This window comes from Nelumbo lutea, chromosome 1 (genome assembly GCF_056320005.1).
Source record: "Nelumbo lutea isolate HS-2025 chromosome 1, American lotus-T2T, whole genome shotgun sequence".
Classification (NCBI taxonomy): Eukaryota; Viridiplantae; Streptophyta; class Magnoliopsida; order Proteales; family Nelumbonaceae; genus Nelumbo; species Nelumbo lutea.
This window is the reverse complement of record NC_142684.1, coordinates 137,908,642-137,978,913: the sequence shown is the minus strand read 5'-3', so window position 1 is coordinate 137,978,913 and position 70,272 is coordinate 137,908,642. Positions and strand designations below refer to the sequence as shown.

Below are 70,272 nucleotides of genomic sequence, written 5' to 3'. Positions count from 1 at the left end.
GTTATTTTTTCCTCAATAACAGTGCCCAAACAATCTATACTATATATAAAAAGTTTGGATGCAGTATAAAACTTTTTTTGGACTAAAATTACATTCTATTCATTTGTTTGAGAAAGGGTAAAAAAATCATTTTATTATAGCTTTGATGGCTACTAAAATGGCCATATTTGTGTATTTAAACCATCTCTAATTACATGGATTGAAAATGTAACTTTAATTATTATTTTCCACCTCATTTAATCCCCTCTTATTAATTCTTAGACTTAAGGTATTAAATGCCATTCTCTATTTTTAAATCCTATATTTTCAGTTTTTTTTCACTAATAAATGCTATTAAATAAATCTATGCCAATATTTTTAACAATATAAATCCATATATTTTAAAACCGACTCAAAAATAAAATCATTATTTATCCAAGTGGTGGATAAGCAATTCAACCATCCCAATCAAATTGATCAACTTATGAAGTCATAGTTAGATAATAAAAATTTTAAAGTAAAGATGATTATAAAAAAATGTAGAAAAAATTAAACACATTTATGATATTTTTAATAATCAAAATGAAAAGTAAGTGTAATAAAAAAGAATTATTTTTACTAATAATGAAAATGAAAAATATAATTTAGAATTGACCAAAATGCAATATAAAAACTAATAATAAATAGTTCAACTTTTGGGTTAAATGTGTTAACCTTTAATTCCATAAATAAACAACAAAAATTAATAAAATATAAAAATATAAAAATGAACAAAATACATAAATTTTGCAAAAGAAAAGCACTCAAATACATGTATAATATCATATATTTATCATATTAAACAAAAAGTAAGTGTGGCATATCAGAATTATTTTCACACAAAAATAAAAAAAAATTATAGAAAAAATTGAACGCATCTATAGTTCTATATTTACACCATTATTAAAAATATGTAAGATTGTGGAACGCTTTGGCTTTCAGTTTCTGAGTCGGCGGTTTAATCGTTCAATTTGAGCGGGTCAAATTGGTAAGATGTAAAATATAATGTAATTTTTTTTATTTTTACTATTAGATTAGGATTACGTTGAGGTCCACCACATGGTTTTGAAAACTGGACCAGACCGAACAATCAGACAAAAAAAAAAAAAACCGGACACAAGTTTGGTAACCAGTTCTGTTTCACCCTAAAACCACTTTTTGGCCAAAAAACATTGATTTGGTCAGCGACTTGCTAACTCAGGTAGTCAAACCATTGACCCAGACAATGGTTTTTGGTCGTTTTTTATTATTTGTACTATTTTTTTTTTTTGTTTCTTTAAGTCGGAATGGGTTGTTTGTTCAAACTGGACAATTAGACCATTCGACTTAGGAACCGGTTCCCAAAATGGTTCTTAGTCTAGTCCAGTTTTAAAAACCCTGGTCCACCATATATATATATATATATAGAAGGAGGCGATTGGTTAAAGTTGAGAAGTGGGAAGAGGAAGTGCCCTCGACGACTATCTCCATGTTCATCATCATCGCCACTACAACACCATTTGCCCTCTTCTTACTGTTGATATATAAATTTTGAGCCCAAGAACTGAAATAAATAGGACCTAACACGAGATTGAATAAAAAGCATCTATTGGGTCCACTAAGAAAAATAACAAAATTTGGCCCAATGAAGATGTTGGATGGTACCGAATGCATTGGCCCGTTAACCCAAGGAAACAATTACTTCTCTTGGGCTTAAGCTTCAAGTCTTTGGTACAATGGTAAATTGATCCAAAAAAAAAAGGAAAATGATTATTGGTCAGTGAGCTAAATGATGCATGGGCCCAAACCCTTTGCCAAGTGGCATGTAGGGTGCATTCAATTACATTTAAATGAGAATCAAAGATTGATGACCGACCTGTTAATTGGGGATCTCAAGCCAACTAACTTTCCAAAATAATATAAATTACTATTAAGAGAATCACATTTAAAAGGAAATCAACACACAAGGGGGGTTGATTGATCAACCAAGTTTGGAAGTCATGGTTGGTCAAATAAGTTAAGAGCTGTATGGGCCCAACCCTTTTTACCAAGTGGCACTTGGCTTTAAATAAGTGGGAGACAAATCCAACCCGTTTTCCTAATTTACTTTTAATTGATCACCAAACCATCAATCTAGTGGGCCCCCATATTAATAACACAAGTTGGTTGAATTAAAATTTGAATTCAAGTTTTTGGCTAAACTTATCTAAGAGAAGACATTATAAATAGATGGAGGAAGGAGAGCAAGGGGTCCTTCCTTCGGCTCCTTAATTCCGCTCCATTGGCTCCGTTTCTTTTGACAAGGAAAAGGAAGGGACGACTGCATCTAGATCAAGGAAGGAAGGTCCAAATTTTTATCTCCTCAACAATTGGAGATTCAAAGCTACTACAAGTTTGTGTTACATCGTTTGGGGGATTTCGGTCTTTAATTTATTGCAGCCAAAAGCCTCTGTCAAATTACTAGAGTCAAAAGGTTTTCGACAAATCCTTTTAGCCAATAAGGCCTTCATTAATTTATTACAACCAAGGGACCTCTTACAATTAAATGTTAGCATTGTGGTTCATGTTCAAATCAACAATTGATCGCGAACAAAATCTTTGTTCACATACAATTGGTCACTGCAAGTTCCTTCTACAACTACAAGTCACCAAGCTTTTCCAATCGTGTTTGTGACAAGCTACAAATACAAGTTCAAGTTGTGTTTGTGATAGGAGAATCAAATGATTTTTTTTTTGCTAAAAAAAAGAGTTTGTATCCCACTTACATTTCTGCCAAAAAAAAGTTAATTAAATTTCTTTGAATTTGTCCGCATTCTTTTTTGTGCTCCAAATTTACGCTCGAAATTTGTGTCGACACTTACATCTCTCTAAATCTCTCTCAGATCCCAGATTAATTTTTTCATCACTATGTCTCAAATTTCTAATATAAGATTGGTGTTTAATCTCTCATATTTTGCATCAATTTTTTGATTTCTTCATTGGAGGTGCATTTTTTTTTCGTTTAAAAAGAATTACATAAATGAGAAAACTCAAAATAAAAATGGAAAAACTAAAAACCCTAACTATGGATAAGGTGTTTATGTAATTAGATTTGGATTTTACAATGTGCATTTGTTTAATAATAAAAAAAATATAAAATATAAAATATAAATAAAAATTATAGAAAATTTATAGAAAATTTTGAATACATTATTACTATAATTATCATCATCTAGAATTTCCATGTGAAAAACACATGCACACTTACTAGTTCAAATAAAAAGTAGAGAAAAGATAAAGATGTGGGATGAACTCACTGTTTAAAGTAAAAAGAAAAAAAAGAAAAGTAATCTATAAAGCATCATTCATGATTGAAAATAGCCTCATCTAGGAGTTTACAAGTCCTGAAACTCCCTAATGCTAAAAGCAAAGAACAAATGGGACAAACTCATGCTTGAAGTAAATGTACTCTACAAAGCATCATTTACAATTGAAAATAGCTCCATTAAGAGTTTAGAGTCTACAAGTACACAAGTTCCCTAATCATAATAGAAAAGAACAATATGGAAATATAGAGTTATAGGTCAAAACATTAAGAAGAATAAAAAATCTTTAGAGAAACTTGCTAAGTAAAGGGTGTTGACTAAATTGCCACCCTGAACTGCTTCTTTGTTTATAGTCTCAAAAAAGCATTATAGGCTTTCAACCAATCTTCTGAGATCTACTATTTATTTTCTCTTCTCTCACATATTTTTCCTCTCATTTGAATTCTATTGAAAAAAGAAGTATATTTCTTTCATTCTATATCTAGGAAAATAGGGAAAATGTATGATGTGAGAAAGGCATTATATCGAAAGAGTTTTGACCAATCAAAACCCACCCACAAATTTTGATAAATAATACCTGATTGGCTACCACGTATGGACCAAACGCTCAACCATACTTCAACTTGGAAGTTCCTCAACCGAGGAACAAAGCGGGAACACTTCATTCCTCAACTTTAGAACTAGGGGAGTGGTGTTCAGGTCTTGGCTGAGCTGGTCCCGAGAGACATGTGGCCACCCAGTCATCGCCTGGTCAGCCCAACTACGTTGGCATAGGTCGGCCACAACGGCATAGCCTAACCATGTTGGGATAGATCGGCCGAACTATGCTACTATTGTGGCCCCCCATCTTATCCCCTCAATCACGTCAACTAAACGCCATGCGGATAACTACAACTACAGATAAGAAAGGGAGACAACTCCGCCAGGGAATAGGACTCTAGCCCGAGGACCTCGGTAGTAAATCTCATCTCGACAACCCCATAAGCCCAATCCGACCAGGACACAAATCTTTGTCTATAAATAGGCATTCCCCGCTCAAGGTAAGGGATTCCAACTTTTGAGACCCATACTGTCACTTTTTCAGACCAGCGCCCTTATTGCTTGGCCCGGCCATCCATCACCTCCTATTGATTTGAGCATTGGAGTGCCTACTTGTGCCTTTGACTTCTTCTTTCTTGATCACAGGTCCTGAAGCGCGGTCACGTCTTTGTAGCTCGGCACCGCCCTATTGGCAAGGACTATCTGGTTGCTCTCCTCAGTTCGTGCACCACCTCGGATTAAGCAGCATCAAAAGGATCCATTAAAAAAAACATCATGGGTACATTTGAGTCCCCTTTTTACAACCACCCAAAAAACATGCAGGTAAGTACATAGGGGAATGAGTACTATTCACATAAGTGTTTTTTAGCCTATCTCTCTGTGCAAGTTCATGAGCAGGCTTAACTACTTCCTTGTTTACATAGAGTAACTTTACATTTTCAAAAAGTGATAATAATTCAAGAATGTGGTCATATAATGCTTGTTAGGTGATGTTTTTTTCTAGTTCCTCCTCGCTTCAAAAGAACTTCTTTTGCATCTAATACCAAAAAACTTGCTTTTCTTATGGGTGGGTTGGGTCGAGGGTACCCACATGGTCAAGATGGGTTGGGTCAAAGTCAACTCTATTTATACTCGCCAAATCACAAAAACTAGAAGTTGTAATGATTTGAACTCAAGCCTTCTAGTGCACCAACATCTCATTACACTTCCAAACCACTACCACATTTGATTTTGACAATAAAAATGAAATAAAATGGATTTTATTAAATTTCGTGTTCACATGCAATTTTATACAAAAGCACTTTTACAAAATCAATTTTATAAAGCACTTTTACATGAAAATACTTTTGTAAAAGTACTTTTACAAAAACACTTTATGAAAGTACTTTTACGAAAACACTTGTATGAAAGAATAAAGAACTTTTATAAAAGTACTTTTATGAAAGCACTTTTACAAAAGTACTTTTACATGAAGGTGCTTTTATTAAAGTACTTTTACAAAAATACTTCTGTGAAAGCATACGAAAGTACTTTTACATTAAAGCACTTTTATTAAAGTACTTTTACGAAAACACTTTTATGAAAGTACAAAAGTACTTTTACGAAAGTACAAAAGTACTTTTACACAACAACACTTTTATAAAAGTAGGAAAGCATAAAAGCACTTTTATAAAAGTACTTTTACAATTTTTTTGGTATTTTTCTATATTTTTTATATTTTTCTGCATTTTCTACATTTTTTTGTGCCTTTTTGCATAATTTTTTTGCATTTTTGGTGTTTTTCATGCATTTCCTATAATTTTCTGCTATTTTTTTACATATTTTTTTTTTATCTTTTCTGCAAAAGTTCTGAATTTTCTATATATTTTTAGTAATTTTCATAATTTTTGGTATTTTTTGTATTTTCTACAATTTTTTGGTTTGTTTTTGCATTTTCAGCAAATTTTCTTCAATTTTCTGCATTTATCTACATTTTTTGCATTTTCAGGTATAAGGGTTTACTTGACTCATTTTCGTCACGTGGCAGTCTTGAGAGAGATTATTCTCTCAAAATTTATTATTTTGCGTTTATGGGTCGTCCCAACCATTTTTTGTATTTATAAGTGAGGATAGGTGGGTTAATTAGTATAAGTGAGGGTGGTTTAAGGTCAATATGGATGTGTCAAGTGAGTCAATATGAATGAGTTAAGGTTAGGGTGGGTTATGACACTTTAACTAGGATTTAATTATGGGTCATGATGGGTTGATGGGTCAATATATATGTGTCAATATATTCAACCCTTACCCAACCCAATCCAACCCACGCATTTGCCACCCCTATCCCTACCTTTCACCTTTCGTATTGTTTATCACATGACCAAGTACCAAAAAAAAATAATAATAATTAAGAAAAAAAAAGCAAACAAAATACAAATGATCACATATGTCCGTCCCATCAGTTTTTGGTCCTAAAGGTTTCCTCGCCCAATTCATGGCTTGGTCGGTTCACAGGTGTGAATCCTTTTATTTAATTCATTTCGGCGTATGCGTGCACCACGTGCTAATTAATAATTTTCTATTTGATTTGTAGTTGACATCCTACAGTTATTGATGCAATAGAAACACAATAATCAGTCTCAGGCCAAGTGGCTATTCAGATAAATCATTAAAAAAAAAAAAAGATACCATACTCCATCAATACCATACAATTTATCAGTAATTGCTCAGTTCAGTTATGTTTTCTTCGACCTGCAAAAATGGAAATGGGTTCTGTAATATTACATTTTCTCCTACTATAATGGATTGCAAAATGACCGTCTAAAATGATTTTGGATAGCTCCATCGGAAGAGGAATTTTAAAATGACGACTAAGGTGGTATTTGGTATTAATTGTAGCTGATACTTATTGGTTAAGTTGTGACAAGTTTTGAAACTAAACTGGTTAAGTTGGTTCTGGAACAGAAAATTAAATATTCAAACATTAGAAGTCACCAAAATATAGTATTCAAGAATACACCACATCTTGGGACATTTAATAAATATTAATTCTAAAAAAATATTAAGGCATAGTTTGAAAAGAGTACAAATACAGATACAATAAGATTTTACACTTTACATATTTGTATTAATTTGTACTTTTTCCCAACTGATCGAGCCTAATATTTCAAACCCCAATACTTTGAATTACATGATCAGACCACCACATTACAGAACATTAACTAAGGTGTGATGTATTTCTAAACTTTATCATTTCAAACGCACTACAATGGGGCGCAATATTACAAAACCAGTGATTCAAAACATGGAAATTGTTGGACTTAAAATTTGAGGTCAAGGTTGTTTTGGTATATTGATTGAATTCATTCGGTTAATAGGCAATTAGTCAAAAAATCTTGAGTAATAATGAGATGAAGGTTGTGATTAGTCGACCCAAAATTAACACTAATTAAGTTTTGATGTGTACTTATTTTTTTGAGGCTTTCTTTCATAATTAGTTGCGGATAAACATGGAACGAATATCCATTTAGGCCGTCTGGATGAGCCGGAGACAACATTGTACACACTGGGCTGGGCTACCTATTAGGGGTGAACACGTCAGTGTTTAGTTCAGATGACCAGATAGGACCCACAGTATACACGGGCGCATTCACCGGTGATAATTAGCCCAGCTCGGTGTATACAATCTTGTCTCCAGCTAATCCGGGCTCCCATTTAAGATGATACGCGTGGTTAATTGCATCAAGTAGCATGTCTACTCAATATACACAGTGCGAAGTCCCAAAAGTCAGTCAACTTGTAGAACTCTTAGAGGTCATAATAATGATAATCTTCCAGAAGATAAGATATGAAAGACTGAAGTAAAGTTCAAAATAACGAGCTTATTATAGATGATTTGCTCTTTCCTCCACCACATTATGGTCAAAAACACTCACACACAGATAATAATAAGTAAGAGATGAATTTGCTCCTCTTCTCTCTCTCTCAAAAACTAAACCGAGTGTTGGATTCCTAGTCATGATTCAAAAACCAGGTTTGTTATTCGTCGCATGACCTTGACTAGTGATGAGAGGCAGAGACGTCACACCCAACAAACAAGGTTCGCCACAAAACGCTCTCTCTCCACATTCTTCTATACTTTCATGATGAGAATTGGGAAAGAAACTAACCAGCTGGCAATTTACTAGAGGCGCGCACCACCATCTTTTTGGGTCAGATAGCTTGGTTTTTTCCACTTGAACTCCCACCAAAACCAAAGCATGCATGATACATTGACTGCTAAAATTCTTTGCATTGGTCAAACAAACCCCACTCGATCCCTATAGTTATTTTGGTGAGCAAAATTGACAGACAAAATGCTTCTCTACTGTGTTTGATTCTTTTGTGATGCAAACTTATTTTTTTCTCAATTCTCATCATTTATATCAAAAGTAGCGGAAAACAAAATTTTCTCTGTAAAGGAGGTGGAGAGATATGAATGCAGAGCTTAATGTGTTAATGGTGACCACCAGGTAACCGTACTGTTTATTTTCCTGGATTGACACCGACACCAACTGATCAGTTGATTTCTAGTTTTTCACATTACCAGCCCAAAACCAATCCAGTTCAGTGCTAGAACTCTATTACTGTACCTCTCACCCACCTCTCTCTCTCTCTGGAAAAAAAAAAAATATATATATATATATATATATGAAAAATAAGAAAATTAATGTTATGTTGCTGTAATGAGCAGTTTATAAACACATTTCACAAGATCTCTCAAACGTCTACAAATCTATTGGCATCTGGGGCTTGGTTTAATTAGGTGGGATTCATTGTTTTGAATATATAATGAAGCTTTGATTTCTATGGGTGCAATTTTGGCAGGCTGCAGGGGTTGAGTATTTGTTAGATTTTGAAAGATATCAAATTGGGTATCTGAGTAGTTGAACTCCTAAAGCTTACAAAGGTTAATGAGGGGCACCTTAATTATGTTCTTAAATGCTAATCTGATACACATACACAGTCATTATGCGAGAGATCTGCCCTTTTCAACTATAATGCCCATGGTAAAGATCTCTTGCCCAAAACACTCTATATTTCCAAAAAGTGCTCATTGAAACAAAACTCTATTGCAGTCACGTTGTTGCCTTTACTGTTAAGGGATTCCTCCAAATAGTAATAGACTAAGTACAAGCTGGAAGGTGGATAAAAGTAGCTAGTGATCAATGAAAATCTAATCCAGATCAAGTAGTCACACTCACAGTACACAATGAGAGCAAAAGCTCAGTAAATTTTTTGACACCTGTCCCATTAATATCCCAGCCTATCCTTGAAATGATTTAAAGTAACTACCCAATTCATCATCAACATGTTTTCGAGTAGAGTAGTGGCCTGGTGGTGGCACCTAAGGCCCCTTTTGTTTTTCGATAAATTAATTTATCTTGGTAAATGCAATTATCTGGGTAAGTTTTTTCTATGAAATATTTATCTAGGTAAGTGTATTTATCCATATTCTTTTATTTTCCAAGTAAAAAAGGAAATGACCATTTTAACCATAAAAATTCATTATTAAAAGGGGTATATATTTTTGTTCCATTCAAGTGTTGGAAACTTTTCCCCCAAGGGGAAAGTTATTTCACTAATCCCCACATTAATCTGAAAAAAGAACATGGGATTCTTGGTCATTGGCAACCAAAATCCCATTGACCAACTTCCCACTACCTGAAAACCAAAAGGAAAGGGAATTAGTTCTATATGGCTATCAAGTTGGATATCTAGGAAGCATACGACAACATTGAGTGGGCTTTCTTAATGGCGGTGCTTAAAAAATTGGGTTTCAGTGATTGCTGGCTTCGCTTGATTTACACTTGTATCTCTTCAATGGAGTTCACTTTCCTAATCAACGGTGTTCAACAAGGTGAGATAAAGCCCTCGAAAGGAATCCACCAGGGTGATCTTTTATCTCCTTATCTTTTTATCATGTGCACTCAAGTGCTCTCTTACTATATTTTGGATGCTATTGACAATAGAAGCATGAAAGATTTAAGGTTCAATAGAGAAGCTCCCTGCCTATCCCATCTTTTCTTCGCCAATGATAGCTTTCAGTTCCTTGAAGCAGATACCCCAAACTGCTTGTAGATTAAGGAGATCCTACTTGAGTATAGTAGAAATTCAGGTCAATCTATCAATATGAAGAAGTCGGGTATCTACTTTAGTGCTAACACCCCTTGAAAGCTCAGGAGAATCATGGCTTGTATGTTGGGCATTTCAGGGGTCTCAAAATACTTAGGGCTGCCCAATACAATTGGAAGGAGCAAAAAAGAAGCCTTCCTATACATTAAGGACCAAGCTTTTTAAAAATGAACCGGAAACAGAATCAGTCAAGGGACTGGTTTTCAATTAAGCAGTTCAACCGTCCGGGCCAAACGGTTTGACCTGTGATGTCATAAATAAATTAAAAATAAAAAAATATTTATAAATAATAAAAAAAACATAAAATTAAATAAAAAAACAGAAAAAGTACAGAAAAATACAACTATCTAAATACAAAAATAATACAGTACAAAACACATGAAAAATATAAAAAGAAAATATAGAAAAAATACAAAAATTCAAGAAATGCAAAAAAAAAAAGGAAAATAAAACTATCTAAATACAAAAATAACAAAGTACATAACAAATAGAAAATACAAAAAAAGTACAAGAACATTCTCCTCTAAAACAATCTGACAATGATCATCTTCTGTTCTTCCTTCTTCTTCTTCTTCACTACAATAAACAGTGGAGCCGACAGTCTCTGTTCTTTGTGACAAGGATGGAGAAAGTTAAAAAAATAATAAAATAAAAGTAAGAGGATGAGGGAGAATGAGAATGAGAACAAGAATAAGGTAAAACAAATGGAGAGATGGGAAGGGGAGGAGGTGTTCTCGCTGCTCACGAAGCAGAGTAGATGTGCTCCTTCGAAAATAAAAGCAATAGATTTTTTGAGAGAAAAAGTTATCTTAACTTATGTAAAACCGCCGACTGCCGCCATTGCAAAATCGTCAGTCACTGCTGCAAAATTGCCGACCGTCGTTGCAAAATTGCTGATTGCCTCTACTCCTTATTGAAGGAATGAGAGATCCATCATATGGATGGCTGAACCCTACAGGTAGATTGGGCAAATTTTCAAAAAATTTCCTCTCCCCTCATCTGGGAATTACATTCCCTGTTTTAGAATATCTGTGTTTTAAAGGATCAATCTTGAACCATAAACCGAACCAGATCTGAAACCAGAAGTAGGAGAGGGATATACCTGATACGGAGAAACAATATCTCCCAATAGAGGTGTTCATGCCCAATGAAGGAACCAAAGACTGCTCCCACTGAAAATGGCGCTGTATAGGATGGAGCAGAATCAGCAATATTCTTTCAAAGAACCAGATCATTCGCAAGAATTAGCTGGATGACATGTGAGCACAACTTTCAATCAGCCCTTTCACAAAGGACTGACATCAAGAACTGTTCTCGATCACTCCTACTATCGTGGAGATGCACTGGCAATGGCGGTGGCGGTAGGGAGAAATCAACGTAGTCTTACTGGAAGTTGTTTTCTCTCTTCGGTAATCTTTCTTTGTAGGTGAGAATGATATGATGCCAAGAGGCTATCGCCCCCTCCTTTTATAACCTTAAAGGGATTAGCTCCTAATCCCATTAGGAGTTGCTGATCCAAATCATATTTGGATCTGAATTCCCTTCAAGTGATAATGATAGACCCTTATCTTATCTATAGATTAGATCAGCCCTCTCCTAATCTTATTAGGAGGTTTCCAGATCTAAATCTTATTTAGATCTAGACTCTCTGAGTGGATAGGGTTAAGACCCTATCCTATATGCTAATCTAATCTCAGATTCACCCCTTTATTTAACTGATCAAATCAGCCTAGTTCGAAATGGGCTTTAGGCCCAATAAATATATGTGCTCACTTAGCCTTCCAAACTATTGCCCAGTTGGGTTTCCTTGTATGGTGTGGGACCCAAGCATTGATCTACACATCAGCCACAAGGGTTTGGCCCAACCTTTGTTACAAGGCCTAGCCGAATTCACTGAAAAGCCCAGTGAACCCCTTGAGCCCATTACATGGACTCTATGGGCCCAACACTTACACTAAGTGGTCCCTATGCCAAACCACCTTGTAACACCCAGAGAGTGTGGACAGATGCAAGATTAGCCCATCAGGTATAACCCTTAATGGCTTTACACTTAACCTCTCAGCCCATAATGATCATTCACTTCCCGATAAGAGAGGACCTCTCTCTCGGTTGCAAGGAACAATGCTGCACTCTCTACTCACATGGATCCTAGGATTTAAAACATTTTGCAAACAATTTGAAACCATAATATATATATTTATATCCATATATAAAATATATTTTGCAAAACAAATTTCAACTATTGAAATCGACTACCGACAGTCTTGGTTTCCATTAGAAAGAGTGCATCCCCGATCATTACCTTTGTCCAACAAAGGGGTTGATCCTATCACTATGATCACCCACTCAGATGAATTCTCAGACTATCCCAACATACCCAGGTTTTGACCCCCATTAAGGATCTCACTGATTGGCATATCAAAAACAGCCAAATCCGACTCCTAGTGTAGTATCATAATCTAGTCTAGGGGTTAGGTGTAACTTTCCAGTTTTTCCCACTAATCACCAAGGTCCAGGGCAATACTGGAAATCTGGTCCGGTTCAGAGTTTCAAGTAAACCTACACTGCATGCACCTTGGGTCTCACCCTAGCAGGTGAGATAGGCCACCCCAACACTTGGTGGCACACTAGTGTCAACCTTAGTAGAATAAATCTCCCCAGACTTATCCAGTGGTTGTGAACATTTAAACTAACACGAGTATCATTATGTGTCCAGTTTAAGGGTATTACACAGAAAACACCACAATAACATGAATCAAATATGTACTTTATTCATTTACAATAAATGTCATAATGTACATCAATTTGATTGGAGCTAAGGGCATACACTATCTAACAGCTCCCATTTTCACTTAGGTCCAATCTGGTATAAGCCAGAGTCCCATACTTTCCACGTGTTTCTCAAACACTTTCTATGTTAGTGGCTTAGTCAATGGGTCTTCTACATTCTCCTTTGATGCTACCCTCTGAATCAGGATGTCCCCTCTACCAACAATATCCCGCAGTATGTCGTACTTCCTCTCGATGTGCTTCAACTTTGAGTGGGCTCGTGGCTCCTTAGCCTGAGCAATCACCCCATTGTTGTCACACAACAACGGGGTCGGTGATGTGCTAGATGGAAGTACTCCCAATTCGTGAATGAAAATTTTCATCCACACGGCTTCCTTGGTAGCTTCACTTGCAGCAATGTATTCGGCTTCGATTGTGGAGTCTGCAATGGACCCCTGTTTGCTACTTTTCCAGTAAATAGCACATGATCCTATCGTGAAAACATACCTAGATGTAGACTTTCTATCATCTGGATCCGATTGGAAATCAACATCAGTATACCCCTGTATCTGTCGTGAGCTACCATCGAATACTAGACAAAACTCTTTTGTCCTTCGAAGGTACTTATGTATATTTTTCATAGCAGTCCAGTGCTTCTGCCCTGGGTTGGCCTGAAATCATTTACCACACTCGCTGCCTGAGCAATGTTAGGATGAGTGCACAACATGGCATACATGATGTTCCCTACAGCTGAGGCATAGGGAACGTCCTTCATGCCCTCAATCCCTTCAGAAGTCTTGGGAGACATCTTCTTGGAGAGAGTGACTCCGTTCCTGAAAGGAACATTTCCCTTCTTGGAGTTCTCCATGCTATATCTCTTGACAATTTTGTCAATATAAGCAGATAGGGATAATCCTATTATCCGCTTCGATCTATCTCTATAGAGTCGAAGACCCAGTATATAGGAGGCTTCTCCAAGGTCTTTCATGGAGAATTGCTATGAAAGCCATACTTTTACCATAGTCAACATTCCTATGTCATTCCGAATGAGTAGAATGTCGTCTACAAATAGAACTAGGAATGTAACCTTATCCCCACTAGACTTCCTATAAACACAGGGCTCATCTGGATTCTGCTCAAAGTCAAACTTTTTTACGGTAGAGTCAAACCGAATGTTCCAACTCCTAGAAGCTTGCTTAAGTCCATATATGGATCTATTTAACTTACACACCATGTGTTCCTGACCTGCAGCTATGAAACCTTGCGGTTGTTGCATATAGATATCTTCAGTAAGATCTCCATTAAGGAACACAGTTTTGACATCCATTTGCCAAATCTCGTAGTCATGGTATGCTTCTATAGCTAACAGGATCCTAATGGATTTAAGCATGGCCACGGGCGAAAAAGTTTCCTCATAATCGATGCCCTATTTCTGAGTATACCCTTTCACCACAAGACAAGCTTTGTAGGTCTCAACCTTGCCATTGGGGCCCTTCTTCCTCTTATAGATCCATTTGCAACCAATTGCTTTTACCCCGGTGGGCGGATCTACTAGAATCCATACTCCATTGGTCACCATTGAGTCCATTTCAACTTTCATGGCATCCACCCACTTCAGGGAATCTATGTCCAACATAGCTTCCTCATAAGTTACGGGATCCTCCTCACTAGTCAAGGTTTCCACTAGGTAACTATCCTGATTATAGCCAAAATGGATTGGTGGCCTAGATACCGGGTAGATCTTCTCGGTTGGTCAATACCTGGAACTTGTGGGACCCCTCCCATTGGTCCTAAGCTATCATCATCAAGAACTATTTCCTGACAATGGGTGTCTAGGATATAATCATTCTCCAAGAACTGTGCATTTCGGCTGCAGAACACCTTTTGCTCACTTGGGTCATAGAATAGGTAACCCACATAGCCTTTTTGGTAGCCTACGAATAGGCAATGACTGGTCTTGGATTCCAACTTATCTGCACTCGTTCTTTTAACGTGCGTAGGACAACCCCAAATCTTCAAGTGTCTGACACGTGGTCTCTTTCCAGTCCAAAGTTCGTATGGAGTATTCGAAACCGATTTGGTTAGAATCCAATTCAGCATGCATACCACAGTCTCTAATGCGTATCCCCAAAAGGATGTGGGTAACTTTGAGTGTATGAGAAGTGATCGGACCATATCCAATAAGGTCCTATTCCTCCTCTCTGAAATACCGTTAAGTTGTGGTGTAGTAGGAGGAGCTAACTGTGATACTATCCCGTTGACCTTTAAGTAGTCCCTGAATTCGTCAAAGAGATACTCACCACCTCGATCCGATTGAAGGGCTTTAATTTCTCTCCCTAAATGTTTCTCAACCTCTTGTCTGAACTCTTTGAACTTTTCAAAGGATTCGGACTTGTGCCTCATTAGGTACATGTAACCATACCGAGAATAATCATTAGTAAATGTGATGAAATACACGTGCTGGTTACGAGTCATAATATTCAGGGGACCACATACATCAGTATGTATTAGGTCAAGCATGCATGTACATCTCTCAGGCTTACCGTTAAGTGGTTGTCTCGTGATCTTACCCTAGAGGAAAGGTTTACAAGTGGGAAGATCTTCTACAGTTAGAAAATCCAAATGACCATCATTTACTAGCCTTGTGATATGGTCAACATCGATATGGCCAAGTCGGTAATGCCACAGGCATGTGGGATTAACTGTATCACGGATTATTTTCTTGGGGATATCAGCCGATGTAGTTTTAGCTATATTAGTTTCTAGAGAAGGATGTAGAACATGGAGACCGTTCTCCAGTTCCCCATATGCGATGAATCTGTTGTTTCTTTTAATAATAATCTTATTACTAAAGAAGTCAGAATAACCATCCACACATAGTTTTGAGATAGAAATCAAATTTCTTCTTAAATTCTATACAAAAATACAATCTTTGAGTACAATAGATCCTTCTCTAAAAATTAATTCTACGATTTCTATAGCCATAGCTGCAACACTTGCAGAAGTCTCCAAGTAAAGCGTTACTTCTCCTTTACTCAGCCTTCTGCTTACTTTGAACCCCAGTAGTGAGTTACACGCATGAGTTGAAGCCCCAGAGTCAATACACCAGGATGCAGATTGGGCGAAATTTCAAAAAAATTCTTCTCCCCTCATTTGGTAATCACATTCCCTGTTTTAGAAAATCTACATTTTCAAGGATCAATCTTGAACCATAAACTGAACTAGATCTGAGACCAGAAGCAGGAAAGGGATATACCTGATAAGGAGAAAAAGTATCTCCCAATGGAGGTGTTCACGCCCAAGGAAGGAACCAAAGACTGCTCTCACTGAAGATGGCGCAGTGTAGGATGGAGCAGAATCAACAATGTTCTTCCAAAGAACCGGATCCTTTGCAAGAATCAGTTGTACGACATGTGTGTATGACTTCCAATCAGCCCTTTCACAAAGGACTAATATCAAGAACCGTTCTTGATCACTCCTACTATCATGGAGATGCACTGGCAATGGCGGCGGCAACAGGAAGGAGGCGGCAGGGAGAAATCAGCGCAATCTTACTAGAAGTTGTTTTCTCTCTTCTGTAATCTTTCTTTGTAGGTGAGAATGTTATGATGCAAGAGGCTGTCACCCCCTCCTTTTATAACCTTAAAAGGATCAACTCCTAATCCCATTAGGAGTTGCTGATCCAAATCATATTTGAATCTGAATTCCCTTCAAGTGATAAGGATAGACCTTTATCTTATCTGCAGATTAGATCAGCCATCTCCTAATCTTTTTAGAAGGTTTCCAAATCTAAATCTTATTTAGATCTAGACTCTCTGAGTGGATAGGGTTAAGACCCTACCCTATCTGCTAATCTAATCTCAGATTCGCCCCCTTATTTAACTTATCATATCTCAGCCTAGATCGATATGTGTTCACTTAGCCTTCCAAACTGTTGCCCAATTAGGCTTCCTTGTATGGCGTGGGACCCAAGCATTGATTTACACATCAGCCACCACGGTAGGGCTCAACATTTGTTACAAGGCCTAGCCGAATTCACTAAAAAGCCTAATGAACCCCTTAAGCCCATCACATGGACTTTATGTGCCCAACACTTACACTAAGTGGACCCTGAGCCAAGCCACCTTCTAACACACAGGGAGTGTGGGCAGATGCAAGATTAACCCATCAGGTATAACCCTTAATGGCCTTACACTTAATCTCTCAGCCCATAATGATCATGCACTACCCGAGAAGTGATGACCTCTCCCTCGATTGCAAGGAACAGTGCTGCGCTCTCTGCTCACATGGATCCCGAGATTTAAAACCTTTTGCAAACAATTTGAAACCATAATATATATATTTATATCCGTATATAAAATATATTTTGCAAAACAAATTTCAACAATTGAAATCAGCTGCCGGCAGTCTTGGTTTCTATTAGAGAGAGTGCATCCCCAATCATTACCTTTGTCTGACAAAGGGGCTGATTCTATCACTATGATCACCCACTCAGATGAATTCTCAAACTGTCCTAACATACACAGGTTTTGATCCCCGCTAAGGATCTCACTGATTGGCATATCAAAGACAACCCAATCTGACACTTAGTGCAGTATCATAATTGAGTCTAGGGGTCAGGTGTAACTTTCCAGTTTTTCCCACTAATCACCAAGGTCCAAGGCAATACTGGAAATCTGGTCCGGTTCATGGTTTCAAGTAAACCTACATTGCATGTACCTCGGGTCTCACCCTGGCAGCTGAGACAGGCCACCCCAACACTTGGCGGCACACTAGTGTTAGCCTTAGCAGGATAAATCTCTCCAGACTTATCCAACGGCTGTGCACGAGTCTCATTTTGTGTCTAGTTTAAGGATATTACACAGAAACACACCACAATAAAATGAATCAAATATGTACTTTATTCATTTACAATAAATGTCATAATGTACATCAATCTGATTGGAGCTAAGGTGAAACAAATGAGAATGAGACAAGAATAAGAGGATGAGGGAGAATGTGAATGAGAACAAGAATAAGGTAAAACAAACGGAGAGATGGGAATGGGAGGAGGTGTTCTCGCTACTCACGAAGCAAAGTAGATATGCTCCTTCGAAAACAAAAGCAATAGATTTTTTGAGAGAAAAAGTTATCTTATGTAAAACCGCCGGATGCCGCAATTGCAAAATCGTCAGTCACTACTGCAAAATTGCCGACCGCCGCTGCAAAATCGCTGATTGCCTCTGTCCTTATTGCTCCTTGTTGCTACTGATTACAAGAGGAAGGAAATCTGTCGCTGCTCCTTGTTGCTCACCATTGTAGATGAAGCCCTTTTGAGGAAGGAAATCCAAACGACAGTCACCGGTCGTCGTGATTCACCGTAGGTCTACGTTAGACGTGGATGCCACAAGTCGTTGGTCGACATCGGTCATGGCTACTATAGGTCGTCGGTCACACCGTTGGAGTATGAGAAGGAAGGCTAGAACTTGGAAGGGTTAGAATGAAAATTAACCTTCATTCTAACACTAACTTGTAAGGGGGAATCGGGGGACATGAATGGCATTTTTTTGTTTTTTTTTAAATCGAACAAACATGAAATTCGCTACCTGCAAACCGCTGCTCGGGTTGAATGGTTTAGCGGTTGGACTGCTTGGGTCAGCGGTTTTTCTGACTTTTCAATGATTATTTACTAAATAATGACTTATGGTATAACCTGACCCGGGGGCTGAACGGTTACTGGTTTTTCTAGTCTGACGGTTTTGAAAACCATGTTTAAGATAGAGTGGAACCAAGAGTTAGCGGCTCGAATAGATCCATACTATCCCAGGCTGGCCGAGATACCCTAATCAAAGCTATGGCTTCTTTCATTCCCTCCTACTCATCAATGGTGCATATGAAGCTTCCCAAATCCCTCTGTGAGAAGATAGATAGTCTGTTTGCAAACTTCTTCTAGGGGAAAAGAATGACAAAAAGAAAATTCACTGGGTGGCTTGGAGCAAATTATGTAAGTCCAAATAAGAAGGGGGGGCTTGGACTCAGAAATATTCAGAAAGATGGTGTTGTTCAATCAAGCTTTATTAGCCAAAAGCGCCTGGCGATTCATTCAAAGGATGAAGCTCCTTTGGTTAGGATCTTGAGATCAAAGTATTGTAATTCTCTAACCCTGTTGATGAAGGAAGATTTGGCCCGACCTCGTAGTTACGCAACACGTGGCAAAGGCAACAGCTCGACACAACAGCGCACCCAAGGCGCGAGCACCAAAGGGAGGAACCACCGGTCCGAACTCCCTACCAGCAGTTCGAACTCCCTACCAGCAGCCCAAACTCCCTACTAGGAGCCTGAACTCCCTACAAGGAGCCCAGACTCTCCCTTAGGCCCCGAGCTAAACACAAAGGGCAATAACCCAAACTGGCCTGCCCCATGACAGTTCGGGGCACACCTCTATCCGAACTCAAGACTTCACCTTACTCACCACTCCAGCACTTCACTTCCAGGATGCTGAACTAAACAGCCGTACCATGCCTGACACCAAGGAAGTTCGTATCCAGGGGCGGCGCACCTGACTGACTTGGGATCTGACGCTTGACAGCCGCACTTCAAACGGCCACCTTCCACGGCCACCTGCCACTGCCATCTCCAGTTACAGAGATGGCTTTGACAAGGAGCAGTGGCGGTTCTGTCCCAAAAGAGGGGATGACACCCGGATTGGCAGAGCGCAGAAGTAATCATACCCGACCTAATAGAAGCCTCGGAGTGAGTGCGCAAAGTGGTTATAAAAGGCTCCCTACTCCCCAAGAACAAGGCATGTGAACTTTGCGCCATCTGGTTTTATCTTGCCTTTGAGAGAATACTGACTTGAGCTTTGGAGCAATCTCACCGTGTTCCCCCCGGAGTTCCCCCATCTTCTCCATTTCAGGTTCCCTATAGCTCTGTTCAGAGGCAAGGCCGTTGACAGCTAGGACCGACCGGATTGTGCACCATCAATTGGTGCCATCTGTGGGAAAGCTTCTAAGAGCCTCCCTCTAAAACTCTCATAACCTCCTCTTCTTCCAAAAAACTCCAACACCCATGGCTTCTTCCAGCAATACCGGACGTGGCACAGAAACGAACACCACCGGGGAACAACTCCAAGTCCCCGTGGTGTGCATCGGATAGTTCACCATCCCCCTTCCGGTGGATGGGATCCCCAGCTTGAATGTGCCACAAGCAGTGGCACCCCTAAACCTTCCTGCCCTGAACATCCCTCTTCCACTCCCCATCAAAACAACTTTTGTTGAACCAACTGCTGTCCCCCTGGCGACCTGCCAGAACCAGTTCGAGACCTGATCCAATGCATGCGGGCAATGCAAGCCCAAATGCAACAGTTCCAGCAGCATCAACTCTAGCAACACCAAGTACTACACCATCTCTCTCAACATCACTATCAGTAGCAGTTCCTTGAACTACCCCTGAACCAGTCATTGCTTCCACCCCGGTGCCCTGCTCCGAAGCTAGTTAAGGCCTCCCCTCAGGGTGGATGCCCTCACCGAGGAGAAGCCTCCCAACTCAAGAACCCCCCTAATAGCCAAGCCTCATCCCCAGGCCGAAGGAAAAGGAAAATCACCCCCGCCTCGCAGCTCATAGGCGGGTCGGGAACCTCACCCGAAAAGTCAGCACCTCGGCGCTTTAAGCCTGAGTTCTCGCTCACGGAGAACCAGTTCAGCGCCCTAGCAATAGACTACCAACATTTCGGGCCCATCAAGATTGGCAACACAAAGGCCAACAACGCCAGTACTAGGCCCGCTCAACAATGAAGGCACCGACGAAGTCATCGAACTGCCACCCGTGTCCTGCCCAAGCTCAGAGGTAAGGAAGAGACGAGCTCGGACGAGGTAAAGCTGCTTCAATCCTCTCAGTTCCTTCCCCCCTCACATTATCACTTCTGGTAGTCCCCATGCCCAGAGACTTCAAGCTCTCACCATTGGACAAGTATGATGGGTCCTTTGATCCCGACCACGTCGATGCTTTCCAGTCCCAAATGCACCTTGCTAGGGCCAGTGAATCATGCATGTGCGTGGCCTTCACCACTACCTTCAGGGGGTGGCCCACACCTGGTACAGGAACCTAGCCCTCGGGTCAATAAGAAGTTGGGCCTAGTTCATGCAGGTCTTCACCGCACACTTTGTTACTAGCAAGTAGTGCCCTAGAACCAAGAAAAACATCTTTGGAGTAGTCCAGAGGGAAGGAGAATCCATCCTGGCTACATCAAGCGGTTCAATGAAGCATGCTTGCAAATACCGCGATTAGACCCCGCATTACAGCTCGTAGTGGCCAAGAGAGGAGTAACGCACAAGGAGTTCAAATGGCACATGGTAGCTAGCCAGCCCGCGACCGTGGCCGAATTCCTCAAGCTCGCAGACAAGTTCATGAGAACAGAGGAAGAAATCAACCAAAGAACTGAAGGCGGGGTCGAGAAAAGAAAAAGAGAAGGTGAGCCCTCCAACCCAGGCGATAGAAGAAACCAAGTTCGGGAGGCGAAGCCAAGCCATCCGTCCCAAGCTCCCTTAGCAGTTCGGATGGATTACATGCCGTTAAACACAAGGCGGACCGAGATCTTGATGAGAATCAAAGACGCCCCATACGCAAAGTGGCCACCTCGCCTAAAGAGTAATCCAAACGAGAGAAATAAAAATATGTACTATAGTTTTCATAGAGATCACGGTCATAGTACCGAACAGTGTAATAATCTCTGGGATGAGATAGAGGGACTCATCCATCGTGGATACTTGAGAAATTTTGTATAGCATAATGATAATAATAATAAGGTAGGTCGGCAAGGGGAGCATAGAAAGGATGCCCCCGAATCCAGCAGCAGACCGGCCGAAGCATTGCAGCGACAGCCTCTAGAAGAGAGGCCAGTTCGGGGTATCATCCATGTGATAGTGGGAGGTTCGGTGGTAGCAGGGTGTACTTCGGCAACAGCCCGGATGTCAATTCGCGAGGCAGCCCGAGAAGAACAGAACCCTCCAAAGAGGCCAAAGACAGAAGAATCGATCTTTTTTACGGAAGATAATGTGTGAGGTGTCCACTACCCCCACGATGATGCGCTTGTCATAAAACTAAGGATCAGTGACTTTGAAGTCAGGCGCATACTTGTGGATTTAGGTAGTTCGGCGGGCATCCTCTTCAAGTCGGCATTTGACCAACTACAGTTGTAGAGAAGCGAGTTGAAGCCCACAAATACTCCTCTAGTGGGCTTCAGCGGAGAGGAAGTCAGGCCCCTCGGGAAGATAATAGTACCTATGGAAGTCGACACATGGCCTTGCGCGATCAGTCTCCTCGTAGCAGACTTCATAAGGGAAGTCCATTACCCGAGCTGGGTAGCTAACCCGGTACTGGTGAAAAAGGCAAACAGCAAGTGGCGCATGTGTGTCAACTACACTGACTTGAACCGAGCTTGCCCAAAAGATTGCTTCCCCCTCCCTAGAATTGACTGCCGAGCTTGGATGCCTACTCAGGCTACAACCAAATCAGGATGGACCAGTTCGATGAGGAAAAAACCAGCTTCATAACCGAGTTCGGCCTGTACTGCTACAAGGTCATGCCCTTCGGACTGAAGAATGCTGGGGCGGCCTTCCAAAGACTTGTAAATAAGCTATTTCGGCCCTTAATTGGTGCAAAAATAGAATGTTATGTAGATGACATGGTCATCAAGGCGCAGTTCTCACAAGAATTAATACAAGACTTAGATTCTGTCTTCCAAATTCTGCGTCAATTGAGCATGAAACTGAACCCCAACAAATGTGTCTTCGGGGTCACCTCGGGTAAGTTCCTAGGGTACATTGTCAATCGACACGGTATTGAGGCCAACCCGAACTAGATATGAGACCACCCTGAAAAGTAAAAGAAGTTCAGAGGCTAAATGGCTGCATAGCCGCTCTGAGCCTCTTCATGTCCAAATCAGCAGACCGTTGTCTGCCTTTCTTTAAGGCAATCAAAGGCAAAGGGTTCAAATGGACCCGAGACTTCCAGCTCACGTTCGATGAGCTAAAGAACTACCTCGCTACTGTGCCAACCTTAGCCAGGCCCGAGGAGGGCGAGGTCTTAGAACTGTACCTCTCGGCAAGCGGCGAAGTGGTCAGTTTGATACTAATAAAAGAAGTAGATTGGGTCCAGTGGCCGGTCAATTATGTTAGTAAAATTCTATAGGGAGTAGAGACGAGATACCCGCAGATAGAAAAGTTAGCATATGCACTGGTAATTGCAGCTTGGAAACTCCACCCATATTTCCAGGCTCACACCGTCATTGTCTTGACTGACAAACCCCTGAGGCAAGTCTTACTCAAACCCAAGGTTTTCGGTCGATTGACGAAGTGGGCCATCGAGCTCAGCAAGTACGACCTCCAGTATAAGCCATGAACTGCCATTAAGGCCCAAGCCTTAGTAGATTTTATCGCCGAGTGCACGTTTAGCCTCGAAGCCTTTGGGCCGATTGATCCCGAGATCCCTAGTTCGGGTGAACCCAGAGCTCCCAAACCAATAGAGTCTGAACCCCGTGAAGAAGCAGCCAGTGTAGCATCTCTCCCGGTTAGGCCAAACGCGAACTGGGGTGAGGAGCCCTGGATCCTTCACGTAGATGGCTCCTCGAACCAGTAGGGCAGCGGGGTTGGAATAGTCCTACGCGGCCCAGGTGGCACGAATTTGGAATACTTACTACGCTTTAAGTTCACGGCATCCAACAACAAGGCGGAGTATGAGGCACTGATAGTCGGGTTGAACCTAGCGCAAAAGGTAAGAGCAAAGCACATAGTTATCTGTAGTGATTCTCAGCTTGTAGTCAACTAGGTTACGAGCAAATACGAAGCACGCGAGCTCTCTATGATCGCTTACTTGGAAAAAGTAAAGGAGGCTCTGCTCAACTTTCAGTCACACTTCATCAGGCAAATCCCGAGGTTAGAGAACACTGAGGCTGATGCCCTATCCCGGTTAGCCAGCGCGAGTCACAACACCATGAGAACCGTGTACATAGAGGACTTACCTCGGCCTAGCATTCTTGGTGGGGCAAAAGATGTCGCTCCCGTCCTTGAAGCAGAGCCAAGCTGGATCGACCCACTCGCGAGCTTCTTGCTAGATGGAACCCTCCCTGCGGACTGCAATGCAGCCATGAGGGTGCAGCGCCAGGTAGACAAATTCATCATAAATAGACGAACGGTTGTACCGACGGTCCTACACGCTCCCCTACTTGTGTTGCTTGTGACCTGCCGAAGCCGAGCTCGTACTCCGTGACACTCATGAAGGTCTATGCGGCGGACACTGGGGGCAGAGCCCTCACCCAAAAGGCACTTCAACAAGGATACTACTGGCCAATGATGAAGGCAGAAGTTTTTGAGCTCCTTAGAAAATGCTACAAGTGTCAGAAGCATGCCAATATCCACCACCAGCCTGCTGCCAACCTCAAGTACCTCATAGTCCATGGCCCTTTGCACAATGGGGCATCGACCTCCTGGGGCCATTCCCGCCAGCAACAGGTGGGAGAAAGTTCCTAGTGGTGGTAGTAGATTACTTTACAAAGTGGATAGAAGTTGAACCTCTGGCAACAGTTACAGCCTGAAACATACATAACTTCTTTTGGAAGAACATAGTATGTCGCTTCGGGCTACCTCGGGGATATCAAGTTCCAAGAATGGTGACAAAATATGGGAATTCATCAGAACTTCACATTGGTCGCACACCCGCGGGCAAACAGTCAGACAAAAGTAATGAACAGAGCCATCCTCCGCGGACTAAAAGCACGACTAGACCGAGTAAAGGGTTATGAGCGGACGAGTTACCTAGTGTTTTATGGGCTGACCGAACTACGAGAAAAACCACCACGGGAGAGACTCCCTTTAACCTCACCTACGACACTGAAGTGGTAATCCCAGTGGAAATCGAAATACCTACACTGTGACTAGAAGCATATGACGATCAGACAAACGGAGATGAGTTACGCACTAATCTCGACCTACTGGATGAGGTAAGAGACCTCGCGCACATCCGGATAGCGGCCTACCAGCAAAAAGTAGCTCGGTACTACAATGCCAGAGTAAAGAAGTGGAGCTTCCGCGTCGGCGACCTGGTTCTCCGTAAGATCATGGTGCCCGAACCCGGCGTGGGCAAACTTGGACCAAATTGGGAAGGGTCCTATAGAGTAAGGAGAGTGCTCGAGGGGGCATACGAGCTCAAAACTTTAGAGGGCAAACAAGTACCCTGAGCGTGGAACATCGTCAACTTAAGGCAATACTACCTATAGACCGCCAAGAGAAGTGGACAAAATCGCTATTAGAGTCCAAGGGCTAGGATGCCGAGCTAACGAAGGAACCTCGGCATAGGCAAGCAAAGAAAAGTGTCAGCCAAAGGCTCAAATGAAGCGGAGACTTGAAGTATTAAACATCAAATCAGGTCATGCAAGTGCAGTAACCCGGGCAAGAAACAAATCGGGCATATGATCAGTTCGGCAAATACGGTCAATTTGGGAGAGATCAACCAACACTTAACCAAAAGAAAAGTGATTCCATTTCAATATAAGGGAGTTTACATTTCAAAAAAAAAATTACATTTCACAGGCCAGGAGCTACTTCTTCATTATCAGAAGCCACTTCAACAATACCCGAAGGTCCTACCTTGCCTTCAGAATCTGGCTCATTATCAACAGATCGGGAAGTCACCTTGGCTGCACGGAAAGCCTCTTCGGTAGCTCGCGCCTGCCTTGAGCTCCTCTCCACTTGGGCCTCCAAGGCATGGATAGAAGAGTTCACTTACCAAAAGGAAAGAACAAGTGAGTAAGAGAACGACAGCAAGAGGGACAAAAGCAAAGAAGCCTGACAAGAAATCTGACTCACCACCATAGCATGAGTGGTAGCACGACAGGCGACCTGGTTCAAAGGAAGATCGGTCCACGCCGCGACCTTCTCGGGGAAGGTGGCCTCCCTACTCTTTTGAAGAGCGTAGTTCAACGACAACACACTCTTGAATTCCCCTTGGGCTCCCGAGCCTGAGGGTCCAGCTCGCGTATAAGCGGACCTAGAGTAAGCGGGAGCACTAGAGTAGGCGAGAGCCCCCATTTGAGTAGTCTCGGCATAAGGGGCCCCTGCCGCTTCTTGCATTGGAGGATCCACCTCAGGCTCCCTGGGCGGATCCTCTGATGGTTAGTCTAGTACCTGAGGCTCCGCATCTGGGGGCAGCTTGGCACGAGTTTGCTTGGCGACTCGCTTCCTCCTCTTCATGCCTTGAAACAGGTGCCCACCACGAGTTCTTTCTGAGTTCATCACACCTGCAAAAAAGAGTTCGGCATCAGAAAAAAATGAAAGAACAAAGCAAAACAAGAAACCTCTGAGCAAGGAACCTACCCGAACTCAGGCTGGCCGCAATGAGCTTGGCCTCCATCAAATACTGATGGCATTTTAGCCCTAGCTGTCCCATTGTCGAAGGCCCTTCATCGTCTCTTTATCAAGCAGAACACCGGAGTCAGGGGCGGCCATCCCCCACCCGGTCTGAGACGGCCACTCTAATACACTTCGCACCCCAAAGTAGTCCCGCTTCCATGCCGGGACCTTTTTGGGAAGTTCATGTAAGAGCTTAAAACCCAGGCGAAGAGACAGGTAATATGCCCACCTATGCCCGGGAAGGGGACCCGCTTGTATCTTAAGCATTAAAATAGAAGAAAATATCTCCAAGTCTAAAGGAAAGCCCTGTTTGCAAAATAGGGAGATTGTCTCCACTAAGTTACAAATGGAGTTCGGGTGAAGCTGGCCGACAGTAACGCCGAAGTGATTCATGACCTCGACGAGAAGGGGGTGGAAAGGCAGTCGCAGCCCCGCAGCGAGCTGCTCCTGGAGTATCACAATTCCCAGGGAAAGCTACCTGAATGTATGAAGTAGGCGTACTCCCCAGGAAAGTTGTAATAGGTAATAAGGGATTGGAGCCCCTCAGGCGTCATGGTCGAGGAACCAAACCTGTCTAACATCTGACCTCGATGAGAGGTAGACGCCAAACTGCCCGAGGCGGCTCGGCCTACGGGCTCAAACTCTTCCTCAAGTTCTACCTCAGGTTCACTAAGGCCATCAGGGGATGCAACTCGATTCGTAGAACCTGCATCAGACTCACTTGAAGAACAGTCTGAGCTATTTGAGCTAGACATCAAGGAAAAAAGGTGGATTCCAGTCACCGGCGCACGTCTTTCTGAAATTGACAAAATGCCGGTGGACGTCTTTCTAAAACTGACAGAACGACGGTTCATGTCTTTCTGAGACTGACAGAACACCAGCACACGTCTCCTCACATTACAAACGGCAGCGGCGCGTTTTTTCAAATTCGAAAAGACCCGCTGTCACGTCTCCTAGTGGCGCGCTTTTTTGAAATTTGAAATAAGCACGCGCTGCCACATCTATCAGTATTTGTAGGCAGGTCGGCACATCTCCTGCCTTTTGGGCGCTCGAGAAACCCAAAGAACCCTGACAACGCACCTCGCACTATCGAAATTCGATGTACGGGACAAATCCACCTGCCACCTCATGAACTCCCCATGCCAGGTCAAGACCCTTAGCACGAGGAGTGGAGGGCAATTGATGAAGGAAGATTTGGCCCGACCTCGTAATTATGCAACACGTGGCAAAGGCAACAATTCGGCACAACAGCGCACCAAAGGCGCGAGCACCAAAAGGAGGAACCAGCGGTCTGAACTCCCTACCAGTGGTTTGAACTCCCTGCCAGCAGTTCGAACTCCCTACTAGGAGCCCGAACTCCCTACAAGGAGCTCGAACTCTTCCTTAGGCCCCGAGCCAAACACAAAGGGCAATAACCTGAACTGGCCTACCCCATGATAGTTCGGGGCACACCTCTATCCGAACTCAAGACTTCACCTCGCTCACCACTCCAGCACTTCGCCTCCAGGACGCCGAACTAAACAATCATACCATGCCTGACACCGAGGAAGTTTGTATCTAGGGGCGGCACACCTGACTGACTTGGGATCTGACACTTGACAGCCACACTTCAAACGGCCACCTGCCACCGCCATCTCTAGTTATAGAGACGGCTCCAACAAGGAGCAGTGGCGGTTCTGTCCCAGCAGAGGGGATGACACCCAAACTGGTAGAGCACAAAAGTAATCATACCCGACCTGACAGAAGCCTCGGAGTGAGTGCGCGAAGTGATTATAAAAGGCTCCCTACCCCCCAAGAACAAGGTATGTGAACTTTGCGCCATCTGGTTTTATCTTTCCTTTGAGAGAATACTAATTTGATCTTCAGAGCAATCTCACCGGATTCCCTACGGAGTTCCCCCATCTTCTTCGTTTCAGGTTCCCTGTAGCTCCGTTCAGAGGCAAGGCCGTTGATAACTAAGACCGACCAGATTGCGCACAATCACCTGTCTAATGCTAAACACAGATTTTCTTGGAGCTGAAAAGAATCCTCCATGGTTTTGACTTTTGAGGCTCCTTCAAGAAGGATTGCTACGGAGCCTATGTGATTTTGGCTTAATTATCAGGGCGGTTTTCGGGAAGCTGTTAGTAAATTAGAGCGCGCCATAAGACTGGCTTTTGGAAAGATTGTCCTTGTCAAGTCCGTGCTTTGAGAGTATTTCAATCATGTCTGATGCCAAGGAGATAATCGAGCTTCTCTAGTGGAGAATGCAAATAGATTCCCTTATGATCAGGCCCTCTTTCAAGACATCCACTCCTTGAGGACGTTGGAGCAGAAATTACAACACCTTGGCTCATTCTGTGCCCAACAACTAGGGGTCCTCAAAATGTAATTTCTTCTCCAATAACCCAAACCACCCTTGGATAGGGTCTTTCCTCAGCTGTACTTACCAGGCGATCTTCCCGCCTTAATTTTATATTGCTGAATGCTGGTGGTATTCTGGCCTTAAGTGGCTCTGTTTTAATAAAATCCATTCTAGGTCCCTACTCCCTACGCAAAAAGGAAAAAAAAAATCCCAAATACCCAATTCAAAGGAACTAGTTTTGTCTTGTTGTGGGGTCATATCCCAATCTAATACATGGCCTATCATCTAGTTATCAGATCGAAGAGATGATCATAAGCACTATTGGATGGGCCATATCCCTACTACTCAGCCCATTTCATAGCCCTAACTCTTCCTTATTGTATTGACCTCTCTCTAGTGATTGTTGGTTCATCTTTTATTTTTGGCCATCCAAATCTTACCTAGACAGTAGAAAATCCCTTGGGTCACGGCACATCACACTCAAGTGATGGATGATGATCCACGAGTGCAAACCAATAGATGGATGATGCTTCAACATCCCTTTGGCTTTGGAGCATTTGCGGTGGGCCATCCTTTTACCACATCCTTTATACCTCCATCACCATCATGAATCCGTTCATAAAAAGTCAAAGTTCAGAGATACATTAGTTTGAAGGCTGTCGGGTCACATTGGATTTTTTTTTTTTTAATTTTTACACGTAAAGCCTACGACAAAAAAAATTAAAAAAAAATGAAAAGGAACCTAAGGAAGGCTTTCACATAGATTTTTGGTTAGTTAGTCATACTGATGATAAAGTAAAAGAAAATAATCCAAGACCAATTTGTCATGCTTAAAAAGTGTATTTTGACCAGCCAAAAGCTTCTCTTCTCCCATTACTTAGGTATATAATAAGTATATATTCATCAATCTGTTATTTATGTGTATACGTAGTAGTATAGCATATCGTCTATATCTTTTCTTGATTACCAATTAATTAGTATATATATCAGTCTTAGTTATCTTTTCTTGACTATACCAAAAAAATATATCTACTCTGTTAAAACTAATAAAAAGTGAGCATTATCAGATTTGGATGAGTCAGGAAAGGAGATCTGAAAATAACCCTTAATAATTTTTTAAGATCATGTTTGAGGAGAAGGCAATAAGATGGTAGTGTTTCTTTCATTTTTTCCAAAAACTATGAGCATTATGCTTCTCTAAATAATGCTTTATGCTTCTAGCTGAAACTTTTCGCCCTACACTCACTATCATGGTGTTTGGTATTGTGGTGAGTGTTTTAATTGTATTTGATTTAGAGCATTGAAAATCAGAAAAAAAAAAAAATCAGTTTGAAGAGAAGGAGATATGAAGATAACCCTTAATAATTTTTTAAGAGCATGTTTGAGGAGAAGGCAATAAGATGGCAGTGTTTCTTTCATTTTCCCAAAAAAATATGGGAAATATGATTCTCTAAGAGATGCTTTATTTTTCTAGCTGAAACTTTTCGCCCTACACTCACTATCATGGTGTTTGGTATTATGGCCAGTGTTTTGATTATGTTTGTACTTGATTTAAAGTATAGAAAATCAGAATAAAATCAGTTTGAGGAGATATGAAAATAATATTCCTTAATAACTTTTAGGAACATGTTTGAGGAGAAGGCAATAAGGTGGTAGTGTTTTTACATTTTCCAAAACAAAAATGAATAATATAGGCTTCTCTAAGAAATGCTTTATGCTTCTAGCTGAAACTTTTCACCCTTCACTCACTATCATGGTGTTTGGTATTGTGGCAAGTGTTTTGATTGTGTTTATACTTAGGGCTGCGTTTGTTTGCAATGCAAATGCAAATATGTATACTATATATTTACCCATTTTTCGGTTCATGAATGCAAATACAATTCACATTTTAAACCGTTTTTGCATTCATCATGTTTGTTTGAAATCGGTGCAAAGGTGTGGGCCTATCATTAAATGCTCAAACTATCTTATGCTCCAATGCCTCAACTTTGGTCAAAAAGTTAATTATCAAATTAATAAACACAAAATTGTATCCAAAAAAATAGGTACAGTAATGCTCTCTTTTTAGAGTATAAAAGTGTCAGAAAATGTATTTTTGTTTTGATAATTATTACTTTTTTACGTTTCAAACAAATGCTCGCAAACGCAAACCGGAGTACATAAAAACCCCGGTTTGACGTTTGTATTGCAAACAAACGGAGCCTAGAGGATTGAAAATCAGGAAAAAAATCAGTTAAAGGAGGAGATATGAAAATAACCCTTGATAATTTTTTAAGAACATATTTGAGAAGGCAATAATAAGATGGCAGTGTTTCTTCCATTTACCCCAAAAGTATGAATAATATATGCTTCCTTAGACAATGCTTTATGCTTTTAGCTGAAACATTTTGCGCTACACTTACTATCATGGTGTTTGGTACTGTGGCTAGTGTTTTGATTGTGTTTGTACTTGATTTAGCACATTGAAAATGAAGAAAAAAAACAGTTTATGGAGAAGAAAAATATGAAAATAATTCTTAGGGGGCATTCTTTTTTTTTTTGGATTTTGAGAGAGGGGAAAGTTGGTCAATGATATTTTGGTTCCCATTCACCAAGAATCCCATTCTCTTTTTTTTTCAGATTTATGTGGGGACTAGGGAAATTTTATTTTCAGGGTACCACTTACTCGTGTAATTGATACCCATCTCTTAGGTGGCTAAATAACTTTCCCACCTAGGGAGAAAGTTGCCAGCACTTCAATGGGACAAAAATACCCCCTTTTAATAATTGATTTTTATGACTAAAATGATCATTGCCTTATTTACATGGGAAATGAAAGAACATCGGTAAATGCACTTGCCTGGTAAATCTTTCCTAGGAAACACTTACCGGGATAAATAATTTACCAAAAAATGAACGTGCCTTAATGTATAATTTTTAAGAACATGTTTGAGTAGAAGGCAATAAGATGGCAGTGTTTCTTTCATTTTCCCCCAAAATAAGAACAATATATGCTTCTTTAAACAATGCATGCTTTATGCTTCTAGCTGAAACTTCTCACCCTACACTCACTGTCATTGTGTTTGGTACTGTAAGGAGTTAGGTTGTGTTTGTACTTGATTTAAAACATTTAAAATCAAGAAAAAAAGCACTATTAGTCACCACATCAGATAGAGAAAGTGGAAACGCCCCTGGCTGAGAAATGGCTCTGCATCGTTTGCACAATTAATGTCACAATACCAAACGCCACCTACATGATCTTTCATAGGTCCAACATTGTCTAAAGAGCAATTATCAATAGGTAATGGATGATATAGCGTTTCTTACTGGTATCTCTTAATTTGTATGTTGGTCTATGGAGGACGGCTTTACAAAATTTATACAAAAATGGCGAGAAGGAATTATCATTCACAGATCCTGGAAAGATAGGGTTTTATATAGGGAAAAGAGTCCAGTTATGAAAGGTTCATCCTTACACCTAAAAGGCATTATTTGTTTGACAACTTCAATCACTAACGAATGTAAACAGCTGAAATGGCTGAACTGCATGACTAATTGCCTTGTCTTTCAATGGAATAGAGAGAGGTAATTGAGCTCATTGAAAGTAGGGGTTTCATTAATGGATCTGGTTTGGGTTTGATCCATTCGAATTAAAATTAATTTGAATAGATTGAACGGACCAGTAAGACATATTGAATTAGACCTGTACAGACTTGGCTTAATAGTCCAAAATAATTATTGGATTTGATTGAACCTGTTCCATTTATAACCGATTTCTATTAAACTTATAGGTCAGATTGAACCAATATATATCTGGTCCGTTAACACCTAAGATATGAGTGTCAATGGACCAGATTGGGTTGGATCCAATCTAAATTAAAACCAACCAATTTGAACGGTTTGGACGGTCCAGACATTAGATTGGACCATTCCAGAATGGTTGAATGGTCCAAAATTAAGTATTCCATGGATTGGATTGGACCTGATCCATTTGTAATGGACTCATACTGGACAGGATTGGATTAATTGGACCAATATCCGGTCCATTGACCAGCCCTACTTGGATTGTGAAGTTGTGTATGATTAGGATACCATTGGATATTTATTTTATCATTTAATTTACTTATTTCTCCACCAAAAGACAAAGAAAAAAGTTATTCAGTTCAGCCATTTCAGTTTCAGCCGTTACAAAACGGCCCTAGTCCTCTCAAAGTGTTCCTCTCTCTCTCTCTGTAAAGATGGATGGTTGTTATATTAAGCATATAATGCGTGGACCAGGAAGCTGATTGTTAACCTTTTAGGGTTTTATTCCTGTAAGTCATGAATATGGGTTCGTATGAATATGATTTCAACAACCCACACTGAAAATGGAGGTTCCACTCACGCAACCTATTTATCAAAAAGTTGTGATGAAGCGACTAAAATCCTCATCAGATGCCATCATACAATTTGCGTAGCCAATAAAAGCCAAGTTGCCACGCAGGATTCTTTGACCGTTAATGATTTTAATAATCCGCCGTCTAATCTGGAAATAAATTTTTTCATACACGGAAACAAATCATTTCTTTGTATTTTTATATTTATTTCCCTTTACCTTCCTCACTCACATACGTGGGTATATATAGACATGGAGATCTTGAATTATGTGTGAGGGTTGTATGTAATTAGAAGCTTTTGAGTTCTCTCATCTCAGAGATATTGAATTGTACATTTTCATCAAGATGACGATGAGTTCTGTCACTGGGGTTCTTCTTCTTTCTGTGTTATTTGTTTTGGAACCTGTTTCTGGTTCTAGACATGGACTATGGTGGCATTCTACCGGCCAGGATTTATTGGCTAGCCAGGATCTCGTGACCGACTTGCCCGGCCAACCTGCCGATGTAGGGTTCCGGCACTACGCTGGGTATGTAACTGTTAACGAGAAGAATGGGAGGGCCCTCTTTTACTGGTTCTACGAGGCCTCGGTTCGTCCTGATGAGAAGCCATTAGTGCTGTGGCTTAATGGAGGTAAGTAAGCCTATTAGCTCTGCAGCCCAGACTCGAATAATGAACTCTACCCACATCTTTACCACTTACATTGGCTAGTCAAACAACTTGATTAAATGTCTCCACTCGTTAGAGGAATTTTCTCTGCAAGTTGGGACTTGGGAGATCGATCGATGCTGATCAAATAGATTTCACTCTGATAAGTAAAGAGACCGTAGTCACGTCTAACTCTATGAGCTGCAGGTTCTGAAGCCTAGTAGTACAGTTTGTATAGGCAAATTTCGACAAACGTCATGAGTCTTGACCAACTTTTGGTAGGCGAGTTTCAACTTTCAGGTTTTGGTTGTATATACTATATATATATATAGCATAAACAGTACTACAGTCAGCATCACATTGAATGGGTAGTTTAATCATTCAAAACATAGAAAGAAAAAGGGTAAAGGACACCTCTGTAGCATAGAAAGGACATCAATAAAACTTAAAGAAGCCTCAGCATGGAAAAAGGGTATATTGATTGTCTGCAAATGGTAGGCTGAGGGAGAATATATCACTTATTTCCTGTTGGCCAGTCCATGGACAACCCCCTGTATCAAGCATATGAACTTTTGATATTTAATTAATAGAAGTTGATAGAAGAAAATAATATATATTACAACTTCATTTCTTTTCTTTCTGGTGGATAATACACCCTTTTTCATTTACAACTCCTGGTCAAGTTGTTTCATGGGATTACTGCATCATCTTGAGCTGAAACTGTTGCTCTTCTGTTAGGTGACATGCATTCATTTAACTTGTTTCATGTTTCAGGTCCAGGGTGTTCTTCTGTGGGATACGGAGCAACCCAAGAAATTGGTCCTTTCATTGTGGATACAGATGGACGTGGGATTAAACTCAATCCTTATTCATGGAACAAAGGTTCTGAAATCTACATAAACATGTACAGAGATAGCAGATGCATATATAATAAATTAATAACATATATTATATATTTCCCACATTTGTTCATCCTTCCACTACGCATGATGCATGCACACTCATCATGCATACATAAGATTGACATGTCTAATTAATACTGAAATGGGTCCATAATGCAGAAGCAAATATGTTATTCTTGGAATCTCCTGTTGGAGTTGGCTTTTCATACTCAAACACAACTACTGATTATAAAATCCTGGGGGATGACTTTACAGGTGAGTACAGAGCTGCCTGCACATGTATGTGACATACATTTTTATGGGTTCCCAGAAACAGTTCCCATCATCCATTACATATATACATGCTTGTAATTAAATTTGTGTACACATCGATCTGTTGTACATATAGAATTGTAGCAGTCTTATTCAGCCACTTTTGATCAATATGATTATGAATCTTATTTTTCTGAATCTTGATGCTTTGCCTTTTATATGGACCCACCATTATCAGCAAAAGATACTTATGCTTTCCTGCACGAGTGGTTCTTAAAATTTCCATCATATAGAAGAAGAAGCTTTTATATTGCTGGGGAGAGCTATGCAGGTAATTTCCACCTTCATTTCCTAGTTCACTACTGAATCCATTTTATTTGAACCATATGTCCTTAGTCATAATTACCTATATACAGTTTCTTGGTATGGCTTGAATGAACAGGAAAATATGTCCCAGAGTTGGCCGAGCTCATTTATGATATGAACAAGGATCCTCATCTGTATATTGATCTCAAGGGTTTCTTGGTACGGCTTTACTTCACAACCAGAAACAAAACAATGAAATATCAAGAGCTAATAATATATTTTGCTGCCTTTTGATTAAATCATGAAACTTATATATATATATATATATATATATTCAGATGGGCATACCCTTCTGTAATTTTATACTACTTCCGTTTTCCTAACAACGATTTCACTTAAAATTATCAGTTTATCCTTCATTTCTTCTCTGTTATCATAGAGTTTGGTGGCTATGGTTTTTCATATATACTAATTAATTAATCATGACCAAATCACAGTTGGGTAATCCTGAAACATCTGATGCTGATGACTGGCGAGGATTAGTGGATTACGCTTGGAGCCATGCTGTGGTATCTGATGAAACCCACAAAATAATCAAAGAGACCTGCGACTTTGACAGCAACAATACTTGGAGCAATGATAATTGCTCCCAGGCTGTTGATGAAGTACTCAAGCAGTACAGGGAGATTGATATTTATAGCCTCTATACCTCTGTGTGCAAAAATATTTCGACAGGTTCAGATGATAATTCAGTGCAAGTCATGTTCAAACCCATATCTAAGATGGTTAGTAGAATTTTTTTTTATTAATTTGAATTTTCTTATCCTTGGCCCATACAGAATACTTTTAGCATTATTTTATACTAAAGCAATGTTAGTTACATCTGCAATCTGCTCATCAATTGCTGTCTGTTGGAGTCATGGAGAGCAGCAGATTGTAGATTCATCGCTTTACACCTCATGCTACCAATTTTTCAGACCTGTTGTGTAAAAGTGATGCCCAAGACCTTAACTCACATAATCGACAGAGGCTGGGTTTTCTCATAAAATGTGGTTAGACTGTTGGGTATTTCTAAAATTTTAACACTATGATAATGAACTTGTTTTTAACAGATGCCAAGGATCATGGGTGGTTACGACCCATGCCTTGACAAATATGCAGAAACTTTCTACAACAGACCCGATGTTCAGAAGGCTCTCCATGTCAGTGATGGTCATATCCTCAAGAACTGGAGCATCTGCAAGTTATTCTCTCTCTCTCTCTCTCTCTCTCTCTCTCTCTCTCTCTCTCTCATTTCTTGTTTGCGATTACTTCATGCATGTATCATGGAAAGTAGAGAGGCATTGACCTTTACAGTGACCCTAGAAATGTAGGATTCTCAGGAAGTTAAGTACTGAAACTGTTTATGGGTGCTGGTGCAGCAATGATATATTCATTGGATGGTCAGACTCGAAGCCTTCTGTTCTGCCTATATACAAGAAGCTCATTGGAGCAGGACTTAGAATATGGGTCTACAGGTACATTCTTCTTTTACAACAATAAATAATCAGCTAGCTAGCTAGCGTCGTTTCAGGACTTACTTCTTCCCTCATCATCCTTGTTTTGGCACAGTGGAGACACGGACGGAAGAGTTCCTGTATTGTCCACAAGATACAGTTTGATATCTTTGGGACTACCCATCACTAGGGCATGGAGACCTTGGTACCACGAGAAGGAGGTAATCTCATGTGATGATGATGACAATTTGCACTAAAGAAGCTAACTAGTCATGTGTCTCAATATCAATTAATTTATTTCTATGGGTAGACCCCAAATTAAAAGATACCCAGTTGGTTTGGATGCATGGTTAATTATCACACCATTCATTCAGGTCAGTTTGTGTCGATGAGGATCATATATAGTTTTGGTTGGACCGGTTCACTAACCGGTTCAAGGACTATCAATCATCTCTTATAGGTAGGTCCAGTCCAAGGTACAATTGGGTAAAAAATTTGTTTTGGGCACAAAGTAGAATGCAGTGCCCAGCAGGAAATTAATGTCTTAAGTTGAACTAGTCCAACCAAACATGATTTTAACTCGATAAAACCAAAATGTCAATGTGGTGCTTAGGTAGATACCTTTGGAGTTTGGACTGCTCTGCAAATACCAAACACCACCTTGTATATAACCATAGAAATAAAAAGGATTAATTAGCTAAATATATATGAAACTATACGTGGGAGTGGGACTAAACATTTTGCTCCACACCAGCCATAAATAAAGTGAGTAATCACTTAATCTCTCATGACTTGCATGTATATGTATGGCTAGTGTGGAGCATTGATGGCACTAGTAAGACAGAATTCATGAGCTAATCCTTTCTCTCATTACTATTATACTATATGGGAATGGGAAGGATTCCTGATATAATAATATATTATATAGTTTCAACTTTATAATGCATGTGAGCAGGTCAGTGGTTGGTTCCAAGAATACAAGGGACTTACATTTGCAACATTTAGAGGGGCTGGTCACGCCGTGCCGGTTTTCAAACCCAGCAATTCCTTGTCCTTTTTTGCGTCTTTTCTCGCCGGAGGTTCTCCACCGTCTGAACCATAAACTGCACAACAAGTTGACAATAACTAGCCAGCTGGCCGGAGAACGTCTTCTTTCATTTTTGCTCTGAACTGATGATCCATCTTAGGATTTTGATTGTTAGATAATAAATGTAAACATGCTTAATTAGGAAATAATTTATAATAAGGAAAAAATGCTTTTGTACGGCTGGTTTATAGTTTAATTTGCTGAGTTATCTAATTATATTTTAGTTTTATAGTTCAGTCCACCCCTACATTGGAGCTAAGATGTCGTATCGATGCTAGTAGCTACCTACTACGACTTTTTTACCAAGGCCAAATTCTATTCAAATGAGAGTAATAAATTTCACGTACAGGAAATATTCTTTCTTTTTTAACTTTTGATTTTTAACACAAAACACTTTTAGAGTTTAGAAAGCGCTTAATAAAACCAAAGAATAATGAGATAGGCAGATAGGTGGGTTGTGTGTACGCTGCAACGCTATTAGTACAAACCATAATTTATGCTTCCAAAGCCAACGAATTGGGACACCTCGCCCCGCCCCGGTCCCAGACACAATTAAAGAGAAGTCAGGGCATATATTGAGTGATTCTTGGGTGACGATAGACAGCAGAAAAGTGGTCTCAATGAATTCACGCGAGGGGCCCTACTACCCCTACGCCCTAGTACTTAATAAAATGATAAAGAAGGATCGAGTGTGCTTCTTCTGCTCTCAGATGAGATGAGAGCGACAAGATGGGCCCAGCTGGGATTCCAGAACCACTTCAAATATGAGTGGTGTACTAATGTTTGACAACCCTATGCTAGCTCTTAGATTCCAGAACCACTCGACAATATTCGATTTAAAGTATTTTCTAACTAAAATGGCAAGTGAATCGTTCACCTTTAATTTAATTAACGGGCCATGTTGAATTGATTGGAAAATCAACTCAAAAAGGCTATTTGGTAATTAGGTATAATAATAACTCATGGGTAATATGGCTTTTTGCTCTCTTATTTCTAGGTCATAATTTCTTTGCATTTTTTTTCTTCTCTGACTTTTTGCTTTCTTTTTTCTTCAAATTTTTGCTTAATTTTCTCCTTTGAATTCTCTGGCCCAAAGTCATGTATATATAATATGAATCAAGCTTAGACAGCAAATGAGTGTTATTGAGCCATTTGGAGAGGAACAATCCACTCTAAAAAACACTCAGAACATGTTTTTAACAACATTGAAAGCTACTAAAAGAAAAATTAGCTGTTGACCTTTTATACAGTTGATTTTTTTTTTTTGTGAAGTAATCAACTATCACAACCATGTAGTCAATTGCTTCATCTTGTTAAAAGTAGGTAGTAGAATAATAGGACCAAGTAGTCAACAACTACTTATAGGAGGGGATCTTTCTTCTTTGGTAGTTGACTACTACCTCTTTCTTACTTGATTACTGTCTATTGGATAACTGGTTACTAGTTAAAACTAGTGTGACACCAGGCTTGACTATCATAGGTGGGTTGTTGACTACTAAGTGACACCAGTCTCAATTGTCATAGATAATTGACTATTGAGTATGTCATAACCTTAAAACATTAAGTAGGTGACTTCTATGGTTTTGGAGTCAATTTCTTATGTTTAAATACTTAGATTTTTCGTAGTTAAGTTTAGTATTGAGTCCAAAAAGAGCTTAAGAAAATTTTCTAGCTTAACAATTGGTCTCTATAATTGTGGTAAAACCGAAATAGGTTTAGGTTTAGCCCATATACGTAGTACATCTTGTCATTTGACTTACATCAAGTCCTAATAAAATCTAAATACATTGTAGACTCTAGATCTTAATTTTTTGTCAATAAGAGTCAATTTGCATTTATTGGATAGTCCTTTTGAGGGAATCATTTGATATAGCTGCACATTTGTATAGCAAAGCATTAGTATTGTTAATAAGTTTGTTATCATCAAAAACATATTTGTACTAAACATATTTGTATTTGTAGTCCTTCCAAACTGAGCCTTAGGTTGTGTTTGGTTGTAGTGCAATTTTATTTGCACTAGTAAAAATGCTTGGGATTGCAAATGAAAATAATGCAAATTCTGGTTTAATTTTGTTTTAGGTTTCACTTTATCTGTTTTAGGTCTTATTTTACTTCATTTGTACTACAATTAAAAAAATAAAATAAATTTTAAAATAAAAATAAATCATAATTTGCATTAAAATCATTTGCACCATCATAGCTTTGCATCAGTGCAAATAAATTTGCTTTGCAACCAAACATAACCTTAGGAAATTGACCATTTGATGTCCATAGATCCATTATGGGCGTTGTGGGTATTGCAAAATGGCGAAGGTGCCTACTAGCTTGTTTTGTTGGTAAGGTCTCTTGCTAGTTGTAGCAAGGACTTTGGGTTGAATCCCACCTTTACCCCTGTTTGGGGGGTCTTGGGGGGGGGGTGGGGGGTGTGTTAGAAAGGTAATGGTGAGTTAACGAGGAGAAATGGAAGTCTTAAGGATGATTGTCTACTTAAGTTATTTTGTTTAATTTTAAAAATTAAAATACACAAAATAGAGAACATGCGGGGGAGAAAGGAGAGGCATGCTGACATGGCATGCCTTATTTTAGTGAGGTGCTCTGAAATCCTCTCTTGGCCTGCTCTAAAATGCATGTCAATTCAGACTCTACTCTCAAATTCAGACTCCAAGATTTATAGCCAAATCATCTATGGAGAAATTTCATAGTAGAATGGGTGTTTTTCTTTTTTATATTTTTTATTTTAGTTGTATTGGATTGGATCTAATCTGATCCGGTATTTATATTAAAATGGAAATTGGATTTTTATTTTGTTATATTTGGGTCAGATTGGATCTGGATTGTTCATATAGATCGGACCGGCCGATTGGGTCAAAATTTTGACAGCCCTGTCTCTTGAAAATCAAATTCCAATCCAATGTGATGTACACACTATGGCGTCTTCCTTTTCCTCCTCCCAAGGATGCCTTATTGCTTAAATTGAAAATTTCCAGAAAGGTGTAACCATCTCACCTTGTGTTATTTTAGCACAAGGTTGTTCATATTAGGTTCTATTTGTTTGTAGTAAATTCTAGTTGATTTTTTTTCTTCGACTTTCGCTTTATTTTTTTGAGGTTTTGTTTTACTTTATTTATACAACAAACAAACAAGATAAGATAAGAGTTAAAACAAGGAGAAATTAGAATTTTCTCTCAAATCATGTGCATTCACATATTTTTGCACCGATGCAAATTAATGAAATTACACCGCAAACAAGGTGCAAGGAACATTATCGAGATATTCTGTTATGGTAATAACCATTCATGAGTTAATGCTTGAGACAACATTGGAAACTTGATTTCATGTGATCATTTAAAGCCATATCTTTGTATTGATCATTCTATTGATGAAAGAGACTTTTTGTTTAAGAGGCATCTTAACATAGTTATATTTATGTATGAATAGAAGGTTCTCAAGTAATATATATAAGCCGTTTAGCTGATGAGTGGGATTTATTACGTGATATAAAATGACTTAGTTCATTATGGACCTAAAGCATCTCAACCAACGGTAAGCATTGGAGAATCACTTATATGATTGATATATGGATGAAAATTTGTGTAGTGATATTTTAGCCACTATAGCAAGATTCCAAACTACCATGTAATAGAATGTGTAATAGAATGTACATTGATTTGATGCAAGTGAGTTGATTCATAAAACTCTATTTGGTTTGAAAATCCTATCTTTTCCTTCCTTTCTCTACATTTTGTTTTAAAGTAAACACAGCCTAAAGGATTTAGGTGGTGTTTAAAACTGTGTCATCTTGTGGATGGTCCATTTCAGTCCACACCACGGGATGGTCACAGTGTTCGGTTGATTGTGGACAGAACTGGTCCACAATATATCATGGACTGTGTCCCCCTCTTCAACCCAAAAACTTGGCAATGCATATCTCATGGATAGGGGTGTTCACGGTCTGATTTAGTGCAATTTGGAGAAGATCTCAGACCAAACCAATAAATAGGGCTTGAGAAATTTTTAAACCAAACCAAACCATTTTGGTATAGAAAACAAACCAAACCAAACCAAAACGTTTTAATTATGGTTTGGTGCGGTTTCTAATATGGTTTGAAGACTTTGGACCATTCTATGATTCTTTTGGGCTTAACCAATTAGAAAGCCCAAATATCTCCCCTAAAAGTTAAAAGTTAAAACTTTTATTTATTATTTTGTTATAAAATAAAGAGTTCATTATATATTTATAATTTTACAAATTCCATTTAGATATATTATATACAACATTTATATATCATATATTCATATTATATATATAATTTCGATTTACGGTTTATGGTTTGGTTTGGTTTATAAAATTCAATAAACCAAACCGAAACTATAAACCATATTTTAGAAAATTCTCAAACCGAACCAAACCATTTATAGTTATAAAGCAAACCAAACCGCAAATTTAGTTTGGTTTTACGGTTTGAACCATATAATGAACACCCCTACTCGTGGATGTGGTCGGTCCACAACATTGTCACACTCTATTTTGATACAATACATTTCTTTTACTATTTTTTGTTAAAATTAATATTTATTGATTAATATTAATTTATCGATGTCTTTTTCAATTTATTTATCATATAAAATGCCAAAATTAGACATTTATGATCTATTGTGTAGATCACTTTATAAATTGTATATGGGATATATGGAATCAAAGGGTATGATGTGGAATATAGAACACTACTATTGGTCCCTGCCATAGTGGTTTGGTATGGACTAGTCCACACCACCCGATTTCTCATCCACACTGTAGAACACCCCCTTATGCTTTAGAATAAAGAGGAGAATGTGTCATTGCAAAGAAGTTGGAGTTGAAGTATGACACTTATTAAGAAGTCTATTTGAATTAGAACCCTAATAATGGAATCCTAATAAAACTAGGATTACTTCATAAATGCTTGGGTAACACTAAGATAAGTACTAGAAGATATTTTAATAAATTGGGACTTTTGGTGAAGAATCCTAGTTGCACTAGGACTTTTAATGTTCTGGTTCTATATGACTTAAGAATAGTGTAATTCTCAAAAAAGTATTTCTAGGATTTGTCCAGAGTGTCTTGAATAAACAAAGACTCTTAGGGTCCGTTTGGTTCACATTCGAAACTGGAATCGAAAGCAAAATCCCTTGGAATTGGAATAGTCTATCCCATGGCTAGTTTGGTTCAGATGGGAAACATAATTAGAATCAGCTAGAATGAGATCTCATTCCCAAGGGAGGAGACAATTACCATCCTCTCAGATGGAGGAATACCATTCCACCAAGAATGGGAACATATATATAACCTTAGTTGGTCGAATTTGGTTGGTTGGGTTAGTTTGGTTCGATTTTGGTTGTTTTATAAATGTCCAAAGCAAAATTGATCCAATTTGGTCGAGTTGAGAAGTTATTGAACTAAAGCTAACTGAAAAAACTAGAAAACCGAGTTGGGCGGGTTGGTCGGTTTCATCAGTTTGATGACCAACCCTAGTTGAAATTAATTATTGTTACTTGTATTATAAAAAAAAATATTAAAAGTAATATGGAATATAAATAATTATTAATTATTTAAAAAATTAAAAATATAAAACAATATACTTTTATGTATTTTTATCTTAACAAATCTCGTACATCACATTGAGTCCCCGTTAATAGGATTCTAATTCCGTCCAACCAAATGGTTAGAATGGAAATAGGTGATTCCAGACCCCCATTCCCACGAATTAAATGGTCCCTTAATTTCACTGGATGGGAAAGGCTTTGCTTGAGCATGAGTTGTTAGACTCCTAATATACATTGATCCAACAAATTCTAACAATATCTATCCCTTTTCCTCCTTTAGGCTATGTTTGGTTTGAAGGAAAAAGTAGGGAAAGGAAGGGAAAGGTAGAAAAACCTTTACAAATCTTGTATAAGTTTCCCTACCTTTCCCTACATTTTCCTTCAAACCAAACATAGCCTTAATTCCTTCCTTTTCTCTATTTATTTATTTTTTCTTTGATTTTTCTTTATCTATCAATTCACGGGTCCTACTTTGTCTATAAAATGGAGAAATTCAAAATTTAGCATTCTAAACCATTAAATTGTGTTTACCATGTTTTATTTAAATACCAGGTGATCTGGTTCTCGAATAAGTCAACCTGAACCCAGCATTGCCTACCAAAGATCCAAATATTGTTTCTCTTTATTTATAATTTAAATCATTATAATAAGATAGTCAGAATTCTAATTCAAATGACACTAATATATTGTGTTGTTAAGACTGAAACCTTGAACCAAAAACCACATATTTCAGATGGAGTAATGAAACGATGGAAGTCTATCGTGATACGGATTAGATGTAAATCAGTCCTCTAATATCAAGTTTAAACTTAGTGATTAGTAGAATAAAACAGGTCTGAATAACTATACAAGAGAAGAAAATGGCGAACAAAAGATGTAAGAGGAGTCGAATGATTCTCCATTCTCCTCTAACCCTATTTTATTAAGATCTAAAATTTAATGATGACAAGAATGCCCTTTAGTGGGCGACTAGCTTGGCAGTTACATAAAGAAAATAAACAAGAATAAATAACAGGCCCATTAAGTGTGGCCCATCATAAAATAAAAGATATTACAAGAAAGGTTGTTAGGGCCCATTCGGCCCAGTCTCTTTACACTCCCCCTCAAGCTGAGCATAGATGTCAATCATGCCTAGCTTGCTTATATAGTGTGTCAATTTCCCCCTTGGAACTCCCTTGGTCAAGATATCAATCAGTTACTCTTCTGATGTGATGAATGGTAACCAAACTTCTCCCAAAGAGACTCTTTCTCTTATGAAATGCCTATCAACCTCAATATGCTTAGTTATGTCATGTTGAACAGGATTATGTGCAATGTTGATAGCAGATTGGTTGTCACAATAGAGCATCATTAGTTTCTCATTGTCCACCCCCAATTCCTCTAGAAGGGATCATAGCCTTCGTAATTCTGACACACCATGAGCCATTGCCATGTATTCTGCTTCAACTGAGGATCTAGCAACTATTGATTGTTTCTTACTTCTCCAAGACACAATATTCTCAGCAACCAAAGCACAATAATTAGAGGTGGACCTTCTATCATCAATACATCATGTTCAATTTGCATCAGTAAATGCTTCCAACTTCATGTGACCATGCTTAGCAAACAGAATACCTTTCCCTGGAATACCTTTCAAGTAGCACATAATCCTTTCTGTAGCAGCTAGATGAGTATCTCTGGGAGAATGCATAAACTGACTAATAATACTTACTGCATAGGAAACATTTGGTCAATTCATGCAAAGGTATAACAACTTCCCAAGCAGTCTCTGAAACACTCCCTTATCAGACAAATGTTCACCATCTGTGGCAGAAAGCTTATGATTAGGATCAATGGGTGTGGAGATGGGTTTAGCTCCAAATTTACCAGTTTCAGCAAGATCAAGGACATATTTGCGCTGCGATATGAAGATACCATCCTTAGATCAAGAAACTTCAATGCCCAAGAAATACCGAAGATTTCCTAAGTCTTTGATTTCAAATTCAGGGTTGAGCATTCTTATAAACAGCCCTAGTTAAGGCACACTGGCTAAGGTATCAGGCTTAAGCATGAAAATCTAAAAAAGAAATAAATAAATAAATAAATAAGTTATATACTAGAACAAAAGGATAATTTCAACGGGCATACTCGGGGTGCAATTTGAGCTAGGTTAGCCCAAACCATGGGTTGGGTTGAATAGAATTGAGGCTTTTGGCAAACCCGGTTCAAGCCAGACATGAATGCCTTCATATTTGTGTGTATATATCGAATGCCTGGTCCTGGACCTAGACCAAGAGAAAGGAAGACTTTTTAAGTGGACAGATATTTTGGAATCAATCATGCATTTCGGTTAGTTATATTCTTGAAAGGCAACCGACATTTAGACAGAGAGAGGGACGTTACCCTATTGTTATTTGTCATTTCTTTTAATGTTCGGAATCTCATCTTTTTGTAATAAAAAAAAAAGTTATTTTTAGTTTTTTAAAAAACCAAAATTTGAAAAAAAAAACTAAAAAAAAAAAAAGAATTTGTGTGTTTTTAAGTACTAATACGATACTGGTGATATATGTATCGTATCGATACTTTGAATCTTGAATTTTGGTGATAATTTTGAAAATTATTTTTCAAAGTACATTTATAAATGTGCTTAACCATTTAATTAATTAATCAAATACCCACGAAATGTAATCTATAATGATATATCCAATTAAACCTGAGCAAAGTGAGCCTGTAATTTTCTTTAATTTCTACAAGATGTTCTTCTGCAATCCTATGAGATCTTAAATCAGCATTGATTGGTAAGTGTATTTATAGAATTCTAGGGTTGTTGAAGTCTCGAAGATTAAAGATTTCCTAATGATGAAGTCATCCACCCTTATAAAGATGATATTTGGGAAACATCATTGTACTCTATACATGTTTTAAATAGAATGTCGTTTGGGGTTTTGTTTTTAAAAATCTAGACCATTTAGTAAAAATTGCCTCGTTTTTCTACCGAAAAAGGACTAGGTATATAGACATACCTTGTTTCATAGACCACAGCCATCTCATTTCTAGTTCTATCTACAAAATATGTATATATGAAAATAACAGAACATTTCGGCAGCTCCAAAACAGAGATGCATATTCCAATGATAAAGAGATGCATTTCATTTGCTTTTTTTTTTTTTTTGAATGATTATATGTTAGAATGATCTTTGTACAATTCACGTTTTTGGTGGTATTCAATAGCATAGATGAGAAATTGGGTGGTGTGTTTTCATCCACAATGGTGAGGTGAAAACACACCACCCCCTAACAAAGTAGTTGTTCTGCACCGTGGACAAAGATGTGTGGATTGAACCACACCACACCACACCTCCGTATGCGTTCTACAAGGTTTGCTACATTTCAGTTCATACCTTGTGTTATGATTCCATGCATCTCAATTACAACATGGGTTAACACACGACATGACAGTAATGGGAAATTAGGAATGCTTCTCCCAAAATCTAGCTAATTTTATAATAGCAGGTGCATAAATTCTTACCAGTGGAGACCAATGTTCAAAATATTGATACGCCCAAAATGCCAATAGGGGCGTATCGGGCGATATCAATACTTTTTTTACTTTTTTTTAATTTTTTTTTTCAAAACCGATTTAGGGGGGCCAGTTTAAGGCTCTTCCACCCCTTGAACCGGTCAGAACCCCGATACACCCTCTGTAGGGACATATTGAGGAGCTCCCTGAATGATACATATCGGCCAATATGTGTCGATACTTTGAACCTTGGTGGTGACGATAGTTGTTGTAGCGATAGATAATGAGGGTAGGGTGGCAAATGGGTTGGATCATGATCTGATTTGATTCGAGATCTGATCATATTTGGTCGAATTCAGATCACCCCTGTTTGGATCTTTGAGTCGGATAATAGGATCTGATAAAAAATCGGATCGGATTCGGATCACCCCTATATGATCCAAGAAGATTCTGTCAGATATATGCTATATATTTTTTATATAAATATATAATACATATATATATATATGTTATTTATTTATTTATAAATATTATTTATATTTTTGTAAATTTGTTATATTATTTATTTTTTTCTAAAAACATGTATATATATGACGAAAATAATTATAAAAATACTTGTATTTTTTGTTTTTCTTTATTTAAATTGGTATATTTTATTTTTCTTTTAATAGTTTATTATTTTTTAAAGAAAGCAAATCGGATCGGATTAGATCCGAATATTCGACTTCCCGATCGGATTTGAATTCAAATCCTTGCCTATTAAATCCGATCGAATCGAATCTACAATGAACAATGTCGGATCGGATTTGGATATACCCTGGTTTGAATTTGATTTGATCCGTTTGCATCCCTAACGGCGGGAAATGGTGAACAATGGCGAGCTTCTACCTAGCAACAAATTAACAGTAGAAAGCCTTGTAATGACCAACGAAACCAAATGGTAAGAGAGAAATATTGCACAAAAAAATAAAAGCAAAACGACAATGGAAAACGGAGATGATCACTTCCATTTGATGGTCCAATGATATAGTGGTGTTCCAAAAAGCAATAATGCTCGACACAAAATAAAAAAGTAGCAGACACAAGTTTCATAGTGATGAGCCCTAAATGCAATGATAGGATATTTTGTGTTGTGATATAGGTCAATCCACAATATAATATGGTTTGATCTACACCACGGTGAAACCCAGCTAATAATTTTGGGTCGCGTGTTTGAAAACACAATATCTCATGGTGCATCTATACCACATAACACCACCTTCCTTTTTTTGTAAGATTTTCTAACCGTGGTTGGTGAAAACAAATCACTTCTAAAATTGTTGTACTCTTGTTTATTCTCATTTCATTCTTTTCTATCAATTTTCATCTATTTTGGTAGAGAGAACATTGTTCGTTGTCAACAACAGACGAAGGTGAGTTGGCATTTGGAGGCTTCCAGAATTTCTATTAACGAGTTACCGTATTTTGGATAAACAAGAGTAACTCTGATAGAAATCCAAACATTAACGAGACAATTTTGAATAAAGAAGAAAAGAGATGAAGCACGGGCGAGGGCAGAAATCTGAACTGATCGTTGGGGCGGCAGTTGCCAGTTGGCAATCCTCATGCAGTTGTTGTTTTTGTCCATTCAATGAATACTGTCGATGTTTGTCCAGTTGTCTTTTCAAACAAAGCTAAACACTAACACCTTTCAATGCGACATGATCACATCAAGGTTCGTCCAGTTGATGTGGTAGTTTCTGGTTCCTATAATTAATGGAACCAGATCAATCTGGGCTGATCAGTCGTTATGATAAATTAGGGATTCTACTCATGCAGAAGACTTTCATGGTTGATAGTTTCGAATCAGTTGTTTTTACGAGGCAATTTTTCCTTTTTTTTTGGGGGGGGGGGGTTTTGGACTGCACTTCATCTAAAAAATCTTAACTTCATGTACAGTTGGAGATAAGTGTCAATTTGGAATTGATGCCAATTTATATATTGATACGAGTGTTATCGATGAACTGTTTATAATTTTGAATTATTGTAAGTTTGCAGTTGAACTCAGATTTGTAAGTGAAGTGCTGTCTAAAATCCCTTTATTTTTTAATTAAATTAGAAATACCCCCTTACACTATATATGCCTAGTGACAATAAATATCCCCTCGTCATTGAGAGATCATATAACAGAATGTATGAAATTATCAAAATCCCTACTTAATTTTTCTTTTTTTTTCTCTCTTAAATCTAAGGGAAAAGTAGACTGCAATCCACCTCAGAAATCTAAAATTGCAGCCCCCTCATAATCTATTAGTAGCCCCTCCTATAAACTGCATCCTGCTCGTGAATTTGGTCATTTTAGGTTTTTATGAGCTTTTTAGCTATCTTTATCCCTTCCTTCTTCATAACTAAGCTTCCTCTTGCAAAACTTCTAATACTTCCATATTTTCAGAATCCTATGAAAATCCAGCAAGAAAAAATGATCAACATGGTCCCGTAACAATCAGGATTTCCTATTCACTTTTCCTACCCACATCTCTATTATGAATTAAGAGATTTGTGGCTGCAATTTACAGATAGAGAGTGGGTAAGGAAATCTGGGCTCGTCCCATAAACCGTGGGTTGCTCAAGTAATATAAGCCGTGGGTTGCTCAAATAATATCTACACGTCATCTATGCATAATAATACATGATAATGAACCCTACCTGACGGTGAACCACAAATTATTACTATAAGTAGTCCGTTGGGGGTGGTGATTTGCATCACAAAAAGTATCCATGGAGGCGGCAAAATCAAAATCCTCGATTGAGGAATTGGTTGAGAAGATTAAGGATTAAATATTCTCTTCATCCCTTGATCTTTACACTCTCATATCCCCGTCTGCTTATGACACTGCGTGGCTAGCTATGATCCCTCATCCTGATCAACATCTCGATCGGCCCACATTCCAACAGTGTTTGGATTGGATACTCAGTAATCAAAATGATGCAGGATTCTGGGGTGACTCCAATGGCCGTGACAATATTCCCTCCATCGATTGCTTGCCTGCAATTCTCGCTTGTATGGTTTCTCTAGTTGCTTGGAATGTTGGAGCTAATAATGTAGAGACAGGCATAGTTATCAAGGTTTTAAAAACTGACTTAAAATGAAATCGCTGTAACTATTGGTTTTCGAGTCAGCTGTTCATCTGGGTCAAACAGTTCGGATGGTTTACATTATTAGGGCAAATGTTGGTTTTAGTCTTTTAGATTTTTAGTTTTTATGAGTTGTGGGCTGAGAAAGAAAGAAAGGAAGAAGAAGAAAAGAAGGAGAAAGAAGAAGAAAAAAAGGAAAGAAAGAAAGGAAAAAGAAAAAAAGAAAAAAAAAAGGATAGGAAGGAGAGAAAGAGAAGAAAGAAAGGAAGGAAGGAGGGAAAAAGGAAGTGTACTTGGATCTCTGATCTGATATGTTCTTCTTTTTTCTGTGGTACCCGCAAACTTCTGTTTGGGTCGAATTAGTTGATGGTTCAACTGCTCAGTTCAGTGGTTCTTCGATTAAGTCAACGGATTTTGGCCCAAGAATGGGTTAAGGGTGAAACAAAACCAGTTGCTTGAACAGTTTCTAGGCCGAATGGTCTTACTGTCTGGGTAAACAAGGGTTCAAAAATACTGATAATAACCCTTCCTTTTTTTTTTCTTAGTACCATTGAGACAGCATATAGGCTAGCTGAATGCAATAGCCAAGGGCAGAGCCGGGGGACCTAGGGGAGCCATGGCTCCTCCTATAGTTCATAAAATCCCCATTGTAATACAACTTTTCATGTAAATTTTCCCCTTACCCCACTCTCTATCTCAATGGTTGCCCCCCTCCTCCCTCTTATGGGCCCACCATATACTTTATTTATGTTTTGGCACCCCTTATAACAATTTCTGGCTCCCCGGGGCAATAGCTATTTATCAGGTTATGGTCGAGGCCAATAATAACAATCCATGCCCTTGCCCGTCATAAATTCATAAAGCCCACAACCATTCAATCTCTCACTCTTGATTCCACAATCCCCTAAACAGCCCTAAAATTCAATAAGATACACCAAGTAAATGGTTTTTGGGGATAAAACATTTCCTCCCACTAGGATTGCAGATAATTCAACGACCCACCGATGATTTTTGAACATGCCAGTTGATGAAGGAAGATTTGGCCCGACCTCGTAATCACTCAACACGTGGCAAAGGCAACAGCTCGGTACGATAGCACGCCCAAGGTGCGAGCTCCGAAAGGAAGAACCAGCGGTTCGAACTCTCTACTAGGAGCCCGAACTCCCTACAAGGAGTTCGAAGTCCCCGCAAGGAGCCCGAGCTCTCCCTTAGGCCCCGAGCCTTACAAACACAAAGGGCAGCACCCGAACTGGCCTACCCCATGGCAGTTCGGGACACTCCTTTATCCGAACTCAAGACTTCACCTCGCTCACCACTCCAGCGCTTCGCCTCCAGGACGCTGAACTGAACAACCGTACCAGGCCTGACACCGAGGAGGACCGTATCCAAGGGCGGGGCACCTAATTGACTTGGGATCTGACGCTTGACAGTCGCACTTCAATGGCCACCTGCCAGTTGCAGAGACGGCTCCGACAAAGAGAGCAATGGCGGTTCTGTCCCAGCAGAGGTGATGACACCCGAACTGGCAGGAGCACAAAAATAATCATACCCGACCTAATAGAAGCTTAGGAGTGAGTGCGCGAGGTGGTTATAAAAGGCTCCCTACCCTCCAAGAACAAAGTATGTGAACTTTGCGCCATCTGGTTTTATCTTGCCTTTGAGAGAATACTAACTTGAGCTTCGGAGCAATCTCACCGGGTTCCCCCTGGAGATTCCCCGCTTTCTTCTCCGTTTCAGGCCCCCCTGTTGCTCCAGTTAGAGGCAAGGTCGTTGACAGCTAGGACCGGCCGGATTGGGCACCATCAATTGACGTCGTCTGTGGGAACGCTTCTAAAAGCCTCCCTCTAAAACTCTCATAACCACCTTTTTCCAGAAAACCCCAACACTCATGGCTTCTTCCAGCAACGCCTGACGTGGCGTGGAGATGAACACCGCCAGGGAACAACTTCAAGTCCCCGTAGTGTGCATTAGCCAATTCACCATCCCCCTTCCGGTAGATGGGACCCCCAGCCTGAACGTGCCGCGAACAGTGGCGCTCGTAAACCTTCCAGCCATGAATGTCCCCTTTCCACTCCCTATCAAAGCAACCTTTACTGAACCAACTGTTGTCCCCCTGGCGACCAGCCAGAACCAGTTTGATGACCTGATGCAATGCATGGGGGCAATGCAAGCCCAAATGCAGCAATTCCAGCAGCATCAACTCCAGCAGCACCAAGTACTGCACCACCTCTCTCAACATCACTATCAGTAGCAGTTCCCCCAACTGCCCCTGGGCCAATCACTGCTTCCACCTCGGCACCCTACTCCGAAGCCGGTTAAGGCTTCCCCTCAGGGTGGACGCCCTCACCGAGGAGAAGCCTCCCAACTTCAGAACCCCCCTAACAGCCAGGCCTCATCCCTGGGCCGAAGGGAAGAAAAATCACCGCCGCCTTGCAGCTCGCAGGCGGGTCGGGAACCTCGCCCGCAAAGTCAGCACCTCGACGCTCTAAGCCTGAGTTCCCGCTCACAGAGAACCGATTCAGCACCCTATCAGCAAACTACCAACATTCTGAGCCCATCGAGCTTGGCAACACAGAGGCCAGCAGCGCCAGTACCAGGTCCACTCAACAACAAAGGCGCCGACAAAGTCATCGAACTTCCACCCATGTCCTGCCCGAGCTTAGAGGTAAAGAAGAGGCAAGCTCGGATGAGGTAAAATCTACCCCTATTCTCTCAGTTCCTTCCCCCCTCTCATCAGAACTTCTTGCAGTCCCCATGCCCAGAGACTTCAAACTCCCCCCTTTAGACAAGTATGATGGGTCCTTCGACCCCAGCGACCACGTCGATGCCTTCCAATCCCAAATGCACCTGGCAAGGGCCAGTGAGTCGTGCATGTGCGTGGCCTTCACCACCACTTTTAGGGGGTGGCCCGCACCTGGTACAGGAACCTGGCCCCCAAGTCAATAAGAAGCTGGATCCAGTTCGTGCAGGTCTTCACCGCACACTTCGTTTCCAACAAGCGGTGCCCCAGAACCAAGGAAAGCATCTTTGGAGTGGTTCAGAGGGAATGAGAGTCTATCCAGGGCTACATCAAGCGGTTCAATGATGCATGTTTGCAGATACCACGATTGGACCCCGTGGTATAGATCATGGCGACCAAGAGAGGAGTAACACACAAGGAGTTCAAATGGCACATGGTAGCTAGCTAGCCCGCGACCATGGCTGAATTCCTCAAGCTCGCCAACAAGTTCATGAGAACAGAGGAAGAGATCAACCAAAGGACCAAAGGCGGGGTCGAGAAAAGGAAAAGAGAAGGCAAGCCCTCCAACCCAGGTGACAGAAAAAACCTAGACTGTGAGGCGAAGCCAAGCCATCCGTCCCGAGCTTCCTTAGCAGTTCGGACGGACTACACACCATTAAACACAAGGCGGATTGAGATCTTGATGACGATCAAAGACGCTCCATGCGTAAAATGGCCACCTCGCCTAAAGGGGAACCCAAATGAGAAATAAAAATTTGTATTGTAGTTTCCATAGAGATTACGGTCATAGTACCGAACAATGTAATAATCTCCAAGACAAGATAGAGGGACTCATCCATCGCGGGTACTTGAGAAATTTTATACATCATAATAATAATAATAATAATAGTAATAATAATAATAATAATAATAATAAGACAGGCCGGCAAGGAGAGCACAGTAAGGATGCTCCCGAATCCAATAGCAGGCCAGCCGAATCATCGCAAAGACAGCCTCCGGAAGAGAGGCCAGTTCGGGGAACCATCGACATAATAGTGGGAGGATCGGTGGTAGTAGGTTGTACTTCGGCGGCGGCTCAGACGTCAATTTGCGAAGCAGCCTGAGAAGAACAGAACCCTCCAAAGAGGCCGAAGACGGAAGAACCAATCTTCTTCACGGAAGACGATGCGCGAGGTGTCCACTACCCCCACGATGATGCGCTTGTCATAAAACTAAGGATCAGCGACTTCGAAGTCAGGCACGTACTTGTGCATTCAGGTAGCTCGGCAGACATCCTCTTCAAGTCAGCATTTGACCAGCTCCAGTTGCAGAGAAGCGAGTTGAAGCCCGCGAACACTCCCCTGGTGGGCTTCAGTAGAGAGGAAGTCAGACCCCTTGGGAAAATAATAGTGCTTGTAGAATTTGGCACATGGTCTTGTGAGGTGAGACTCAGCCACGATTTTTTGGTGGTCGCGACGCCCTCCCCATACAATGCCATAGTAGGGCAGCCAATTATGCATGTCCTATGGGCAGTGGTCTCCACCTACTATTTGGCAATGAAGTTCCCTACAGACTTCGGTGTGGGGGTAGCGTGGGGCGACCAGCTCGAGTCCCACAAGTGTTATGTTACCGCCCTGAAGGGAAAAACCAATGTAGCCGACGAACTTGAGTTGGAGCAGCCTACAGAGCAGGGCAAGGAACGAGTTTTGCCCACGGAGGAAACGGTCGCAATCCCGACTTCGGCTACGGACCCGGCTAGAACGCTACAGATCGGTGCTTCCGTCAATGAGCCTCTACGAACCAAACCGGTGAGTTTCTTACTTCATAATTTAGATATTTTTGCATGGTCCATGGCCGATATGCCCGGTATTGACCCCAGCCTTATAACTCACAAACTCAATACTGACCATGTAGTCAGACCCATTAGACAGAAGAAATGCAACTTAGCCCCGGAGCGTTGGAGGGCGGTCGACGAGGAGGTCGAAAAGCTCCTCACAACGAACTTCATAAGGGAAGTTCATTACCCGAGCTGGGTAGCCAACCCAGTGCTAGTGAAAAAGGCAAACGACAAGTGGCGCATGTGCGTCGACTACACCAACCTAAACCAAGCTTGCCCAAAAGACTGCTTCCCTCTCCCCAGAATTGACCGCCTAGTAGACGTGACCTCGGGACATGAGCTGCTAAGCTTCTTGGATGCCTACTCAGGATACAATCAAATCAGGATGGACCAGTCCGATGAGAAAAAAACCAGCTTCATTACCGAGTTCAGCATGTACTGCTACAAGGTCATTCCCTTTGGACTAAAGATTGCCGGGGCAACCTTCCAAAGACTTGTGAATAAGCTGTTTCAGCCCTTAATTGGCACAAAAGTAGAATGTTATGTAGACGACATGGTCGTCAAGATGCAGTTTTCATAGGAATTAATACAAAGCTTAGATTCTGTCTTCCAAATTTAGCATGAAACTGAACCCAAACAAATGTGTCTTCGGTGTCACCTCGGGTAAGTTCCTAGGGTACATTGTCAACCGGCGCGGCATTGAGGTCAACCTAGACAAGATAAAGGCCATCATAGATATGAGACCACCCCAAAAAGTAAAAGAGATTCAGAGGCTAAATGGCCGCATAGCCGCTCTAAGCCGCTTCATGTCCAAATCGACAGATCGCTGTCTGTCTTTCTTTAAGGCAATCAAAGGCAAAGGGTTCGAATGAACCCAAGACTGCCAGCTCGCGTTCGATGAGCTAAAAAGCCACCTCGCTAGTGTGCCAATCTTAGCTAGACCCGAGGAGGGCGAGGTCTTAGAACTGTACCTCTTGGCAAGCGACGAGGTGGTCAGTTTGGTACTAATAAAAGAAGTAGATTGGGTTCAGCGGCCCATCTATTATGTTAGTAAAATTCTACAGGGAGCAGAGACAAGATACCCGCAGATAGAAAATCTAGCATATGCACTGGTAATTGCAGCTCAGAAACTCTGCCCATATTTCCAGGCCCACACTGTCATCGTATTGATTGACAAACCTCTGAGGCAAGTCTTACTTATGCCCGAGCTTTCCGGTCGGCTGATGAAGTGGGCCATCGAGCTCAGCGAGCACGACCTCTAGTATAAGCCACGAACTGCTATTAAGGCCTAAGCCTTGGTAGATTTTATCATCGAGTGCACGTTCAGTCTCGAGGTCCCTGTGCCAGTTAAGCCCGAGATCCCCAGTTCGGGTGAGACCAAACCTCCCAAGCCAATAGAGTCTGAACCCCATGAAGAAGCAGCCAATGTGGCCTTTCTCCTGGTTAGGCCAAACGTGAACTGGGATGAGGAGCCCTGGATCCTTCACGTAGATGGCTCCTCGAACCAGCAGGGCAACGAGGCTGGAATAGTCCTACGTGGCCCGGGTGGCACGAAATTGGAATACACACTACGCTTTGAGTTCGCGGCATCCAACAACGAGGCGAAATATGAGGCATTGATAGCTGGGCTGAACCGACTGCAAAAGGTAAGAGCAAAAGACATAGTTATCTGTAGCGATTCCCAGCTTGTGGTCAACCAGGTTACAGGCAAATACGAAGCACGCGAGTTGACTATGATCGCCTACTTGGAAAAAATAAAGGAGGCTCTGCTCAACTTCCAGTCACACTTCATCAGGCATATCCCGAGGTCAAAGAACACTGAGGCCGACGCCCTGTTCCAGTTAGCCAGCACGAGTCACAACACCATGAGAACCATGTACATAGAGGACTTACCTCGGCCTAGCATTCTCGGTGGGGCAGAGGAGGTCGCTCCCATCCTTGAAGCAAAGCCAAGTTGGATCGACCCACTCATGAGCTTCTTGCTAGATGGAACCCTCCTTGTGGACCGCAATGCAGCCAGGAGGGTGCAGCGCCAGGCAGCCAAATACGTCATAATAGATGAACGACTGTACCGACGGTCCTACATGCTCCCCTACCTGCATTGCTTGCGACCTGCCGAAGCCAAGCTCATACTCCGCAACACTCATGAAGGTCTGCGCGGTGAACACTTGGGAGGCAGGGCCCAACCCCAAAAGGCACTTCGACAAGGGTACTACTGGCCAACGATGAAGGCAGAGGCCATCGAGCTCGTCCGAAAATGCGACAATTGTCAGAAGCATGCCAATATCCACTATCAGCCTGTCACTGACCTCAAGTACCTCACCAGTCCATGGCTCTTTGCACAATGGGGCATCGACCTCCTGGGGCCATTCCCGCCAGCAACGGGTGGGAGGAAGTTCCAAGTGGTGGCGGTAGATTACTTCACAAAGTGGATAGAAGCTGAACCTCTAGCAATAGTTACAGCCCGAAACGTACAGAACTTCTTTTGGTAAAACATAGTATGTCGCTTTGGGTTACCTCGAGTACTGATCTCCGACAATGGCAAGCAGTTCGAGGATATCAAGTTTCAAGAGTGGTGCCAAGATATGGGAATTCGGCAGAACTTCACATCGGTCGCACACCCGCAGGCAAATGGTCAGACATAAGTAATGAACAGAGCTATCCTCCGCGGACTGAAAGCGCGACTAGACCGAACTAAAGGGTTATGGGCAGACAAGCTACCAAGTGTTCTATGGGATCACCAAACCACGGAAAAAAACCGCCACCGGAGAAGCTCCCTTTAACCTCACCTACAACACTGAAGCGGTAATTCTGACAAAAATCGAAATACCTACACTACGAATTGAAGCATATGACAATCAGACAAATAGAGACGAGTTACATACCAACCTTGACCTATTGGACGAGGTAAGAGACCTCGTGCACATCCGGATTGCAACCTACCAGCAAAGTGTAGCTCGGTACTACAATGCCAAAGTAAAGAAGCTGAACTTCCGCATCGGCGACCTGGTTCTCTGTAAGATCATGGCACTCGAGCCCGACGTGGGCAAACTTGGACAAAATTGGGAAGGGCTCTACCAAGTAAAGAGAGCGCTCGGGGGGCATACGAGCTCAAAAATTTAGAGGGCAAACAATTACCCTGAGCGTGGAATGTCGTTAACTTGAGACGATACTATCTATAGATCACTAAGCGAAGTGGACTAAGTTGCTACCAGAGCCTTAAGGCTAGAATGCCGAGTTAACAAGGACCTCGGCATAGGCAAGCGAAGGCAAAACAGGCCACACGAGTGTAGTAACCCGGGAAAAACAGATCGGGCATATGGTCAGTTCGGCAAATACGGTCAGTTCGGGAGAGAGAGCAACCAACACTTAATTAAAAGAAAATCATTCCATTGCAAAATAAGGGTGTGTACATTTCCAAAAAAAAAAAGATATATATATATATACAATATTGAGCTCACAGGCCCGGAGGTACTTCTTCACCATCAGAAGGCATTTCAACGATACTCGAAGGTCCTACCTCATCCTCAGAGTTCGGTTCACCGTCTGCAGCATTGGCCATCTCCTGAGTAATGCACGAAGTGGTTATAGCGCTAATAATGAGCTCGGGGTTTGTACTCTGGATCATCCACCGGCTTAGTTTAAAGCCCCTTCTGTATGAGCCCACCATTAGGTCATCAAAGCGCGACGAGGCGATATATTCATCAACGGCCTTCTTCTTGGCATCCTCAATGCCTTGAGAAAAGATCTGTGTCTTCTCCCTAATATCCTCTTGAAGGTATTCAACCTGATGCTGCAAATCCAGCCTCAGGTCTGCCATATGCTTCACCACAACCCCCATGGCCTTGGTATCTCTCTGAGACCTCGCCAGCCTGGCCTGTACAGTGCGAGAAGCCGCCTCGGCAGCATGGGAAGCCTCTTCGGCATCTCGCGCCTGCCTCGAGCTCCTTTCCACTTGGGCCGCCAAGGCATGGATAGAAGAATTCACCTACCAAAAGGAAAAAACAAATGATCAAAAGAATGATTGCAAGAAAGATAAAAGCAAAGAGCCCGACAAGAGATCGCTTACTTACCACCATGGCATGAGTGGTCGCACGACAAGCTACTTGGTTCAAAGGAAGCTCGGTCCATGTTGCGACCTCCTCAGGATAAATGACCTCCCTACTCTTCTAAAGAGTGTGGTTCGGTGACAACACGCTCCTGAACTCGCCTTGGGCTCCCAAGCCTGAAGGCCCAGCTCGCGTATAAGCAGACTCAGAGTAAGCGGGAGCCCCCATGTAAGTAGCCTTGGCATAAGGGGCCCCTGCAGCTTCATGTACTGGAGGGGCCATCTCGGGTTCCCTAGGCGGATCCACTGATGGATAATCTAGTACCTTGGACTCCGCATCTCGGGGCAGCTCGGCACGAGTTCGCTTGGCGACTCACTTCCTCCTCTTCATGACATGAAACAGGTTCCCACCATGAGTCTTCTCTGAGTCCATCACACCTGCAAAAAGAGCTCGACATCAGGAAAATGAAAGAACAGAGCAAAACAAAAGGCAAGCCTCTAAGCAAGGAACCTACCCGAACTCAAACCGGCCTCGATGAGCTTGTCCTCCGTCAGATAATGGTGGCATTTTAGCCCAAGCCATGCCTAAGCTGGACTGAACCTAGCGCAAAAGGTAAGAGCAAAACACATAGTTATTTGCAGCGATTCCCAGCTTGAGGTCAACCAGGTTACGGACGAATACGAAGCACGCGAGCTGACTATGATCGCCTACTTGGCAAAAGTAAAGGAGGCTTTGCTCAACTTCCAGTCACACTTCATCAGGCAAATCTCGAGGTTAGAGAACACTGAGGCTGACGCTCTGTCCCGGTTAGACAACACGAGTCACAACACCTTGAGAACCATGTACATAGAGGACTTACCACGGCCTAGCATTCTCGGTGGGGCAGAGGAGGTCGCTCCCGTCATTGAAGCAGAGCCGAGCTGGATTGACCCACTCGCGAGCTTCTTGCTAGATGGAACCCTCCCTATGGACCACAATGCAGCTAGGAGGGTGCAGCGCCAGGCAGCCAAATACATCATAATAGACGAACGGTAGTACCAACGGTCCTACACGCTCCCCTACCTGCGTTGTTTACAACCTGCCGAAGCCGAGCTCGTACTCTGTGACACTCATGAAGGTCTATGCGGTGGACACTTGGGGGGCAGAGCCCTCGCCCAAAAGGCACTTCGACAAGGATACTACTGGACAACGATGAAGGCAGAGACCGTCGAGCTTGTCAGAAAATGCAACAAGTGTCAGAAGCATGCCAATATCCATCATCAGCCTATTGCCGACCTCAAGTACCTCACAAGTCCATGGCACTTTGCGCAATGGGGCATTGACCTCCTGGGGCCATTCCCGCCAGCAACAGGTGGGAGGAAATTCCTAGTGGTGGCGGTAGATTATTTCACAAAGTGGATAGAAGCTAAACCGCTGGCAACAGTTACGGCTCGAAACGTACAAAACTTCTTTTGGAAGAACATAGTATTTCGCTTCAGGTTACCTCGAGTACTAATCTCCAACAATGGCAAGCAGTTCGAGGATATCAAGTTTCAGGAATGGTTAGACAGAAGTAATGAACAGAGCTATCCTCCGCAGACTGAAAGCATGACTAGATCGAGCTAAAGGGTTGTGGGCAGACGAGCTACCAAGTGTTGTATGGGCTCACCGAACCACGGAAAAAACCGCTACAGGAGAAACCCCCTTTAACCTCACCTACGGCACTGAAGCGGTAATCCCAACAGAGATCGAAATACCTACACTATGACTAGAAGCATACGACGATCAAACAAACGGAGAGGAGTTGCGTACCAACCTCGACCTACTGGACGAGGTAAGAGACCTTGCATACATCTGGACCACAACTTACTAGCAAAAGGTAGCTCGGTACTACAATGCCAGAGTAAAAAAGCAGAACTTCCGCGTCGGCGACCTAGTTCTCCGTAAGATCATGGTACCCAAGCCTGGCATGGGCAAACTTGGACCGAATTGGGAAGGGCCCTACTGAGTTAAGAGAGCGCTCGGGTGGGCATACGAGCTCGAAACTTTAGAGGGCAAACAAGTACCCCGAGCTTGGAACGTCGTTAACTTGAGACGATACTACCTATAGATCACCAAGCGAAGTGGACCAACATGCTACCAGAGCCAAAGGGCTAGGATGCCGAGTTAACAAGGACCTCGGCATGGGCAAGAAAAGGCAAAAATGCCAACTAAAAGCTCAGGCAAAGTGCCAACAATGAACTAATAGGGGCATTGGCATATGGTCAATTCGGCAATACGGCTAGTTCGGAGGAAAGAGCAACCAACACTTAATCAAAAGAAAATCATTCCATTGCAAAGTATTTTGTGTACATTTCAAAATATATATATATATATATTGCATTTTACAGGCCTGAAGCTACTTCTTCACCATCAGAAGGCACTTCAACAATACCTGAAGGTCCTGCCTCGCCCTCGGAATCCGGCTCACCATCAGCGGCGTTGGCCATCTCCTAAGTAATGCACAAAGTGGATATGACACTAATATCGAGCTCGTGGTACATATTCCAGATCATCCGCCGGCTTAGTTTAAAACCCCTTCTGTACGAGTCCACCATCAGGTCATCAAAGCGCGGCGAGGCGATGTACTCATCGGTGGCTGATGAGACCAAAACGAACCCTAATTTTATCCCCTAATATTCACTCTTTTACATTTATTTAGCACTTAAATGGACTCATTACTCTTGTATTTCGATTCAGGGCAATAAAGAAGGCAATTGGAAGAAAACAGGGCAAATCGGATGATTTTGCATAGTTTCGGCGACAGTCAGTAATCTGGGCCTAACTCTCAATTCCAGACACCGAATTGGACAATTCAAGAATCATTAGAAAGATGAAAGGAAGGCCCACAACTTTTATGTTTTGGGTTTTGACAGATTCGGCCTACATCGAGTATGAAAACGAGCCCAAAGTCGGAGCAAGTTCGCAGCCAGGCCCATTTCACAACTTAAGCCCAACTCGCATAAGTACCTTGAAGCAGCCCAACTCGAATTCAAGAGTTAAGAGTCCGAATTTCAAATGTAATCTCCAAGGAGAGAGTTTTATTAGATCTAAAGTCTTGAATGTAATCCTAGAGAGATAAAAAGATTGAGATTAGAGCATTAGATAAGAGATAGGATAGGATTAGTTCAAGATAAGATCAAAACCCCCTAAGGATAAGATGATCTCCTAGAAGGAGTTGGAAAACAGCCCTCTCCTTTGGCTATATAAAGAGGGGGGCGAACCAGCTCTAGAAATCACTCATTCCAAGATCCAAGAGATCATCAAGAAGACCAAGAAGCAAGAAGGCAGTTCGGCTATGGAGAAGAAGAGCATGGAGATTGCGCAGATCATGAGTAGCTAAGCTTCTTTTTCTGGTTCAAGGGGGGAGGTTCGATTGTGTCATTGTGAGGTTCTGTAGTTACTTTATTTTATTTCTTTTTAATTCAAGTATTCATTGGTTCTTGTGCACATTTTTATTGGATGTTAATGTTAATTAGTCTGACAAACTGAATTAATGTTGATTTTCCTACTGCTATCCATGATTTCGGTGATCCGTAATTGTCACGAATAATGGTACAAGTAGCAATTAGGTTGATATCTTTTTGGGTCAATTGTTCGTGACAGCCTTTGACCAATGTTTTAACATGGTTCAACCTAAAAGAATTGATGAAACAAAATTCAGTAATTGCAGCTATCTCAATTATTGTTATTTTGGTTTAACTGTTTTCACAAATCTTAATGCTATCATTGTTTAACATGGAACGCTATCGTACCCAGTTGAGTGGTGATAAGTGTTGATCGAATGCTGGGTTTGGTCAACTGAATTAGGAAAACACAAGGTTTATTATGGCTATCCTAATAAATCTAAGGTTAAATGCTTGAATTGCAAGAATGCTGAATTGTACCTAGGATCGATGGCCAATCGATTCAACCCGAACCCTTGAACCAGAATTCGGTAAGACTGATTTTCTCTTATTTGTTTAGTTTGTTATTCTTTTAATTTTAGTTATTTAATTTTCCCACACAATTACTTTACCCAGTCAGCTAAGAGATTACTAATTTTCTCCTTGTGGGATTCGACCTAGAACCACTTTTACTGCAAATATTTTATTGTGGGACTAGTAAAAATTTTGAGGGATTCGACAAACCCGTCAAAATTTTGGCGCCGTTGCCGGGGAGCAACTTTAATTTCTTAGCTATTACCTTCCTCTTGTTAACCTCTTTTGTTTTATGACTCGTGCTTCTCAACGAGGTGAACTCGAGTACAATCCCGAAATTGAGAGGACCACCCGTCGTTTAAGAAAGGAGGCGAAGCAAAGGAAGGATCGTTCACCAAAGAAGGTGAATTCAGATTGTGATCTTCCCATATTCGAAGTAGTAGAAAGAATGGCTGACAGAGAGAGGATTAAGGGAGTTGGCTGCACCAATTATGAACCAACAACCTTTATGCATCACGTACCCCACTCTTGAGGTAGCCTTTGAACTCAAATCTGGTTTAATTCAATTATTACCTCTGTTTCATGGTTTCCCAAGTGAGGACCCTCACAAACATCTAAAGGAATTTCATCTCGTCTGTTCAAGCATGAAGCCCCACGGTATGACCGAGGACCAGGTAAAACTCATAGCCTTTCCATTTACTTTAAGAGATAAAGCAAAGGATTGGTTGTACATTCTTCCTTCCGGTTCAGTACGCACATGGGATGAAATGAATAGGATATTTTTAGATAAATATTTTCCTGCATCCCGGGCTGCAAATATAAGAAAAGAAATATGTGGAGTTCGGCAGTTTGGTGGTGAGACATTATATGAATATTGGGAAAGGTTTAAGCAACTTTTTGCTAGTTGTCCCCACCACCAAATTCCTGAACAATTGTTAATCCAATACTTCTATGAAGGGCTTCAGCCCATGGATAGAAGTATGGTCGATGCAGCCAGTGGAGGAGCTCTAGTGAACAAGACACCTGAAGCGGCCAGGGAATTAATCTTCAATATGGCCAAAAATTCTCAGCAGTTTGGTACAAGGATAGAAGGTACCATTCGAAGGGTTAACGAGGTAAGCCATGCAAATTTAGAAAACCAGATTTCTGATTTAACTGCCTTGGTTAAGCAGCTCGCAGCAGGACAGTTACAAACTGCCAGGGTGTGTGGTATCTGTTTGATCCCTGGACATCCTATGGACATGTGTCCATCATTACAAGATGGCCCGATGCAGCAAGTCAATGCCATGGGAGGATTCCCGGGCCAGCCCCAACAAAAGTATGATCCTTACTCCAATCATTACAATCCGGGGTGGAGAGATCATCCAAACTTAAGCTACGGGACCCAAGGAGGACAGCAGAAATATCAGCCCCAATTTCTCAGTCGACAGCCCCCAGTTTTCAACACCCATCACAGTGCAAGGCCAACCCCCGAATTCAGGTATGTCTTTGGATGAAATAGTTAAGGCTCTAGCTACTAATACTCAGCAATTTCAGCAGGAAACGAGAGCTAGCATTCAGAATTTGGGGAACCAAATTAACCAACTTGCCACTTCCATCAGCAAGTTGGAGGCACAGAACTCTGGGAAACTACCCTCACAAACGGTAGTTAATCCGAAAGAGAATGCAAGTGCGGTGGTGTTGAGAAGCGGAAGAGAGTTGCAGTCCCAACCAAGTTCACCATCGAAGGCAGCCAAGGAAGAGGAAGGACAAGGGTCAAACGATAGCCCCATTGAGGTAAAATCGGACCCCCCTCTCCCTAAGGTTACTAATGTTGTACCACCTTTTCCTAGCAGGTTGGCAAATTCAAAGAAAGAGGAATATGAACAAGAAGTGTTAGAAACCTTCAGGAAGGTGGAGATCAACATTCCCTTGCTAGATGCAATAAAACAAATCCCTAAATATGCAAAATTTTTGAAAGAGTTATGCACTAACAAGAGGAGGCTGCGAATTGATGAAAAGGTAAGAGTAGGAGAGAACATTTCAGCCGTGATCAAGAGGACCCTGCCAGAAAAGCATGCTGATCCATGTATGTTTACCCTACCCTGTGTGATTGGCAATAAACGAATCGAGCGTGCCATGCTGGACTTAGGTGCATCTATTAATGTCATGCCATACTCGATTTACTGTGCATTGAGACTAGGTCCTTTAAAAGAGACTAGAGTTGTTATTCAATTGGCTGATCGTTCTAATGCATACCCAGAAGGAATTGTTGAGGATGTATTAGTGCAGGTTAACGATTTGATCTTTCCAGCTGATTTTTACATCCTGAAGATGGAAGAAGACGCAGCCACGAGTTCAGCCCCACTTCTATTAGGTCGTCCATTCATGAGAATGGCCAAGACCAAAATAGATGTGGACGAGGGTACCCTCTCCGTCGAGTTTGATGGAGAGATTGTAAAATATAATATTTTTGATGCAATGAAATATCCTAGTGAGTGTCATTCGATCTGCTCTATTGATACTATCGATTCGATTGTGCAGGAAGTCTTTGGAGAGGAGGACATGGATGATGAGCTAGAATATAAGGCACAATCGGACAAGGAGGAGGAGATCGATGCATCCTATGATACTCTGGAACCTGAACAGGAGGTAAGGATTTCTGATGTTCAATCAATGGTTTCTCACGCAAGGCTGCTGCCCTCTGTTTTGCAGGCTCCGGAGTTGGAACTAAAGACCCTACCTGATCACCTAAAATATGCCTACTTGGGTGAAAAAGAGACACTGCCTGTGATCATTGCAAAAGGGTTGACTGAGGAGCAAGAGGAGAGGCTCATCAATGTCCTAAAGGACCATAAGGAGGCGATTGGCTGGACCCTATCCGACATAAAAGGGGTCAGCCCCTCGATTTGCATGCATAGGATCCTTTTGGAAGATGATGCTAAACCGGTTAGAGAACCACAAAGAAAACTCAACCCGGTGATGAAAGAGGTAGTAATGAAAGAGGTGCTTAAACTGTTAGATGAAGGGATAATTTATCCAATTTCAAATAGCAAATGGGTAAGTCCTATTCATGTTGTGCCTAAGAAAACTGGGATGACTTTAGTAAAAAGTAAAAATAATGAACTAATTCCCATGAGGGTACAAGGTGGCTGGAGAATGGTAATAGATTTTCGAAAACTCAACTTGGCCACTCGAAAGGACCATTTTCCCCTATCCTTCATTGATCAGATGCTAGAGAGACTGGCAGGTAAGGCTTTCTTCTATTTTCTCGATGGATTCTCCGGGTATTATCAGATTGTTATTGCGCAGGAGGACCAAGAGAAAACGACATTCACTTGTCCATTCGACACCTTCGCCTACAGACGAATGCCCTTTGGTTTGTGTAACGCTCCGGGCACTTTTCAAAGATGCATGATGAGCATATTTTCTGATTTTATTGAAAAATGCATTGAAGTGTTCATGGATGATTTTACTGTTTATGGTGATTCGTTTGATGATTGTTTGAATAGTTTAAGTAAAATTCTGAATAGGTGTGTGGAAACAAATCTTGTCTTAAACTATGAAAAATGTCATTTTATGGTGAAGGAGGGTATTGTGTTGGGACATGTAGTTTCAGCCAGAGGAATAGAAGTCGACAAGGAAAAAATTGATTTGATTGTGAGTTTACCTTACCCTACAAATGTTAGGGAGGTTCGTTCTTTTCTTGGACATGCAGGCTTTTATCGTAGGTTCATCAAAGATTTTTCAAAAATTGCTCTGCCATTGTCCAGTTTGCTGCAAAAAGATGTGCCTTTCGATTTTGATGATGAGTGCAAGGAAGCTTTTAACAAGCTTAAAAATTTATTAACCATTGCACCCATCATTCAACCACCCGATTGGAACTTGCCCTTTAAGATCATGACAGATGCAAGTAATTATGCAGTAGGGGCTGTTCTAGGGCAGCGAATAAATGGGAAGAACCATGTCATTCACTACGCTTCCAAAACGTTGAATGCTGCACAGAGCAATTACACAACCACTGAAAAAGAGTTATTAGCTATTGTGTTTGCTTTAGACAAATTTAGGTCATATTTGCTTGGCTCTAAAGTGATTGTTTTTTTTGACCATGCAGCTTTGAGATACCTACTAGCAAAGAAGGAGTCGAAACCGAGGCTGATAAGGTGGATACTCTTGCTCCAAGAGTTCGATCTAGAAATCAAGGATCGAAGGGGAGCTAAAAATTCGGTGGCTGATCACCTAAGTAGGTTGGTGAAAGACGAGGACTCCTCTCCCATTTGTGAGTTGTTTCCTGATGAGCAGTTGTTTCACATGAGAGGTATGACTCCATGGTATGCTGACATTGTGAATTACTTGGTCACGGGAATTTTGCCTAATAACCTTAGCAGATCCATAAAGAATAAAATCAAGTATGAGGTGAAATATTATGTATGGGATGAACCCTACCTATGGAAATTTTGTTCTGACCAAATGATTAGGAGATGTGTCCCTGAGGAGGAGCAGATGTCAATTCTAAAGTTTTATCATAATCATGCTTGTGGGGGCCATTTTGGGCCAAAGAGGACTGTTCGAAAGGTCTTGGATAGTGGGCTGTATTGGGCCACCCTATTTAGAGATGCCTACTTGTTTTGTAAAAACTGTGAAAGATGTCAACAAACAGGTACACTATATCGCAGGAATGAGATGCCCCAAACCCCCATTCTTATATGTGAAGTATTTGATGTTTGGGGCATTGATTTCATGGGACCCTTTCCCCCCTCTTGTGGTTTTTCTTACATACTTTTGGCAGTCGATTATGTCTCAAAATGGGTGGAAGCCAAAGCCACCAAAACTGATGATTCTAAATGTGTTGTAGGGTTTATAAAGTCTAACATTTTCAGTAGGTTTGGCATTCCTCGAGCCATCATAAGCGATCAAGGGACCCATTTTTGCAATAGAACAGTTGAAGCCTTGTTGAGAAGATATGGGGTGCATCACCGAATTGCCACTACTTATCATCCCCAGACTAACGGGCAAGCTGAAATTTCCAATAGAGAGGTAAAGTCCATCTTGGAAAAGACTGTGAATCCAGGAAGGAAGGATTGGAACCTACGTCTAGATGATGCTCTCTGGGCATATCGGACAACTTACAAGACCCCAATAGGTATGTCCCCTTACAGGTTAATTTTTGGCAAATCTTGCCACTTGCCGGTGGAAATTGAACATAGGGCCTATTGGGAAATCAAGCAATGCAACATGAATATGGAAGAAGCAGGGAAGGAAAGGAAGTTCCAGTTGCAAGAGCTGGAAGAGTTGAGGTTAGAGGCATACGAGAATTCAAGAATCTACAAAGAAAAGACCAAATCGTTCCATGACAATGCACTCTTAAGAAAACAATTTAAAATTGGACAAAAAGTCTTATTGTATAATTCTCAACTTCAACTCATGCCAGGTAAGCTGCGTTCCAGGTGGATGGGACCGTTTACTGTGACTAATGTTTTTCCCTATGGTGCAGTAGAGATCAAAAGTCTCGACACAGGTAAGATCTTCAAGGTGAATGGACATCGATTGAAGATGTTCCATGAGGATGCAAATGTCCCCTCTACGGTAGACATCTCGTTGGACATTCCACGGTATTTATTGGATTAAAGGAGAAAAAAAGAGGACGTCAAGCATAACGACGTTAAACAATTGCGCTTGTGGGAGGCAACCCATTGTGTTTAGTTAATTTTGTTATTTTGTTTGGTTTTGATTTTTGTGTTTAGCAGGAACCCAACAAGACAAACAGGGAAGTACCCCCAAATCCTTCTACTTTATGCATAATCACATACATTGGGGACAATGTATAATTTAAGTGTGGGGGGATTACGAAAATCTGATGGAAATTTGGGATACCTTACCTTCTTGAAATTTCTGCTCCCTAGAAACTTATCCTTGAACGATTTCAACTTATCAGGAATCATGTGCTTAGGCTGAATAGATAAGATAGGATGCAAGCATGACTAACTGAATCTTTCTTGGCTGCATATGGTACCTCATGATTTTAATCGATCAATAGGCAAGATGCATAAGGGTTTGATTGATTTTCACATAGTTATCTGTCAAACATGGGTTGATTATTCTAGAACTTGCTGTGTTAGGCATATAGAGACCACGATCAATGAATTCATGGATCAGGCGGTGAAACCCTGTGATTCTTGTGAAAAAAAAAAAGAGGGAGTTTGAAATCGTAACTAATGTGAGATGGAGCATAAAATGCACTCACATCTAGAAACAAAAACAAGTGTGAGATGGAGCATAAAATGCACTCACATCTAGAAATGAAAGTAAGTGTGAGATGGAGCATAAAATGCACTCACATCTTGAAAAAAAAAAAAGGCAAGGGTGAGATGGAGCATAAAATGCACTCACCCTAGAACCCCAACCCCATTCTCACTTTCAGATCCTAGGAATTCACACTAAGTGGTGAAGATGTGATACATAGCAAGCTTATGGCAATAAGCACACCTTGTTTTGATTCAAAGGAAAGTAATTGCATCTGGCTGAATTGGTTTGTTAAAAGCAATGAGCACCCATGCAGTCCAAGGAGTTTCAGCCCTGGAAGGCTTGTCTTCTTGACTATCGCTTTAACTTGGGACCATGAGGAATGGTGATTTGCGATCACTCTTGGACAAGAAAAAGGGGAGAGAGAGATGAAAAGGGAAAGGTTACCAAGTCTGAACTAAAGCATGAAATGAATCAGGCCTCATGTAGAGAAAAAGAAAGATTGAAAATCAATAGTCATTCTCTCTTGTGTTACTTGAGTTTTTTTCCTTGCCCGAGGACGGGCAAAGTTTAAGTGTGGGGGGATTTGATGAGACCAAAATGAACCCTAATTTTATCCCCTAATATTCACTCTTTTACATTTATTTAGCACTTAAATGGACTCATTACTCTTGTATTTCGATTCAGGGCAATAAAGAAGGCAATTGGAAGAAAACAGGGCAAATCGAATGATTTTGCACAGTTTCGGCGACAGTCAGTAATCTGGGCCTAACTCTCACTTCCGGACACCGAATTGGACAATTCAAGAATCATTAGAAAGATGAAAGGAAGGCCCACAACTTTTATGTTTTGGGTTTTGACAGATTCGGCCTACATCGAGTATGAAAACGAGCCCAAAGTCGGAGCAAGTTCGCAGCCAGGCCCATTTCACAACTTAAGCCCAACTCGCAGAAGTACCTTGAAGCAGCCCAACTCGAATTCAAGAGTTAAGAGTCCGAATTTCAAATGTAATCTCTAAGGAGAGAGTTTTATTAGATCTAAAGTCTTGAATGTAATCCTAGTGAGATAAAAAGATTGAGATTAGAGCATTAGATAAGAGATAGGATAGGATTAGTTCAAGATAAGATCAAAACCCCCTAAGGATAAGATGATCTCCTAGAAGGAGTTGGAAAACAGCCCTCTCCTTTGGCTATATAAAGAGGGGGGCGAACCAGCTCTAGAAATCACTCATTCCAAGATCCAAGAGATCATCAAGAAGACCAAGAAGCAAGAAGGCAGTTCGGCTATGGAGAAGAAGAGCATGGAGATTGCGCAGATCATGAGTAGCTAAGCTTCTTTTTCTGGTTCAAGGGGGGAGGTTTGTGTCATTGTGAGGTTCTGTAGTTACTTTATTTTATTTCTTTTTAATTCAAGTATTCATTGGTTCTTGTGCACATTTTTATTGGATGTTAATGTTAATTAGTCTGACAAACTGAATTAATGTTGATTTTCCTACTGCTATCCATGATTTCGGTGATCCGTAATTGTCACGAATAATGGTACAAGTAGCAATTAGGTTGATATCTTTTTGGGTCAATTGTTCGTGACAGCCTTTGACCAATGTTTTAACATGGTTCAACCTAAAAGAATCAATGGAACAAAATTCAGTAATTGCAGCTATCTCAATTATTGTTATTTTGGTTTAATTGTTTTCACAAATCTTAATGCTATCATTGTTTAACATGGAACGCTATCGTACCCAGTTGAGTGGTGATAAGTGTTGACCGAATGCTGGGTTTGG

At 40.9% G+C, this 70,272-nt stretch overlaps 1 protein-coding gene across 1 annotated transcript; it reads left to right on the top strand.

The window, feature by feature from the left end:
* The first annotated feature begins 33,111 nt into the window (after positions 1 to 33,111).
* Positions 33,112 to 37,706, top strand: SCPL31 (serine carboxypeptidase-like 31). Its single transcript, XM_088964727.1, has 10 exons — positions 33,112 to 33,473; positions 34,263 to 34,370; positions 34,550 to 34,645; positions 34,881 to 34,973; positions 35,085 to 35,167; positions 35,446 to 35,733; positions 36,061 to 36,191; positions 36,370 to 36,465; positions 36,560 to 36,665; positions 37,400 to 37,706. The coding sequence occupies exons 1-10, from the start codon at positions 33,188 to 33,190 to the stop codon at positions 37,544 to 37,546; spliced, it is 1,434 nt and encodes a 477-aa protein (XP_088820853.1). The 5' UTR covers positions 33,112 to 33,187; the 3' UTR covers positions 37,547 to 37,706.
* The last annotated feature ends 32,566 nt before the right edge of the window (positions 37,707 to 70,272 follow it).

Excerpts from the sequence above, each read along its gene's own strand:
- SCPL31 (XM_088964727.1), top strand. The coding sequence starts at position 33,188 with ATGACGATGAGTTCTGTCACTGGGGTTCTTCTTCTTTCTGTGTTATTT. Across the intron at positions 34,646-34,880 it reads CCTGGGGGATGACTTTACAG|CAAAAGATACTTATGCTTTC; the intron begins GTGAGTACAGAG and ends CACCATTATCAG. Across the intron at positions 35,734-36,060 it reads TCAAACCCATATCTAAGATG|ATGCCAAGGATCATGGGTGG; the intron begins GTTAGTAGAATT and ends TGTTTTTAACAG.